Here is a 72,089-nt window from a genome sequence, read left to right as displayed (position 1 = left end):
TTAAGTCCCATAAAATTTCACACACATTTGACCATTTTTGATGCATCAGTAGTCAAGTCAAAGTTTCTCGCGTAACGTTCGTACTTTTCTGCATTTGTAGCACGTTTAATTTATACGAAATAATTAATGAGTTGTCTCTGTGTTACAGTATAGGTGATTGTATCTCTTGTTAACTGTGGTCTAGTTAAAGATACCTGTGTCCCATGATTGAAATATTTAATAAAGGTTTGGGTACTGTGGTAGCGGCAACCGTCGTCCTATGTTAGTAGGGAAGGAGGAATTAATGCTACTGACGTTGTCTCTGTCACCGCCTATATCATGATAAATTTGAACGACATTTGTCAGTCATTATGGCTACTTCGAAGGCAATGACGTTTGGATAAAAGCCGATGGTTGATATTGTAATTTGATGATATGTCATCTACACTCCTTGAAATTGAAATAAGAACACCGTGAATTCATTGTCCCAGGAAGGGGAAACTTTATTGACACATTCCTGGGGTCAGATACATCACATGATCACACTGACAGAACCACAGGCACATAGACACAGGCAACAGAGCATGCACAATGTCGGCACTAGTACAGTGTATATCCACCTTTCGCAGCAATGCAGGCTGCTATTCTCCCATGGAGACGATCGTAGAGATGCTGGATGTAGTCCTGTGGAACGGCTTGCCATGCCATTTCCACCTGGCGCCTCAGTTGGACCAGCGTTCGTGCTGGACGTGCAGACCGCGTGAGACGACGCTTCATCCAGTCCCAAACATGCTCAATGGGGGACAGATCCGGAGACCTTGCTGGCCAGGGTAGTTGACTTACACCTTCTAGAGCACGTTGGGTGGCACGGGATACATGCGGACGTGCGTTGTCCTGTTGGAACAGCAAGTTCCCTTGCCGGTCTAGGAATGGTAGAACGATGGGTTCGATGACGGTTTGGATGTACCGTGCACTATTCAGTGTCCCCTCGACGATCACCAGTGGTGTACGGCCAGTGTAGGAGATCGCTCCCGACACCATGATGCCGGGTGTTGGCCCTGTGTGCCTCGGTCGTATGCAGTCCTGATTGTGGCGCTCACCTGCACGGCGCCAAACACGCATACGACCATCATTAGCACCAAGGCAGAAGCGACTCTCATCGCTGAAGACGACACGTCTCCATTCGTCCCTCCATTCACGCCTGTCGCGACACCACTGGAGGCGGGCTGCACGATGTTGGGGCGTGAGCGGAAGACGGCCTAACGGTGTGCGGGACCGTAGCCCAGCTTCATGGAGACGGTTGCGAATGGTCCTCGCCGATACCCCAGGAGCAAGAGTGTCCCTAATTTGCTGGGAACTGGCGGTGCGGTCCCCTACGGCACTGCGTAGGATCCTACGGTCTTGGCGTGCATCCGTGCGTCGCTGCGGTCCGGTCCCAGGTCGACGGGCACGTGCACCTTCCGCCGACCACTGGCGACAACATCGATGTACTGTGGAGACCTCACGCCCCACGTGTTGAGCAATTCGGCGGTACGTCCACCCGGCCTCCCGCATGCCCACTATACGCCCTGGCTCAAAGTCCGTCAACTGCACATACGGTTCACGTCTACGCTGTCGCGGCATGCTACCAGTGTTAAAGACTGCGATGGAGCTCCGTATGCCACGGCAAACTGGCTGACACTGACGGCGGCGGTGCACAAATGCTGCGCAGCTAGCGCCATTCGACGGCCAACACCGCGGTTCCTGGTGTGTCCGCTGTGCCGTGCGTGTGATCATTGCTTGTACAGCCCTGTCGCAGTGTCCGGAGCAAGTATGGTGGGTCTGACACACCGGTGTCAATGTGTTCTTTTTTCCATTTTCAGGAGTGTATTTGTAATGCTAATGTATTTTTACTTCGCTTAATATTATTTACTAAAAGGAAACGATTTTATTTTGAGATGTTTGCTACCAGTTGTGTTACTGAAATTTAGTTTTTCAAGTTCTGGAGGCTATTTGTTAATGTTATTCTTGGATTTTGGTTTTTTAAAAATAAATTCATTAATCCTTTTAAAAACTTTAATAAATTCATTATAGCTCAGTGCCTTTCCACTCAACAGCAGCACCCTACCGCATTTCAGTTTTACATAAAAGTTACTCCCCTGTTAATCTGGGTGTCACCGTATTTTTGGGTCTTGGGGCGCATAACCACAGGTTTCTTAGAAAAGAAGGGACGTGGTGAGCGGCGTATTGGACTTGCCGTAAGTAATTTCGAGGCTTTTCGTCCAGACCACATTATCCGATGCGTGGTGGTTTCATATTAAGCAGCTTCAACTGCTTTCTTTGCTTTTAACCAGCTCCCTTGTAGGTAAACCTGAATTATTTGTTGTATTTTAATCAAACACGTTATATAGATGTTTATTGCCTGCCTGTTTGGAGATTATTTTTCTATCAAGTTATAGTCGTAAAAGAGTATTATTTTTGGGTATTCTTCAGTTATCCACTTAGACCTTAATAACCTTTGACAACATAGTTTTATCGGTTATCAGTAACTGTTCTCAAATTGTCTTATCTAATTATTTATGATTCTCTCGCAATATGGCTAGGTCCTGTTGACATAATTGGCAAAATTACGTTTCCTGAGGAGTATCAATAAAAATCTTAATACGAATGATGTTCAATCCTTATTTTCCCTGGTCCTTCCATTCACAGGCAACCTTACGCTAGTAGTGTGTACCGGTATGTGAGACATATTTGATATGTGCATATGCGGACAAAGCCACGCTTAAAAACTTCATCCTAAGTCCCAGGAAAGATTCCGACGAAATTTGGTATATATATATATTGGTTGCGATCTTCAAAGAAACACTATGGTGGTAAAAACCATCGGCTTTTTACTAGGGTGGGAGCGCTAAGAAAAGGGGTAGGAGCGCATTAACCGATAAAGAAGGGAAGAAGATGGACAAATCTAGGGGGGGGGAGGAGGAGATGGACAGAGAGGGTGAATGGGAAATGAACAGGGAGACAGAGGGAAAAGGATGGGGGCTGGGTAAGAAAAGACCAGGTGACGGACGGAGAAAGAGAGGAGGAAGAAACTTTCGATTTAGCTAAGCTACAGTCATGCCCTATTTTTTGAAGTGATTTTATTTTGACGGTATATTACAGTCTTTTTCTTCCATACTATCTATATTTCGTCTTTTACGCCAATATAGAATAGCACGGTACTGGATAATTGCATGGAAGCCGAAATCTACACAGTTCAGAAGAAAAACACAGCTATATACAGTGGCGGTTCTATACTTCCAAATGAAGAGGAGAAAGAAATGGGCAGAAAGAATGTGGACCAGGAGCTCGATAGAGACAGAGATAGAGGCAGGAATGTGCGTAGAATGGGAAGAGGAGGAGATGGACAGAGACAGTAGAGAGGCTGTAAGGTGTCAGGCATATCCAACACCTTCCATGAAAACCCTAACATGATAAGCAAATCCAGTAGTATGTCACATAGCTCGGAATAAATCGTGACATTAAATTAACCAAAGTAATACGAGTAACGAGTGAGCAAATGGAATACCACAGACTAACACAAGAATGCCTAAATGCATGTCATACCCTGCCACCGTGAGACAGACGCAGTTCTGAGGGGAGAATCGAGAACAGAAGCCGAGAGCAGAACCGCGTTAAGCTAGAAGGCCCTACGATAAGGGACGGACACCCACGTCGCCAGCTAACCGCTAGGACCACCCCCAACCCATGTTTAAAGCTAGAGCCCTCCAGAAGAACAGTATAGACCTTACGATTACACTAAAAGGGCCACCCCAGCCGCAAGTTTTAGCGTGAGACTTTTTCGCGTCTCCATTTCGTCAGGACCACCCCCCAGCACATGTTACAAGATAGAGCCCTCCAGAAGAACAGTATAGATCTTACGATAACACTAAAAGGACCACACCAGCTGCAAGTTTTAGTGTGAGACTTATTCGCGTCTCTGTTACGTTGCAAACTTTAAAAACATTGCCCCACCACGATAAGTATAACGTTTCTCATTGGATAGACAGAATTTTTGTAGGCGGAGCTTAAGGTTAACATCGAGACCCTGATTGGTCAGATGAAAACACAGCCAGATAGTTTTTTAAACCAACTTCGGCAAATTGTATTAAGGAGAAGTTAGGAGAGAGTTGCTTACGAGACGGCGAGGTGTGTGGAGCTGTGCTGACCGCTGCCCCCTGACGAACACCGACAAGGTAATGAACGCACGCGATGCCGCATAACAGCGCATAAAGCTTCACTCAGAACTGCAGAAGTCTCATCTGTTACACCCCCTTTTTGCGTAATACTAGTGTCGATCGTCAATTAAAGCTCATGGTGTTCACATTTGCCACTTGAAGTAAAAATCTGAAACGCGATGATTTTTCTGTTATATAGTTATTGAGAAGCCACATCAGCCATTGCAATGTACGACAAGTTAGATAAGTAATTAAAGATAATTGAGTGTCACTGTAGACCAATTTAGAAGTTTTCTCTCTTGTGAAACTTAATTTAAACCTATATTATAGATGTGATATGGCATAGGTCATCCTTCGATCCATTGTAGAACTTGGAAACCCACTAAGGGAACAATCGCTCACATTTTTGTTGAACGCAATTGGTTTCTATCATCCTGTATTAAAACATTCCTTTTTATCAATAGTGCAATTTACAAACAATGTTTTGTGAGTAGAATAAAATTTCCAATGGTAAACTTAACTGCTTTTTCGACATTTTACCAACTAACTAAAAATAGGAAAGCCTTGAGCCCCTTCAACTAAATTTAGTTAGTATTAAGATTCTTTTACAGGGAGTGGAGTGGAGCTGATGCTGAAATCATTAAGTATTTGGTTATATCATCGCTAGTCTCACTGAACTCTTCTGAACTCTACATGTCATGTGTGGTCTGACGTCTCCTTACCAGCAACAGGTCCCAGGTTCAAACTAGTCAATTCCCTAAAAAACACACTCAGAATGTCGTTGTGCGAAAGTGGTAAGTAGATACGATATAGAACAACAGACACCATGCAGAATGTTAGAAAATGGCGACCCTGCCAGGATGGTAAAATACCATGATTGAAGGTCGACCACATGTTTAACTAGGTCAGAAAAATATCCTGTTAAAAAATTTTCGTAATAAAAAAAATTTTGAAAGGCATAAATAGATGAAAACAGTAGCTGCAGCGATAGATAGGGGAGACATTCTAGCAGAGACAATAGCATAATTAACTTATGAATTTAAAAAATTGTTAGAATTAAGTTTTCTCCTCAATGCAAGCGTACAGGTGGCGGATACTTCGTTGACAAGTTGGTTCTGACCCAATAAGTAAGTGAATGGATTGTCAGTCTTGGGTATAGTAAGTGTCAAGTCGTGTGAACAAAAAGTTTATGAAACGCGTGAGATCGTATGAGCGCATGCTGACTCGAAGTAGGGCGCGTGAATTGCTTTTAAAACAGATAATAAGGGATTCGGAAAGATTAGCAATGGCAGATCGAGACCTTGACCGAATTAAGGTAGATACCCAGCATGAAAATGGACAGAGAATAGAGGAGAGTACAACTGACGATGCAGTATCGCGAGAAATAGGACATATAACGCACCGTAACGAGGTTCAAATGGCTCTGAGCACTATGGGACTTAACATCTATGGTCATCAGTCCCCTAGAACTTAGAACTACTTAAACCTAACTAACCTAAGGACATCACACAACACCCAGCCATCACGAGGCAGAGAAAATCCCTGACCCCGCCGGGAATCGAACCCGGGAACCCGGGCGTGGGAAGCGAGAACGCTACCGCACGACCACGAGATTCGGGCCCGTAACGAGGATAATGTACTTCAAGGCATAGAAAACATAAGTCCGCATACGACAGAGGAGCAGGAAAGTAGAGAGACAGTCGATGAGGATTCTAACTTGCGTCTTGAATACGTAAAACCCATAGTACAAGTAATCAGAGCTCCCTCACCACAGAGTACAAGGAATGCGAGCAGAAACGTGTCACAGCACAGTTCAATGCAATCGGTTGCGAACCAACACTTGGACGAAAACACAGAGCGTAGGACGTCGGAAGAAAACGCAATAGGACCCACCAATCTGGCAGAATTATTACAACAAATTACGGAAACCATGACAAGGCAAAATAAAGCAATAGCGGACCAAATTCAAATTCAGAATGCAGAAACCAAGAGACAAATGCGTGCGATTAAAGAACAAAACAAAAAAATTCAGTTACACCTAAGTCATATTGAAGACGAGGTAAAAGAATCTCGAGAAGTGATAGGAAACTTAATAACAGGTCGCAATCAATTGAGAACAGACGTTGACAAGGTACAAGCGGACGTACAAACATTGCGTAATGACATTCAGGACGAGATCAAAACATTACGTAACAACACCCAGGGAGAAGTCAAGAAGCTAGAGAAACAGGTAAACGAAATTACTAGACAAGCAGCAGGTACAGCGCGTGAAGTTGTTGAAAACAGTGTGTTACACAAACGTATCACAAAAGCGTCGCTGAAAAGATATGAAAACCGCGTAGTCAAAATAGAAGCGCAAACGAAGCGACAATTTCAGAAATTGCGAACAGAGTTGTTGCAAACCATTGAGGAGCGTAGTGAACAGGATCGAACAAGCACAGAGTGTGCAACCACATCCGTATCTGTAACAGCACCGGAAAAACAAGCAATTAACGAAGATATTACGCATTTGCGATTCCAATCACAGGCAGAAAGTAACATACGTAAGATCAGACAGCCTGCACAGCAACAAACACGTTTCGAAATTCTTGATGAGCAAACGGCACAACAAACACATGCGGAACCACAAATGTATGTTTCAAGACAGTTTGGATCGTGCAGTGAAGCAGCAAGGTTAGCCAGACAAGATACCGAACGAATACCTCACAATGGAAAGCAAGGTCGCGAAGAGTACAGTGCAATGCATTCAGCTACACGTTCACAACCGATGGAAGAAGATTATTGCGTACCACTCCAACGATACTACGCAAGGTTAGACGAAAGTTACAGTGGACAATATCCAATGGATCTACCACAACCGGAAAGAACGACGGGAGAAATGATCAGAAACAAAAGTGGCGAAGAATCGCGAATTTCAATTGGAACTATGTCGAAGTACGACAACGATCATTTCCTCACAGTCAGATAACTTCAACACTTTCGAGAAGGAAACTCATTACATCCACCAACTTTTATTGATCACTTCCGAGTTGGATTACCGGAACACTGGACGCTAGCACACAAATTAGAATTTATATGTGCACACATGTCAGGAACAGTCGCAGAAACCATGCAGAATGTTGCAGCGACATGCCGATCGTACGAAGATTTCAGAGAGAAGTTTCTCTCACGATATTGGTCCAGCGAAGCACAGAACAGAGTGAAGTACGAATTATTACAGAACCCATATTTTGAAAATTCAGGAGAGACGAGTCCCGTGGAATTTTTCGAAGTAATGGCAAAGAAAAATCAATGCTTAGATGTACCATACAGTGACGGAGAGTTGATTAAATTATGCGCGATGAAGCTACCATTGAAATACCAGCAATCATTAGTAGATCGCGGAGGCAATGACGGCGAAGCATTTAGCGGTATTCTAAAGGAACTAGATTTCATATTTTCGGAAGATGACGCAAGAAAAAGACGAAGCGCACGTGAAAACGAAAGCAAAAACCAGTGGAATCCACAAGACACAGTACGAAGAAACAATAATTACGAACCATGTGATAACTTCGCACCAAGAAACGACAATGGATTTCAACAATGAACCGGTTATGAAATTAGAAGAGAATATGGCAATAACTATAATTCACCCAGGAACGGCAACAACTATTACAGAGGGAATAACGACAACCGGAACGGGTACTGGAGAACCAATAGACAGACAAATTATCAACAGAGAAACCACTATCAACAAGCTGAACTAGAAAAGAGAATACAGATAGAAGAGGTGGAGGTAAGACCACCAACCCCGGTCGAATTGACAGCTAAGCGCCCATGCCAAAGAGAATGACGCACCGACCCAGGACAATTGCAGCCCCTTGAACAGAGAAGCAAAAATCTTACCACGAGAAGAGAAGAAGGAAGAAACAAGTCCGCAGGGACCAAAAGAAAACGAAGACAGGAAAATAACAATATCGTGTTATGACGATATTAATTGGGAGAATACCGACGAGGAAGATGAATTACCAGAGGCATGCACAACGAATGTAGGAGGAATGGACGAAGTAATGAGTATAGCAGAGCTATTTGAGATGGAAAACAGGGAAAGCGAATTCAATGAGGATAATGCGCAGTCGACAGAAGTTGAAAAAAAAGATACGAGTAGGCACACAACCCAACGTATATAATGAAGTAAGTTATGAAGCGATAATTAGAGCATTTAGATGCGATTATGTGGAAGTAGCGACGAAGAAAGAGAAGTTAGACGAGGATGAGAAAAAGGTAGAGGATGTTGAAGAAAGCGTAAATACAGGAAGAAATAGAGAAGAGGAAATAAAAGAGAGAGAAGTAGCAGTCGAAGCTTATCCTATAGGAAGTTCGAGTTCGCAAAGGAAATTCCTAAAAATACTCATGTATGATTCAGTGGAGGATTCGTTGATGCAAGAAGAAGAAGAACAGAACCAACCCTTTCAAATTCAACCAATTGAAAAGGCGATGGTAAAGCATATCCAAGTCAATATTGTAATTGATAGCGGAAGTGAACTGACTGCGATCTCAGAAAATTTATTCATGCAGTGTAATGCCAATGAGGAATTGCCAGTTCTGAAAACACGTAAGATTAAAGTAGGAGGTCCTATTAGAAACAATTCTGCGGAAGTTACGAGACAAACAAGGTTAACTCTTTCGTGTCAAGGTCAAAAGATCGAAGCCAACTTCGTGATTATACCTAAACTAACTGTAGATTTGATTATAGGTGTAGATTTTTTGAATGAGAGACGTGCGATAGTAAATATGGGGAAAGGTAGCGTAACATTCGGGAATGTCACACTTCTCTTTGAGCAAAAGCTAAAATTAGAAGATATACCGGTTATAAACAAACATTTAAGAATGATACGAGATAAAGAGGATGAAGAATTAGAATGGTATGCACAAAAGGGGGAATCGCCTCAACTCATGTTAGAAGTCCATAAAGAAATCGACGAAATATTGCAAGAAGTTCAAGGTATATCGGAACACAGTAAAAGAGAATTAGAGGGTATTATACGTGATAAAGCAGAGGTATTTTTACCTAAGACTGGCAGTATTAAACCTTTCAGTACAAATTTGAAGTAAAACAGCACAAACCATTTACAGTGCCACCCTATACAATCCCATTAAGCTACTGGAATAAAGTAATCCAGGAGATATCTAAAATGTTAGATGACGATATTATTGAACCAGCTACTTCCACATATAACAGCCCGCTCCATATTGTACAAAAACGAGATGAGAGCATCAGGTTAGTGCTTGATTCCAGACAGATCAACACAATCATAATCACTGAGACAGATCGCCCAGAAAAATTAGAAGAATTGATACAAAACTTCCACGGTGCTAAGATATTTTCATCAATTGATTTACGGAAGTAGTTTCTGGCAAACAGAATTGGCCCCAGAATGTAGAAAATTTACAGCATTTATCGTATTCGGTAGATGTTACCAGTTTAAACGATTGCCGTTTGGTTTAAACATATGATCAGCAGCGTTTATTAGGGGATTTAATACTATACGCAGTCCTGAAATTTTACAAAAAATTACTTGTTATGTTGATGATGTGATTATAGCAGAACCCTCTTGGGAACATCACAACGACACATTAAATCAGTTTTTAAACATCATGAAAGAGCATGGGGTCACAGTAAATATAACAAAATCCAAATTTGGAAGGCGAGAGGTCAAATTTCTAGGACACATAATTTCCGAGAAAGGGGTGATGCCCGACCCAGAAAAACTAACGGCAATCAAAGAATTCTGTACTCCATGTAATAAGAAAACTCTCAGAGGCTTTCTAGGTCTCACCGGATTCTATAAAAAATTTATTTGGATCGACTCTCTCGCAACACCACGCTTATGTGCATTGACTGAAAAAAACACGCCATCGGTATGGGATCAACAAGCCAATGAAGAATTTTTAAAAGTGAAAAAGGCACTAACAACAGCACTGATTTTAGCACATCCTGATCTAACACAAAATTTTTGTATGGCCAGTGATAGCGCGAAAACAGGTTTAGGAGTTGTTTTATTCCAAGAATACGAACAGGCAGGGCTAAGATCATTTAGAAAAATTGCATTTGCCAGTCGTGTACTCACAAAAAGCGAGAAAAACTATTCAGTCACGGAGCTGGAAGCATTGGCGATTGAATGGGGCTTCCAACGTTCTCGATACTTCCTATTCGGAAGAAAAACAAAAGTATACATTGACCACAAAGCATTAGAATTTCTGTTATCCGCCAATCTAACTCATGGGAGGTTAGCCAGATGGATGTTAATACTAAAAGAATTTGACTTCACTATTACACACACACCAGGACCAGAGAATGTATTAGCAGATGCTTTATCACGATGTCCACAGGGTGCATCCAATAACATAGGTTTGGAAGCAGCAGAAGACCAGTTTACAATGTACTATATGAAACAAGTACCTTTCGAAAACTACATTACGACAGCATTGAAGAACATAGGCAAAGAACAGGACAAGGATCCCGAAATAATAGGAATCAAACACAAGTGGAGAAGTAAGAATTTTCCTGACATTCGACAGCACTATCTCGTAAAAAACAATGTTTTGTTTTTTAGACGAAATGTTGTAACGAATGAATAGTTAATTTATATCCCAGAGGAACAAATTAATAAGTACATATGTTATACACATTTAAGTAATGGCCACTTTGGACCAAAGAAGTGCTTTTTAAAAATAAAACAAACAAGCCATTTTCCCAATATGGAAAGACGAATTAGAACAGTATTAGTCAAATGCAAAAAATGTATGAGGGCTAAACACGTCACTTTCCAAACCAAGCCACCTACGTTTCCAATAATCCCTAAAGGTTAAAGCAAACTGCTGCAACAGATTTGCTGGGGCCCCTCCCACGCACAAGAAATGGATATATTATCATATTTGTCGTTTTGGAACATACTTCTAAATATGTTATCTTGACACCATTAAAACAGGCAACAGGTCTTAATATAAGTAAAGGATTTAGACAAGATTTTCTCTGACAAGTACGTCGAGTGGAACAAATTATTTCGGATAATGGCCCACAATACAAATCAGTGCAACGGCAGAACACGTTAAAAAAACACAAAATAAAACCCATCTACATATCTAAGTACAAACCTAGCGTAAATCCAGCAGAACGATCTATGAAGGACATAGGGACTTTATGCCGATTATATGCAGGCAAAAGACACAACAATTGGAATATATACCTTAAAGATTTTCAAGAAGTAATAAATGAAATGCCACATAGCACTACACTACTACCTCCAGTTACTGTACTTAAAAATATTGAACCCCCAAACATAACCAGAGAAAATGTTAGATTTCCTATTGTACCATGTAGGCAGCAGAAACAAGTCATAGCAACAGCACTCTCCAACATCAGAAAGGCAGCCATTAAAAGATAATAAAGAAGAGATAGAACATCAATTAAAAGAACATTCTCAGTAGGCCAGAAAGTATTTGTAAAAACACACCATCTCTCTAACAAACAGAAACACAAAATACATAAGTTTTATGCTGCATACAAAGGACCCATCATAATTAGTCGAATTGCTCATGATAATGCTGTGGAACTAATGAACCCAAAAACAGGCAGAACCTTAGGACTTCTCCATGGGAGCCATATCAAAAAGTTTGAACATTAATTATATTACTGGTAAATAATCAGCACAATATTTCAAGATTATGTTGCAGATACGATCGTCAGGAGAAAAGAGAATGAAGAGAGAGGAAGGTGCAGAAAAGAAAGTAGTTTCAATAAAAACAAAACAAAAATAAAACTAATAATACCATAGATTAAGGTGAAGGGATAAAGTGTAGATAGTCTAACAGCATGAAATACTAAAATGCTATACACCACGACACTACACAAAAATAAAAAAACGAATTGGAGGATTATTGTAGACGTTAAGACTCAAAATATCTTACAATTGTAACGTAGAAAGGGTGCTGAAATTTGTAAAGCTTTAAGATGGCGTAAAACAATGTAGGTACTAGACATATGTTAGATGATTATAAGCAAAAATTTTTGTAAGAACCATTGTAAAAACTCCAGCAAGGACGAGATCCAACGACCCACAACTTGCAACGCGAGAAGTATCTAGAAAGGAAACGATGTAATTAGCAAGACACGATTCCTACAAGGCAGAAGCGTCGAGAGAAGGGAAAGGGCGGCGAGACCAATAGAAGGCCCTTGTAGCCGAAGTGGGCAGTAAATAATTCGGCTGCCAAGCTGAACCACAGGGTGGCGGAACCCTGCTGGGACAGAACATGAAACCACACAGTGGCAGAACCCTGCAGAGACACGACAGGACACCAGAGGCCAGAAGGGTCTCTGAACGCCCCAACTCAGCGAAGCGAGCAAAAAACGGCTCTACAAGAAGACCGCTTGGGCAAGCCACCACTGACAAAAAAAAAAAAAAAAAAAAAAAAAATATGTGTAAAAGTCACATACTGATATTAAACAGCACACTGACGCACGAAACTGAAGTAAACTTCCACAAAGTAAAAATGACACCCACAAACAATTTATCAAACTGTTACTGAGAGGAGAACTTCAAAGCGACTAGTTATCAATAAATATTTCCATATCCTGCCCAGAGAAGAACCAAAAAGCAAGTAAGAAGCAGAGAAAAAGCAGGAAGAACAGAAGTTGAAGATTTGCAAGATTGAGACCAAGAAAGAAGATGGGTGAAGAGTAGATGACATACCTTCCCAAATCCCTATCCTATTGTAAACTAGTCGTCTGCGAAGTATTACAACGAAAAACGACCGCTTTCAGCGACACATAATGATGACTTTCACGCATACAAAGCCAGTAAACCACGAGATTCTGCACTCACACCTCCATTCCACTGTGGGACCTCCACAACAGCAACACACACTTGCAAAGCCAACAAGGAACGACGAACGAAGCTGTACATCAAATACTTGCCCACATCCATCTCGCTCATGTCCATCACTTTCGTGCAAAAAACATTCGCCATTGTGTGAATGTGTGAAATCAAATTATGTGATGTAGGAATTGTGCAAAAGAAATGTGTGAAAAACTAAATAATCTAAGCACACCAGACAGCTAATAAACTACAAAGTAACAGTCATTGTCTATGGACTTAAGTAAAAAATAGACTATCGATAAAAATAAGTCATTAGTTCTGAAATGGACAGTAGATAAAGAACAAAAGTAAGGCATAATAAACACTATAACTACATGCCACTTATTTTCTCCTCATAAAAATAAAAGAGTAACTATATCTTACTTATTTTCTCCTTATAAACACAAAGAATGAACAATTATCTTGTTGGATGTTTTCCCTTTTTTTTAACATTTGCACCATTTGTTAGGATAATATCTCAATACTTGTGTATGTATATTTCTTTGTCAAAGCGATTCTTGAAAATAATTCTTATTTGTTAGTGTAACAATGTCGAAATGAGTGTCTTGAAACAAAAACATTTTACTTGTACATGATATTTAGAAAATGTGTTAGGAATAGATTTTACTTAATTACTACATTTATAAAAGGAATATTTCTAAGAAGATCGTTTTGAAAGCATCCTCACTTTCGATAACAAACTTCTTAAGAAACAAACTTCACAATTAAATACAGAAAGAAAATAATTAAAAAATAATAATTAGAATAAAAATATTCTTCCCTTGCCAATATAAACGTATTTTTGATAATAATGTAGAAGAATATAAAAATATAAATTAGTAATACAAACTAGCACAGAACAGAATAATGTGGCTGAACAGTAGGCAACAAAACTTAGATAACGGAATAATTTTTGACTGGCTTAGACAACGATTCAATCATTGCCTAACTTCAGTACAAAAATTAAGTTCAAAGGGTGGCGATATGTGAGGTGTCAGGCAAATCCAACACCTTCCATGAAAACCCTGACACAATAAGCAAATCCTGTAGTATGTCACATAGCTCCGAATAAATCGTGATATTAAATTAACCAAATTAATACGATTAACGAGTGAGCAAATGGAATACCACAGACTAACACAAGAATGCCTAAATGCATGTCATACCTTCCCACCATGAGACAGACACAGTTCCGAGGGGAGAAACGAGAACAGAAGCCGAGAGCAGAACCGCGTTAAGCTAGAAGGCCCTACGATAAGGAACAGACACCCACGTCGCCAGCTAACCGCTACGACCACCCCCCAACCCATGTTAAAAGGTTGAGCCCTCCAGAAGAACAGTATAGATCTTACGATAACACTAAAAGGGCCACCCCAGCCGCAAGTTTCAGCGTGAGACTTTTTCGCGTCTCTATTTCGTCAGGACCACCCCCCAGCCCATGTTAAAAGATAGATCCCTCCAGAAGAAAAGTATAGATCTTACGATAATACTAAAAGAACCACACCAGCTGCAAGTTTTAGCGTGAGACTTTTTCGCGTCTCTGTTATGTTGCAAACTTTAAAAACATTGCCCCACCACGAAAAGCATAACGTTTCTCACTGGATAAGCAGAATATTTGTAGCCGGAGCTTAAGGTTAACATTGAGACCCTGATTGGTCAGATGAAAACACAGCCAGATAGTTTTATTAAACCAACTTCGGTAAATTGTAGTAAGGAGAAGTTAGGAGATACACTGCTGGAAATTGAAATAAGAACACCGTGAATTCATTGTCCCAGGAAGGGGAAACTTTATTGACACATTCCTGGGGTCAGATACATCACATGATCACACGGACAGAACCACAGGCACATAGACACAGGCAACAGAGCATGCACAATGTCGGCACTAGTACAGTGTATATCCACCTTTCGCAGCAATGCAGGCTGCTATTCTCCCATGGAGACGATCGTAGAGATGCTGGATGTAGTCCTGTGGAACGGCTTGCCATGCCATTTCCACCTGGCGCCTCAGTTGGACCAGCGTTCGTGCTGGACGTGCAGACCGCGTGAGACGACGCATCATCCAGTCCCAAACATGCTCAATGGGGGACAGATCCGGAGATCTTGCTGGCCAGGGTAGTTGACTTACACCTTCTAGAGCACGTGGGGTGGCACGGGATACATGCGGACGTGCATTGTCCTGTTGGAACAGCAAGTTCCCTTTCCAGTCTAGGAATGGTAGAACGATGGGTTCGATGACGGTTTGGATGTACCGTGCACTATTCAGTGTCCCCTCGACGATCACCAGTGCTGTACGGCCAGTGTAGGAGATCGCTCCCCACACCATGATGCCGGGTGTTGGCCCTGTGTGCCTCGGTCGTATGCAGTCCTGATTGTGGCGCTCACCTGCACGGCGCCAAACACGCATACGACCATCATTGGCACCAAGGCAGAAGCGACTCTCATCGCTGAAGACGACACGTCTCCATTCGTCCCTCCATTCACGCCTGTCGCGACACCACTGGAGGCGGGCTGCACGATGTTGGGGCGTGAGCGGAAGACGGCCTAACGGTGTGCGGCACCGTAGCCCAGCTTCATGGAGACGGTTGCGAATGGTCCTCGCCGATACCCCAGGAGCAAGAGTGTCCCTAATTTGCTGGGAAGTGGCGGTGCGGTCCCCTACGGCACTGCGTAGGATCCTACGGTCTTGGCGTGCATCCGTACGTCGCTGCCGTCCGGTCCCAGGTAGACGGGCACGTGCATCTTCCGCCGACCACTGGCGACAACATCGATGTACTGTGGAGACCTCACGCCCCACGTGTTGAGCAATTCGGCGGTACGTCCACCCGGCCTCCCGCATGCCCACTATACGCCCTGGCTCAAAGTCCGTCAACTGCACATACGGTTCACGTCTACGCTGTCGCGGCATGCTACCAGTGTTAAAGACTGCGATGGAGCTCCGTATGCCACGGCAAACTGGCTGACACTGACGGCGGCGGTGCACAAATGCTGCGCAGCTAGCGCCATTCGACGGCCAACACCGCGGTTCCTGGTGTGTCCGCTGTGCCGTGCGTGTGATCATTGCTTGTACAGCCCTCTCGCAGTGTCCGGAGCAAGTATGGTGGGTCTGACACACCGGTGTCAATGTGTTCTTTTTTCCATTTCCAGGAGTGTAGTTGCTTCCGAGCCGGCGAGGTGAGTGGAGCTGTGCTGCCTGCCGCCCCCTGACGAATACCGACAAGGTAATGAACGCACGCGATGCCACATAACAGTGCAAAAAGCTTCACTCAAAACTGCAGAAGTCTCATCTGTTGCGTAATACTAGTGTCGATCGTCAATTACAGCTCATGATATTCACATTTGCCACTTGAAGTAAAAGTCTGAAATACGATGATTTTTCAGTTATATAGTTATTGAGAAGCCACATCAGCCATTGTAATTTGCGACAAATTAGCTAAGTAATTAAAGATAATTGAGGGTCACTGTAGACCATTATGATAGTTTTCTCTCTTGTGAAACTTAATTTAAACCTAGATTATAGATGTGATATGGCATAGGTCATCCTTCGATCCATTGTAGAACTTGAAAACCTACTCAGGGAATATTCGTTCTCATTTTTGTTGAACGCAGTTGGTTTTTATCATTCTGTATTAAAACATTTCCGTTTATCAATAGTGCAATTTATAAACAATGGATTGCGAGTAGAATAAAATTTCCAATGGTAAACTTAACTGCTTTTTCGACGTTATTTTACCAGCTAACTCAAAATAGGAAAGCCTTGAACCCCTTCAGCTAAATTTAGTTAGTATTAAGATTCTTTTACAGAGAGTGCAGTGGAGCTGACGCTGAAATCATTAAGTATTTGGTTATATCATCGCTAGTCTCACTGAACTCTTCTGAACTCTACATGTCATGTGTGTTCTGACGTCTCCTTACCAGCAACAGGTCCCAGGTTCAAACTAGTCAATTCCCTAAAAAACACACTCAGAGCGTCGTTGCGCTAAAGTGGTAGGGAGACACGATATAGAACAAAAGACACCACACAGAATGTTAGAAGGCAGAGATGGAGAGGAAAAGCAAGGAGGAGAAGACAGACAGATAATGGAAGGAGAAACAAATAAACAGTTAGAGGAGGAGGAGGAAATGGACAAGGTGAGGGGTGTGAGGAGATGGGCAAGGAGAGTGGTGATGAGGAGATGACAGAGAGGGCGGACATAGAGCAGGAGGAGGAGCTGGACAAAGAGAGGAGGAGAAGGAGATGATGTTGTTATGTGTTTTGCAAGTTCTTCACGAGTTGGGCGAGAGATAGCTGCTCAAGCCTGATACACTCTTCGACAGAGGTCTTGGGGAAGTCGTCCAGTGTGTGAGGAGGATTCCTCATACGCCAAACCAACTAGTTCATCTGCTTCAGGGAAGGAGATACGACAGGCCGTACCATTTGGTTTATTCACGCCTACTGAATCAACGTGCTCACGAGGTGATTGTGAATTATCTTTTGAGAGAAGACGATTTCGCCGAAACGTCTAAATGTTCATTATGAAGCTAGACAGCTCCCTCTACGATGCCGAGACCATCAGACACCCGAGTGCGACATCAGACCATAAAGACTGTTTTCCCTCCCTGCTGGCCCATTCGACTTCATGCCCGTGGCACCTCATTGCCTTCTTCCACGATTACCATCAGTCCTGCACACGCTGGTGAGGAGATATCTACACCACTGATTCAAGTTCTTGTTTAGATGTTATCCTGCCAACCTTCTTCACCATCGGTTTTTCTAACGTAGAAATTTCACAATTAATAAAAAACACCGAGTTACCAAAAGTCATGAAATACCCGGTTGTATCGTATTGGACCCATTTGCCCGGGGTCGTGCTGCAACCGTCGCGGCGTGGACTCAACAAGTCGTTGAAACTCCGCTGCTGAGAAATTGAGCAATGCTATCTCTATACCCGTCCACAATTGCGAATGTGTTGCCACTGTAAGATGTTGTGCACGAACTGACCTTCCGATTACGTCCCTTATATATTCTATGGTATTCATGGCAGGCGAACTGGGTGGCCATATTATTAGCTTCAACTGTCCAGAGTGATCTTCAAACCAAACGTGAAAAATTGCGGCTTGGTGATGAAATCTTTGTTTTGGAACATGAAGTCCATGAATGGCTGCAGATGGTCTCCAGGTAGCAGAACATAACTGTTTCCAGTCGACGATCGCTTCAGTTGGTCCAGAGGTACCACGCGATTTCATGTAAATGCAGTGCACATGCAGAGGACTGGTATAGGTAGCATTGCTCAGTACCTCTACAGGGGAGCAAATATGGCAGTGCGTTGTTCACATCTTGGATTCACCGCGTCGTGGAGTCTGTGGCACACTCGAATGCTGCCATCAGCTCTTTCCACCTAAAACCAGGGCTCATCCGACCAGGCCACCGTTTTCCAGTCTAGGCCCCGGGAGGGACAATCAAGAAAGAAATTACCATGACGAAAGATTAATAACCAACGAAACGTAACGTCACACAAGTTGGCGAGTAGACTGTCAGAAGTCTAGCGTGGTAGAAAAGCTGGAAAATCTGAAAATGGAGGCAGACAATGATTTCTAGTCAGATGAGTATGGTATAATGGGAATTGTTGTGAATAGGACGGTAGGGCGGACAGTGAGTCATTGTGAACAGTTCAGTTATAGGATTGTTCTTGTCAGAATCGACAGCAAACCAACACCGACAACAACAGGTGCACATGCCGACGTTGCAAACAGAGGAGGAAGAGATAGAGGAAGTATATGAGGATACTGAACAGGAAATTCTGTAAGCGAACAGAGATGAAAATCTGATAGTCATGGACGATTCGAATGCCGTTGTAAGGGAGGAAGTAAGAGAAAGCGTTATGGGAGATTATGGGCTTGGTCGTAGGAACAAAAGTGGAGAAAGAGTAACAGACTTGTGCTATAAATATCAGATAGTAACAGGGAATACTCTGTTCAATAATCACAACAGGAAGAGGTATACTTGGAAAATGCCGGGAGATACAGGAAGATTTCAGTTGAATTACATCAAGATCACGCAAGTATTCCGAAATCAGACACAGGATTATAGGCCTCACCTTTGAGGAGATATAAAATCAGATCACAATTTAATAATGATTAAGTGTAGCTGGAGCTGATGGAAGCGGGTTACGAAAGAACAAATGAATGAAGAGACAAGTTTGAAGTTTTTGAAACAACAGACACTCCGATAACGAACAGCTTAACATGCAGTTTAATTTAACAGGAGGTCACTTCTAAAATGGGAGATAAAAGAAGTTGGAGGGAAAACCGGAGGTACATTGGAGGTAACTACGAAGAAAGCACGGATAACATAAGAAATAGTTCAGTTGGTAGACGAAAAAAGGAAGTACAAAGACGTTCATCGAAATTCAAGAGTACAGAAATACAAGTCACAAAGGAACGAAACAACCGGAAGTGCAGGGATGCTGAGCCGACATGCCTGCATGAAAAAATGTGAAGAAATCGAAAAAAGCATTGGTTGTCGGAAAGACTGACTCAACGTTTGGAACATTCGAATTAAAAGAGAGGGCTTCACTCTTGCTTCCATTATCAAGCCAACGTAAGAACTGGTGGCTTTCCTAAAGCCAACATATCCTCATCTGACACATCCTCAGTTTCCTTTTCCGTTCTTCTTGTCAGCAATTTGGATGCTTGAGCTGTTACGCTAATTGTGCAATCATTTTCACACTTGCCGACTTTTGTTGTCTGGGGAACTGTGTGGATGATATTAATTTTCAGAAAGTCTGATGGTAAGACGCCAGTGTCATACAGTCTACATAGCTGGCCGGAGTGGCCGAGCGTTTCTAGGAGCTTCAGTCTGGAACCGCGCGACCACTACGGTCGCTGGTTCGAATCCTGCCTCGGGCATGGATGTGTGTGATGTTCTTAGGATAGTTAGGTTTAAGTAGTTCTAAGTTCTAGGGGACTGAGGACCTCAGAAGTTAAGTCCCATAGTGCTCAGGGCCATTTGAACCATTTGAATTGTTGCCCTGAGTAGAAAATATTGTCACAGGAGAATAATTTGTGTCGGATCACATCAAACCAGTGTGAAGACTAACGACGACGGAAAAAAGAAAAGTGGTCCACTGCAGGTGATGTGCTATCAGCAATGGTAAATCACGTTGGTCGTCTCATACCTTACCTCATTAACACCAAAATTCACCGTGTTAGTCGTACGTCCCACATTGTTTTCTGCATATATTTCTTCCGTCTGTAAGTGTAGGCCCTCTGGCACTGCTTTGTCCTAGGAGAGACGTAATGCCTTAAATCTGTTATTCTCGGCACACTCTTGACTCTGTGGTTCCTGGAATATTGAATTCCGTAACGATTTAGAAATGGAATGTTAATTCCTGTCTGGCGGTCATAATCTCGTCGGAAACCTTTTCACATGGATCACTGCATCCAAATGACAGCCTCGCAATTACACTGCCGTTTCACACCATATAGATACACGATCATCTGTGTATGTGTAAATCGCTATACCAAGACTCTTGCGATATAAATGTATTCAGGCCTATTACGCCGTGGTCGAATATCTTTCACATTAAACCTCAGAGTTTTGTGCCCATCTGCGGCGGACATTTTCTAGAGGGACCGTAGCTTTATTTTCGAATCATACTCGGGGCGCTACTGACTGCAGCAAAATGCTGTTTACGCATGCTCCAGTGCAGTAGCGTGACGTCATATGGCTGGCGCACTCGAGCGCAAGTGGCCGTTGTCGGTTGCCATCGCTATCACCTCATGGTGGAAGATTAGTGCACATCTGCTACAGCCCCAGGATCCAGATTTCATTCGACTTCACTCGTGTTCAACAATTTCCATGGCCTCTCTGTTTAGCCTTTCATGGTATTCTTTTTTGTTTGCCAGTAGTTGAGTCTTATTAAAATCAATGTGGTGGTCTGCCGACTCCAAAGCATATTCTACAACAGCTGGTCTGTAAACCTCTCGCATTATACAGTTGTATTTGTGCCATTCTAGTCGTTTTGGACCGTTCTTTTTGTAGTGTAGTGACCATGTACACATCCCCAACAGCTACACTGAATCCGATAAATTCCTGCTTTTTCCAGCGGTTTACAAGCAGCATTGGCCAATTTTGCATGATCCTGTATCTTACGAATTGGTTTTTAAAGCATCACGAAGTTCGGTGTTCTCTAGAACTCTATTATGCAGTCCGTAACGTCATCGATGAAAGTCAGGACTACCGATTTCACAGGCAACGCTATAAGTTTTGTGCTAACAACTCTAAGCACTCACGTATGCATCACCACATCTCAGCATGATGCGGAGCATGGAAGTGCTTGCCACACGGAAAGTAAGTAAATACGAAAATAGGCTCTAAAACGTCGCAAAAAACTGAATTACATTCTAGAAGACAGGTTAACGCCCAGCAAAAAACTTTCTCATCAACATCTTTTAGTTGCAGATGACAAGCTACCTGTAGTAATTAACACAAAAGTGATCCAGAAAATTCATGCACACCAAATGTAAAGGTATTTACAGAGAGAAACGGTCTGTTGTTTGAACTAAAACTACACATAACTTTATAATCATTTAACAAAAATGTTCACATTGCAGAATGAATAAAAACGTAAACCCACTGATGATGGCACCGTGGTGCCTAAACAAGTTTGGGTACTGAGAAAAACGGTGTTGCGCATAACTGGCGGACCTCACATCCTAAAATTTCTATGCAGTTTTTATCTCAACGGGCTAGTAAGCATTCGTGATTAGTGCGTTGGCGAAGTGTTTTAATTTCAATAAAAAGGATGAGTGCGAACTGAAAGACTTCTGAAGAACATGAGATCTTGTCTTCGACCATGGGGTGATAGCAACAGCGGACGACGGCAACCGAAGCTGGCTAATTGCGCTCGGATCTTCACCGTTACGTGACGTCACGGCACTACGCGGAAACAGGTGTAAATTGATTTTTCCTGCAGTCAGTAGAGAGCTAGAGTGTAAATCGGACAGTCAAAGAAGCTATGATCCCATTGAAAATGTCCTCCGCACATGGGGACGAGACGTTGGGTTTTAATGTGATATCCATTCGACTACGGCATAATCGCCTAGAATATTTTATTAATTGAGTTTATAATTTTGTCCATAGAAGCCAAATTAATCGTTAGGATATGGCTGAATATTACCTCAGTCAACACAGTCATCACTGAGGCTTCCACAAAGTCGCCTACTGCTCGGGGTGTCCACATAACATGCAGACGTCTGTCATCAGCTGGTGGTGTGTGAGGCCGACCACTACGAGGCTGGTTGTCACTTTTTATGTCTCGCTGCTGCAGCTGAAAGCTCAAATAATTACATAATCGGTAACAACTTTCGGATCACGGCACTAGGGAAGGGCGATCTTGATCGGCAGAGCGGGCATAACGATCACTGGAATTTGTGTCTTCCTACAGTTCTGCAATCATACGGCACCTCGAAAGCCTCTGAATTATGCACAGTCATTTGAAAGAGACAGGGTATGTAGTTGTCTCACTGTCACATTTTGTATGGTTTTGACATCCTCTGACTTAAGTTCTCGATTCATATAATTATTACAAATTTACTTAACAAGTTAAAAATGTGTTGAAAGAAGCTTCTAGTTCCGATGTCGACGATTGCTTCATTTTAGCCCGTCGGCAAATAGAATCAAAACATTTCTTTGGAATGGCGTCTAGGCGGACACAATTGCCAGCAAGGGAACAATAAATCCTACCTTAACTAAAACGTTTCCCCGTTTTTATTGCCATTTATATGGTGATATGTTGAATATATTGAATACTTACAACCAGAGGGTGTATGGAGGGTCTCAGCAATTATTAAACTCAAAACAAGAGGAGGAAATTTACGACCATTGCTTGTAGTTGGAGATAAGATTTTCAGCATGACAGTTAAGAGTCATTTCAACTTCTTGAGAGTAATAATCGTACGGATTCGAGTAAGGAAAGCAGAATGGGTGGAAATGAGTGGATTGCTGGTTTCTGGAAAAAAATTTCCAACATCGACATTGTGGTCAAGTGCCCAGAACAAGGAATGTGCACAAATGAACAGTGCACGGCTAGTAGTTATAACGGTAATGACTGTTGGTACGAAAACTTTGCCCAAAACGTTTTGAGATACTTCATTTTAATTCGATAGAAATAATGAATATTTCTTCAAAAACTTAATAGTAATTACATAGTGCAACTATGTGATAATTAAGTGTTTCGTGACAGAATAGTTGTATAAAACATTCTCGGAATTCTTGCCGCATCAGCTTAGGGGAAGGCTTCTAGCTTTCGACGGTTACCTCGATCGTGTTCGTCAGAAGCTACTGACTGTCTAACCTGCTGCTGCTGCCGATCTAAAGCACTGGCGACATCTGCCAGGTGTGGGGGCAGCGAAAGCAGCGTAGCTGCTGTTCCTGCTTTGACCTCAGGATTGAACTGAGTTACCTATCTTTGTGAGCTATCGTCAGGGAGCGTCTCTCACTATGGAGACGCTCTAAGTGGCGTCTTCGACACCGCGGGAGTTAGGCTACTCCCGCAGGAGGTCCGGCCAACGTGTTGTCGGCCTGTGGTGGACCTGGCGGCCCAGCCCACGAATCAGGCGACTTCCAGAATGTTCTGTAGTGTTGTAGGACACTCCGGCGATGTGCAGGAAACGATCCCGCAGTAGCGGGACGCCTGCTTCCACGTGAAGCAGCCTCGTTGGATAGCGAGGCGGCTTGTGGAGGGCAAGGTGCAGCGCCCTGTCTTCGACGCGCTGGAGCGTCGCGATGTGCGTGTCGGCAGCGTTGCCCCACACCACGACAGCGTACTCTAGTACCGGCCGGACCAGGGCCAGGTACAGAGTGAGGCCCTGGCGTGGAGGGAGTGTGGAGGAAGGGTTGAGCAGTGTGTAGAGAGCACGAAGGCGCCCCACTGCTCGCTCCCTGACGTCACGGACGTGAGGCACGCCAGGTGCCGATCGAGCGTCACCTCGCGGTATTTGCCGGTCCGCAACCATGGGATGGGGCCTCCCATGATCGTGACCGGCTGTAGGTCCAAGGCAGCCTCTTTCTGCAGAAGACGATGGCCAGGCTCTTCGCAGCATTAAATTTTAAACGCCATTTAATGGACCAGGCACCCAGGACGTACATCCGAGCTGGAGGCGACGGCGCATCTCGGCCGCCTTCATGCTACGGGTGAACAACGCCGTGTCGTCAGCATAAAGTGCTAACTCCACGCGTGCCACCCGCGGAGCGTCGGCTGTGTAGAGGGAGTACAGCAGGGGACCGAGAACAGACCCGTGCGGCACTCCCGCGCGAATCTGCCTATCGGTGGAGATGCCTCCGTCGGCTCGGGCGTGGAATGTACGTGCTGAGAGATAGGAGCGCAGCAGGACCACGTGTGACGTCGGTATCCCGTGTACAAAAAGTTTATTCACGAGCCCATCAAGCCACACACAGTCGAAGGCCTGGGAGACGTCGAGAAGCACCGCCCTAGGTACTCCCGCGTCTCCAGCGCTCGCATCACCTGCTCCACTAGGCGCAATAGCTGCTGGCTGATCGAATGACCGCTCCGGAACCCGAACTGCTCCTTGGGGATAAGCTGCTGGTCCGTGACGTGCCGTAGCAGCCGCCCCACGTACAGCCTCGGACGGGAGCAAGCTGATCGGCCGGTAATTTGCTGCCTGGCGGGGGTCTTTCCCGCTCTTAGGAACGGCAACCACTTCCACGTGTTTGCATACGGAAGGGAAGGTCCCAGAGCGGAGTATGCAATTGAAGATGTCCGCCAGAGTCTAGTGTACCTCTGGCGGCAGCATCCTCCATAGAAAGTTGGTGACTCCGTCCGAGGCATCCACCTTCTTGGGATTGAGGCGACGGAGCTGCAAATCGACTTTCTCCACCGATATCCCTTCGATCTCGTCGTCGTCGGCCCGAGCAGGAAGGGAAACCGGCAGGCGGTCCTCCACTAGCCGGACGTGGTCGACATCAACCACGCCCTCGGCAGGTTGAAAATTGTCTGCAAACGTTCGGCGAGGACGCTGGCCTTTGCGACGGGCTCGCAGGCAACGTTTGCACCCACTTGGAGAGGCGGAACGCGCCGGTGTCGGCGAAGGAACTGCTTGGCGGCCCGTCATGCGCTGCCGTCCGTCGTCGTGAGGGTGGCTACAAGGCTCGCCCAGTCCCGGTTTCTGTGCTCGTCGATGGCGACCCGAATCTCGCGCCGCGCCCTGTTGAGGCGGCGTTTCGTCTCCGGCAGCCGCGTGAGCTGTTACTCCCGAAAGAGGCGGTTCCTATGTGTAATCGCCTCCAGGATATGCGGCGGGAGTTGGCGCGACATCTCTCGTGGCCGTCCTGGCCGCCTGAGAGTGGTCACCTCTGCGGCTGCGAGTGTGTGGGCACGTGTCTGACCCGGCCGCTCCTTCCACGTCCGGATCAGGCGCTCCCTCAAGGCGGTCTAAGACCTCTGCTCGGAAACGGGCCTCATCGATGCCGCGGAAGTTGCGGCGGGCAGCCGGCAAGGCCGCGCTGATGACATCCGTGTCGAAGACGACCGGGAGGTGGTCAGACGACAGGGCGCATCGGACGGTGGCAGACGTGAAGTGCCCGACACCTTTCAATACAGCGATGGCGAGCACGTCGGACTGGCCTCGGTGGGGAAAGACAGTGTGGTCGTAAGGCCCCAGCACAATCGCGCCATGCCGTTGCGTGGCGCGAAGGAGGCGGCGGCCATTGGCGTTGGTGAAGCGGGAGTTCTATTGCGTGTGTTTGGCGTTGAGGTCGCCCGCAATGAAAATCTTCCCGCGCAACGCCAGTAGAGCATCGAAGTCAGCCTCCTGGAGCAATCCCCTTGGCGGCCTGTAGGCCGCAACGAAGGTGATGACCCCTGCCGTAGTGGTAACAGCCACCCCAGTGGCTTTCACTGACTGTCTAACCTGCTGCTGTGGTGGCCTTATATCGACCATAGACGGCTTCTGATTGGTCCGTAATTACCTAATGCTGTCGCAGATGGTGTCAACGTCTGCACTGCTGGCGCCATCGCTCCGGTAGTAGCGTAAATGTTGCCACGAGTATCCTTCTTCATCTCTGCGTCGAGAGCTCGCTTTTATGCTCTTCACACATATTTTCTTTTCTACAGTATAATTAATTACATAATCTCAGTAAGTGAGATCCTACGAGAAAACTTTTGTTTCATCAAACAGTATTTTGTATTTGTTTATAAAGCTGTATCCAGTAACTGCTGATTTCTCCAATTCTCTGATTTTAATATGCCATTGATGTTCTGCACAGCAGTCGGAAACAGTACGAATGGACTGACCGATGTGATTGCTTCCGCAGTCAGAAGGAACCCTGAGGCGGAGATTGTCCATAACAAGGCGTAGCGTCTCCTCCATCGCCTTAGGAGGTCGGAATGTAGATACTGTACCTTGTCTCCCGAGGACTCTACTTATTTTGTTGGATGTAGCGCCGCAGAAAGGAAGTAATAATCGGTGGCTTCTGTTCATGTCAATGTTCAACATTTTCACGTCCCATGTTCTTAGAGAACACTTAATATCATGTGAACTATAACCGATGTTTCTGAACATGTACTTCAGATGATTAATTTCAGAGACCAAGAGGTCCTCGTCAGAAACTTTTTCGCTCTGTGTACTAACCTACTTAAATCTTCACTTTTCTGGACAGGACGACGAAAACTCTGGGTATAAATCAGTATGCGTCGGCTTGTGGTACACTGAGTGGCCGAGACGTTCATCCGACTTTTGTTGGCAGCCTTCCTTGTTAATCTGTTTCTGCAATAAGTTGGGTACTTGGCTGCTCAGGGCCGGGCGGAGTGGCCTAGCGGTTCTAGGCGCTACAGTCTGGAACTGCGCGACCGCTACGGTCGCAGGTTCGAATCCTGCCCTGGGCATGGATGTGTGTGATGTCCTTAGGATAGTTAGGTTTAAGTAGTTCTAAGTTCTAGGGGACTGATGACCTCAGAAGTTGTCCCATAGTGCTCAGAGCCATTTTTTTGGCTGCTCAGGAGCATATACACTACGCCGCAATACATTAAACATATCGTCAACATACCGATTAAATTAAGATGTAATTCTCTCAACACATTCTATGAAAGTTAAAAGTGGTTCTCCGTATTTTAATACTTTTTACCTGTGTCCTGCCACGTAAGGGCAAAATGGCCACTCCGGTATTTTTTGAATACTTATCGTAGTATTTAGGTGCTTTCCTTTAGGTCAAGGTGGATGAAAATCTTCATGGTGGTAGAAGGACAGTCTGAATGTTCAGTCCATGATTTTGGAGTTTCTAGATGGACTGAAACTTGGGTAAAAGAAACTGAGAAACCTTAGAATGTTCTTTATTCCCGCTGTTTCCCTAGTTGTCGGTTCTGTGAAATAAAATAAATGTCAATTACTGGTTCCTGCCGATTTATCTGTAGATCTGAAGAACTGTACTTCTCATTTTCTGCTGAAAGAAAAAAATTGAGGTGATGGAGAATGATTTAATAAACCAGAAGAAAAGATTAAAACAGGTAACATCTCACAATTTCAAGTTGCTACTGATAATTGCAGACTTCAAATAATTCACTACAGATAAGATACTTTATAACGAGGGAAACGGATTGGCCATTGGATCCAGTTTTTCAGTTACTATAGCTCAGTTGTTCAAATTTTCAAGGGAGAGATTTTAAAACATGGCTTCTCAATAATGGATAAAACTGTTTAGCACAAACTTCTCTTGCTTAGTACCCTGCTACTTGTAGAACACGTTGAAAGCGATATTGATAAAATAGTGAACAAATGTAATTATTTCCTTGAGATATTCAATTTACTGTACCCCATGAAAATAATGACAGAGTTAAGTTGAAGATTAAAGTTCGAAAAGAAAACAATTTAAAGGGCGTTTCTTTTACCTTGAGGCAACTAAATATTTCACACACAAAATAATGTTCTAGGTGAAACGTTAAGATTAGTAATCGGGACATCTATTGTGCTACAACTAGGCACTTCATTAACACCTCTCGTTTGTGGGAAGGGTCAATTTTGTAATTTCAGGATAGGAACACGCCTGTGTTACGGAATATTAGGGTTCTGTCCCAAAATATGCGTTCGCTTAACTCCAAACATTATTTTTCATTTGTGGAAGATGGCACTGAAATCGACCAATATCAAGTGTGCTTGTTTTTGCTGTTAATAATGGACTTACTTTGTTCTACATTTCATTTACGATGTAAACGGTTGACACTGACAGAAACTTACTTTAGTGTTGAAAATTTTACTGTACAGTACAATCTGGTTATCTGCTTCAGTGCTTGGTGAGAAACTACTTTTATCTTGGTTCAGGAACAACGACGCGAATTCAATAGTTATCTGTTCCCATCGGCACGTGTGATCTCAGTGGGTCTCTCTGTCTGTCATGATTGGTGTGCTTGATTTTGATGAAACTCCTTGCCTCTTACCACTGCGGTGGTTGATTTAGGTGAATCCCTTTGCCTCTCTCCACATTATAATTCACAATAAATGCTGAAACTGACCGCCTTCCATTTCGATACTTCTCTTAATTCGTACGCAGAATGCACGCACACAATTTAAAAGCATGTGTATTGGAATGTTTGGGCAGCATTTCTGATACGTTCTATCTGCGGCATCAGCTGTTATCCGGTCGACCACATTTTCAAATACGCGCGCCGGTAGTTACGCCGCCGCGTTTCCTACAGCCGTTACCATGACACGAGAGCGCTGCCATGAACACATACGCCGCTACCAGTGAGACGCAAGCATCCCCTCTCCAGAGCTCCAGCGGCGGGTGTAGTGAAGTTCGACCATTCACGCACTGACTTATTGTGGTTTTGCCAGTTGAATAACATTTACAGACTTTCATAGTGGCCAGCAACTGACATCTTCTGAATAGCCATTGTATTGAGAGTGACAGATTTATATATCTACAAATCCTTTGTATCTGTATATATCGCTACATTCGAGTCTACTTTTAGCAACAGACGCTGCAACTACAGCCACCAAGTTATGTATTACTTTTAGTATTTGATATTAAATGTAGAATAAATTAAAATCTGAATTCGTTTTCATGAACAGCATCTCTTCCCTCCTTATCCACTAAACAACATCGAATCTAAACAAGCCATAACACTATCATGTTCTGTCGAGTAGTTGGTACTCCTGTATACACTTTGACATTATTCTACAAGATAAAATCCGGCGACGCAACGTCGGGTGATTTGACAATGACGTGAATGTAGTAGTTTTCTGTTGCCTCACACCATTGGGGTGCTTGATTTCAGTGAATCTCTTGCCTCATTTCATAATTGTAAGTCACAATGATTTCAAGTTGTATGTATGCAAACCATGCATTTATTAATTAATGTATCGAAATGTCAAGGTCGTCAGTTTGCGCAATTATTGTGAATTAAAATTATGGCGTGAGGAAATGGTACTCACCGAAATCGACCGTCTCTTTCGTGAGAGGCGAGGGGATCGCCAAACTCAAACACCTAATGGTACATGGAAATCGAACACCACAGTAGTGACAGGCAAGGGGACTCGTCGAAATCAAGCAAGGGGACTTGACGAAATCAAGAGTCCCAGTTGTGAAAGGCAAGAAGACTCACTGAACTCCAGCACCCTCATGAGGAGAGGCAAGAGGACTCAGCAGTGTCAAGCATCCCGATGGGAACACAAAACTATTACATCTATATCGTCGTTCCTGGATAGCGATAAACGTAGTTGATCACCAGATATTGAAACAGCTAACTATATTGTAATGTAAAATCATACTTGCATACATGCTCCGAACATAAATATCAACCGTTAGAGCACAAAGGCTTCCATTTACGTGGTAAGTGAAACGTGAAACCAAATACGTCGGTTTTTGTATGTAAAAACAGGCACACGTGATATTTGTCGGTTACAGCGCCATCTACCACGAATGGAAAACAATGGCCTAGGTAAGCTGTACGTGTTTCCGGCCGTAGAACCCGAACGTGCAACAAAACTTAGGGGTTCCGATTTTAAAGTACGCGACTGACGCTGTCCACGCAGGAGGGGTTGTTAAGAGTTCGCTAGTTTTAGCACAGACGGATTCCTTACAACTTTTCACCCAGAGCAACCTTTTCGCACGATGCGTCGTTTTCGAGATATTTACTTGTCTCAAGTTAAAAGAAACATTCTATATATCCATTTAAAGTTTCTGGAATACTGACAACGATCGATGCACATCTAAGCGACGACTTCGCAGTTCACCTTGTTGACTACAAAATGGCGATGTACCACTTGAGATAATGGTGCCACTCACTCAGGTTATACTAGGTAACCAAAATAACGTATTACTATCAAAGAATACTTTTCGATTTTTGAAGAATGGAATCAATGTCGGTTCAGTTATAATATTCTACTCTTATAGCGTAATACTAAGTCGTCTAGTGAGTCTACCTTACTCATGTGTCGAACAGATCGCCATTAGAGTTCCATATAAATTCAGCATATCAGAAAATGCAGTGACGTTCTTGGTATTCCAGTTATAATAATCTAGTATTATCACCGTCGTCCTGAGAGGTATGCTAGTGTACACACATCAGTCAGAGCATTATGACCACCGACCTGCCATCAATATAAACCAGTTCAGGCGATAACAGCATCACTTGTCGATGAATGACTGCTGGTGGGACACAAGCACGGTGCGTGTAGTATCAGTAAGTGTGTTGTCCGTGTGCAGAATGGGGAAGTGCGCGACCAATCTGAGTTTGGTTGAGGGCAGATTGTGATGGTCAAGAGACACGGCACGAGCATTTCCGAAACTATACGACTTGTCGGGTATTCGAGGGGTACTGTGGTGAGTATTGTCAACACGTAGTGAAACGAAGATGAAACTACGTCCAGAAGATATCATGGGGATTGGTCGGCCACACCTCATTACTAATGTCGGACGTCGTAGACTGGCAGACTAGTAAAACAGGACAGGCGACGAACTGTGGTTGAACTAACATCAGACGTCAGTTCTCGGCGTAGTACAGATATGTCTGAACACATAGTACAACGAGTACTCCCCAACGATGGTCCATCCGCAACCGACGACCCACGCATGTGCCAGTGTTAGCACCACGAGCTCGGCCGCTACGACTGAAATGGGCACGTTACCATCGGCACTGGACGTTGCCACAGTGGCAGGGCGTTGCCTGGTCTGATGAATATCGATACCTTGTTCATCATGCCGATGGGAGGGCGCGAATCTGTCGACTTCCTGGGGAATTGGTTCTTTATGCCTGTACTACGGGACGGCAACAAGCTGACGGCGGCTTCATTATGCTCTAGGGAACCTTCACATGGGCATACATGGATCCAGCGGAGGTCATCCAAGGCTCCATGACCGCCAAGGTATATCATACACTGGTTGCACACGACGTACATCTCTTCATGACGATCTTGTTTCCCGACGGCAGTGGCGTTTTTCGACAAGACAATGCACCATGTCACAAGGCCAGGAGTGTTATGCAGTGGTTCGAGGAACACACTGGCGAGTTCCAGATGATATGGTGGTCCCCAGCTCGCCAGATCCGAAGCCGATCGAACACATCTGGAATGTAGTTGAACGTGGCGTCAGAGCTCATCGCCCTTTCTCCAGAATTTTCGGGAATTAGGTGACTCGTGTGTACAAAGGTGTGGCAAACCTACCAAGGCCTCACTGCTTCAATGCTATGAAGCGAAACCGCTGTTATGCGTGCCAAAGGTGGACGTCCTGGTTACTAGGCAGGTGGTCATAATGTTCCGATTGAACAGTGTACATCTCATCAATGTCGCTAAATGTTTTGTACGTTATAGCCACCGCCATCATTTAAAAGTCATATACTTTACATAATATCCCTGTAACAAAAGGCCTAACGGTAATAGGTGTAACATATGAACATTGTAGTGCAATATATTGAATTTTTACACAGAAAGGAATAATATGTCACCATTGCTTCACTCAAATTCTTTCTGTGGGTATCTACTTGAAGTGAAGTGAACTATAAAAATTTTGGATCATTATCTATGAGTCGTTCAGGACTATCGTTAAACAAAGGAAACTGTCATGAGGCAGTAAGTCGTCTTTTTTTCAGTTTGTCTAAAAACTGTGACTTTGACACCTCTTTGCTGCAGTAATGCGAAATATTGTCTGCGAAATGTGAGTGTACCTCCTTTATGGCAGACAGTTAAAGGCAAAGAGAAAAAATGGGGGAAAGATGGATCGGGTGACAGGTACACTTGCAGAGGAATTACATCTACCATTCGTTGCCAAATGTGACTCCACCCACAACTCTCACGTAATGCATAGCTCACCCGTCAGCAAATGTACTCGCGGAATTTACTACCTCCGAAGAGCTCTCGCAGATCCTAAATTTAAGTGAATAATATCGCTTTTTAAAAGAGCCCATTCTCATTTTATTTTCTGTTTTCTCTCAGTCTGTCTTGTTTTATTTACTGCGATAGCTACGCTGACTTTATTACATACGCTTGATATGTGAGAAAGTAGACAACTCACCATTAATGTCATACTGAATAATAAAGTCAGTAGTTTTCTCGGTTTGATAAATTTCGTGGTTACAAGTGGCTGTTTAAAGAAGAACCTAAGTGTGATATGTGTGTGAATACTGTATTATCAACAGCAACCTAAAAAGGAGATGAGACTCAAATTTAAAGTTATGTCGAACATTTTCAGTAGCATATTACGTGCTATTCATGAACTGTGAGACTCTGTGATGAAAATTTGATGAACAAAATACTCTTAAACCAGACTTATGCACTATTAGAGGAATAGGATAAGTAATAATTTTCACTTCTACGTAAGATGGAGAAATTTCGGATGAGGACTATGGGAATAAAGAGGCATGTATTTATCATCTACCACGGAAACTATTCTCAGGGCGAAGTAAGACGTAAAAGTTACGACTGTAGCAGCAAGAAACATAAAGAAAGAATGAATCACTGTACGAAAATTCATTCGATGTTGAGGTGCTATTCCAATACAGTTGAAAAGCATCTGCAATTCTGTTCGAGTTTAGGGGGAGTACCATAAGGGTTGAGGTGTGAGTAGGAATTTGGACTGAGTGAGATGTGCTTGGGTAGTCAGTGGAGTTGTGGAAAGCCCCTGTGCAACAGTGCCTAGTGACCCGGAGACCTGGGTTCTATACCTGGCCTTGGTACAAATTTTCATTTATTCCTACATCGGCAACCATACATTCCGTATAAAACTGAAGACTGTGCACCTGATCAAAATATACCAATTAGAAGGAAACTATCTTGCACCGTGCCCTCTGGCTTGTAACACACACACAACAAAAAGGAAAATGAAGGAACGTTTTATACTTACGAAGGAAACCCTCTTGTCAATTTCATATATGTTTGGAAATTCATGTTAAGGTCATTAAGGTGTACAAGTACAAGAGGTAAAGCTTTGAATACAAGAATACATAAGAAGAATAGTAAGTACATTAAGACGAGATAGGATATATTTTGCTGTGAGAAGATTGTGACAGAGTAACGATAGATGTATGCCAAGACAAAATACATTGCGTAGACGATGTTCCCTCAAAATTATTAAGATCCTTGGGAGAATCAACGATGAAAAAACTCTTTCACTTCGCCTGTAACACATACCAGACTTGCGAGTACCCTCAGACTCAAAAACAATGCAATAATTCCAATTCTGAAAGAACCAGGACCTCTCAGGTCTGAATATTGCCGAACTATTATTTTCATGTCATGGATTGCAAAATACCGACATGAATTATTTGCAGAAGAAAATATGAATCTAGGAACACACGAAGCAATTCTAACACTTCTATTTATCTGAAGTTAAGTTAAAGAAAGGCAAACCTACATTAAAGCATTTGCTAAATTAGAGAAAACATTTTACAAAGCTGATTCGACCACAAACTTTTACAGTAGCACAGGGTGGCTTTGTGGCTCAGTGGTAAAATGCTAACCTACGAATCCAAAGGATCTGGTTCGATTTATGGTTAACTTTTAAGTCTCATTTTTCACATCTTCCTCCTCTACCATTGTTTGCGGATATGAAAAATGCCACGTTGGAATCAACAGTATTCTGAAAGTCCCCCATAACTGGCTTGGTAAGTCAGTTCAGGGGTCGGAGAAGGCGACGGCATTCCACGTCCAATAGGAAAACACCTAGTGGTCAAACTAATCCTAAGACTGATGACACGTTAAATTAGCAGGGACACGATACAGGGAGTATTGTACAGACACCAGATTGCAGTTATGAGAGTCGACGGGCATGAAAAGAAAGCACTAGTTGATAACCCAGAGGGGCTGGTTTGCATTCTCTTCCTGGTGTTATTCAGTCTGAGCAAGCAGTAAAGAGAACAAAGCAGAAATTAGGAAAAGCAATTAAAATTCAAGAATAATCAAAAGTAAATTTGATATTTTATGATGACATCATAACGTCAAGGGACTTGGAAAGGCAATTCGTAGGTATTTATAGCATCTTGTAAAAGAGGTTATACGATGATCATCAAAAAAATTAAAATAAGTGCAGTGGAAGGTAACCGAATTTTATAAATCGATGCTGAAGAATTAGATAAGAAATGAGACATTAAATGTAGTAGACGAGGTTTGCCATTCGAATAGATGGATAGTTGACCGAAATACAGAGGATGTAAAATGCTGAGAGACAGTAGAAAGAAAAGCATTTCTCAAAGAGGAACATCTGCTAACATGAAACATAACCTAAAATCTTAAGAAGGATTTCTGAGACTCTATGACACGATGTGACTAAAAGAAGAGAGCATTTCATAAGGTACATCTTGAGACTTTAAGGAAGTGTGAATTTCGAAATGGAAGGAGTGTTGGTGCTAAAATTTTAGAGCAGGACTGGAGTATAATAAGCAGATACTAATGGAAGTAGGTAGCAGCAGCTATGCAGAGATGACACTTGAATGTCTACATCTACATCTATACTCTGCAAACCACCGTGAGGCGCTAGGAAGAAGGTACGTCCCATCGTATGAGTAATTACAGTTTCTTCCTGTTCCATTCACGTATGGAGCTATGGAGCATGGGAAGAATGATTGAAGGCATCTGTGTGAGCAGTAATTATTCTAATCTCATCCTCACGATCCTTGTGTGAGCGACACTTAGGGGCTTGTGTCATATCCCTAGAGTAATCATTTAAAGCCGGTTCTTGAAATTTTGTTACTATACTTTCTCGGGATAGTCTAACTCTGCCTTCAAGAGTTTGCGATTTCCATTCCGTCATTATCTCTGTGACACTCTCCCATGGATTAAACAACCCTGTGGGCAATCGTGCTGCCCTTCTCTCTATGCATAATCGAGTCGTATGAAGAGCTGAATCAAGCCAGACTTCAGACTGCAGATCAAAAGCACAACTTCGAATTAAATGGGAAACATATTTATAAGTACGATTTTTATAAAATTTCGTAGGACATCCATTTGAATTCAATTCTACGTTTCACTCGAATATGGTTAGAACTAGTTCATTTAACGTGATGAATTTGATATTGATTCATTCGTGAAATTTAAGTTCATGCTGATATTTTTCGTTTCACTAGTGTGTAGAGCTTTGATTCAGACAGTCTTTTATCAATCGTTGTTCTCCTGTAAATGTCGACGAAACTGCGCGAAACTACATGTTACATGGAAACAGTAACTCGAAATCTGTATTAAGTAGTGTTAGCAACAATTCGACGTTAAAGTAATCATAGGCGCTGCTATTGCTGTAAAGAACCCCCACAGGTCAATCTTTCTCTATGGTTATCTATTCCTTGGTTCAAATGGTTCAAATGGCTCTGAGCACTGTGGTACTTAACATCTGAGGTCATCAGTCCCCTAGAACTTAGAACTACTTAAACCTAACTAACCTAAGGACATCACACACATCCATGCCCGAGGTACGATTCGAACCTGCGACCGCACTGAAGCGCCTAGAACCGCTCGACCACCGTGGCCGGCTATCTATTCCTTGGCAAGTTATTTTAATCACTGAATGCTACGATAGTCTCTGCGTAGCAATACTCTTTTGGTGTACTGAGATTCTGACATTTGCCTCTTGGTAACGTTTAATTCATGAGCCTATACACCGCTCTTTTTTTTTGTCAAGGCCTCATTTCACTGCTCCTCCACCCAAGCTAGCGTCTGTGGGCGTAAATGAGTCACGTCAGAGACACGACGCAGTTTCTTTTTACTAATACTCTGCAGTCGCGTTTCGGTTTGCCCGATAAAATTTGATGGAGGTAGCACAAACGGAAGCAGACCACACGCCTTTGACATGACTGATATTACTTCTTTCTGAAATCGAATTCGCGAAGGGGTTGAAATTTAATTTGCAAACGTTTGTGCAAGGGTTTCGAACATGAAATAAATTTGAGTGGTATTAGTGCATTCACACATAATAAGTTCAAAGCATATTTCGATGAGATGCGCTATTACAACATTATTTCCTCTTTCTTTTTTATGCTATCAAAAACGGCAACGCTTCCGGTGTGACCTATGTAAACGGAACTGCTTCATCTTGGGATTGGACAGAGACGTATATATTATGTATCTGGATCTACATATAACAGATTTTTATACAGAGTGAGCTCTGTTGTCCCTACTTGTAAACTTTGCTGTACAGTCTGTCAACATGTTGAAACTTAACGAAGCTCCTTATAGTCATTAAGTCACTACAGAATAAAATAAACTCTATATTTTGACTTGGATGACGAATTAACCTTAATTATATTCTTTCATTCTTTTCTGATGTCAAAAAAATAATTATGTAGGTTATGTTTTGTTATACGAGGTGAACCACCCAAAACTTTCATCGCAAATATTGCTGAAATGGGAAGTGGTGTTGATGTGCGGTTTTCAAAGAATGGATTGACAGTCGAGGCCTCGTATTGTTAGCCAATAAACAAATTGTAATAATAGAAAGTGTGTTTATTGCACAGACACATACTTTCTTGAATTGAACAATGCCTATAGGCATTAATAGTTTAAAAGTAGTTTAAATTAGAATGTCCGTAATGTTTGTTGCACGATTCCAATGCTAGTCGTTTATGTGATATCATATTTTGAAAAGTTTCCACATCGACATTTGTTTGTGCTATTCAGCCTATGTAGTTGAATTCAAATGGCTCTAAGCACTATGGGAAATAACATCTGACGACATCAGTCCCCTACACTTAGAACTTCTTAAACCTAACTAACCTGGAGTAAAGGTGTGCGGGACCAACTATTCACACACTTTTCGCATCTTCAAAACATTCTGCAGAATGTATTGAAGACTTGCAGAATCGTTTCTCCACGGTAAATTTGTGATACAACAATGTTGACAGATTACGTCTGCATGTCTACTGCTTAACACGACCTACTCGCTGCTGGCTGCTCGAATGTACGTCTGTTTACAATTTTCAGTTCAGCCTGCCACCTTAGTTACTGCGTTCACGTCGCTAATACAACAGGAAATAAATCAGTTTCGGAATTTTTAGGAAGGTCGATATGTATAGGAAACGTTTTGTAAGGATTAACGTAGGCGATCGCTGAAAAACAGCGGAAAAATCTCGACATTTTAGCTCACGTGTTCCCTATAATGTAGGTGTACGCTGGTAACTGTTTCTACATGACACAGCGGGGACATAGGAATAGTTGAGGTTAATCTGGAGATAAAATTTCGCTCTGTTCAATACATTTACTATTCTCTAAGAAAGATCTGGCGATAGGTTTCGCTGAGTTCGGATATATCAAACCTGGAAATTGCGCACATTCTCGTGTGAGAATCTGCAAGTACTTATCTGTTCTTACAAGAAGTAACTGAAAGATTTAACACAATTTGATTAAAATTTGATCGCGTTTACGATCTGGCATAACGATATGTATTTCTTTTGTTTTACGGCATCAATCTTGCTCTGACATAACCATAGCGACGGAACGAGAATGCAGAACGCAAGAGTAGAGGAGGCGGCGTGGAAACGTCGTCCAATGGTGCGCGGAATTGGACGGCGCCGCTCCAAGAGCGACACCTGCAAGAAGTGAACATAAACGCCGCTCCTGGTAGCTTCGGCCTCTCAGATCGCCCCAACGTACCACGGACAGTAATGCTACGCTGTCAGATAGTCGTGATCCGTATCAAGTGCTTATTTGGACTTTGTGTATAGTAAGAACTTTACTGTTTTCGTGTCGCCTCTCGCTAGCGGCATTTGCTGTAACTCCAAAGTTTTGTCAATTGCTTTATAGAAATAAAACTACTAATGTTGTTTGTTTGAACTGATTTACAGCATTCCAAATCCTTTAGGCACCCTACAAGTAACGAGTGGGCAAGACTCCCCAAATCGTCCATGTGGAATTAATGATTAGACATTCGTCACTCTTATCGATAATTATACTGTATATAGCTACTTATGATGGATCGTCATACGAGTGGTTTCTGTAATTAATCTTTGTTTTTAAATGTGCTAGACTTATCGTTCTTCAGTGTTAACTATACATTGTTAGTAGTCATAGTCCTACACTATGAGTAAATGCTAAGAACGTTTAGTTACAGAAAGGAAAGGAATAGGGATCGATTAAAAATAAATTTCAGTTATATAAGCTATCATAACGAGTCATGCCCATGAATGAAAGTGCTGCTAGGGAATAATCATTGTTTGTCTGAATGGAAAAGAGATGTTGTACTGTCTGCAGGAGACTGTGTTAGGAGAATTTTGTTTAGAACACCGTTTTGAAAGGGAATGGACTTTCAGAAGTTATTTAGGAACAGCGACTACATCCAGTTAGTCCAGTAGCTTTTCTTCTCTCGGTGAACAATGGCCTTCCATTGTGTGCGATGTAATTCTAGAATGATACGTAGGAATAGCCGGTGGTTGTGGCCGAGCGGTTCTTGGCGCTTCAGTCCGGAACCGCGCGACTGCTACGGTAACAGGTTCGAATCCTGCCTCGGGCATGGATGCGTGTGATGTCCTAAGGTTAGTTAGGTTTAAGTAGTTCTAAGTTTTAGGGGGCTGATGACCTCAGATGTTAACTCCCATAGTGCTCAGAGCCATTTGAAACATTTTATCTTGGAATACAGTACCAGGAGTAACTACTATGAGGAGTGCTCATGTTGGTAGTTTCGATAAAAACAGAAATGTTAGTAATAACCAGGTTTATTCTAGAATGTCTGGACACAGAGAGTGTCTACGGAACATCTACATACGCTCATGTCTATATATTAACATTCAACTACGAACTACAGCAGAACTCGTTAAGTGATTAGGAAGCATTCGAGATGTGGAAAATACGTAGTAGGGATTACATTCTTAACCATCGTTGACAACGTCTGGATCAAACAAGATCAAATTGTCACTCTCAATGTACTGAGGCCTCCGACATTTCTAAAACAGCAGTCTGCAACATTTCGGCTCTGTGTGGCCACATGGAAGTGTGACGAATGCGGTCCGTTTTCGCCCTGGCTCCACAATCAAAGTTTCAGTATTTACTTCAAACCACTGCGCTGGTGCGCGCAAGGGCACTTCATTTTGCAATGCAAATGCTACATCTAAACAGCTGTATTTGGTCGGCACTCCGCAGAAGCAGCTGCTTTAATTCGCAGTGTTTGTTCCTTCCAAACACTAGTGTAGGTCTTTTCCACGAATAACGTAGCGTAATGAGAATTGTTCTACAGAAGTGAGAGCAAAGATAATCGTACGTTATGAGCAGGAACTTTTATCTTTTGAGATCCACCACTTTTACACAGCTAAATATAACTGCACTAAGCTCGAGAGAGAGAAAGAGACAAAGAGAAAGGAAGAGAGAGAGAGAGAGGCAGAGAGAGAGAGAGAGAGAGAGACAAGAGCGTTACTTTCGATAGTTAGACTGAGTGTGTGGTTGCTCCACTTAATGTGTGCCTCGTCTATAATGGCGTTTTCGGGAGCGAAATGATATTACGTAGTGAAGTAGTAATTCGATGCGCAAATGACGGATGCCGTTGGTAACTGAGGACGTACAACGATTGTTTCAAGCCTCAACGGGCTTTAACTATGGAAAGGGCAGTGAAGGCGATTGATTGCGGTACTGTTCTGCCCTTCATATGGAAAAAAAAGGTTAATTAAATAAAAGATCGACACCACAAAGCTTCGTCTTGACGCACATAATTTCGGAGTCGAAGTGCCGCGCGGGATTAGCCGAGCGATCTAGGACGCTGCAGTCATGGACTGTGCGGCTGGTCCCGGCGGAGGTTCGAGTCCTCCCTCGGGCATGGGTGGGTTTGTTTGTCCTTAGGCTTCGAACTCGTGGTCTAGGGGTAGCGTCTTTGATTCATAATCAAAACGTCTTCGGTCCCGGTTTCGATCCCCGACACTGCCTAAATTTTGATAAATAATCAGCATTGGCGGCCGAAGACTTCCAGCATAAGAAGTCAGCCTCATTCTGCCAACGGCCTTGTCCAAGAGGGAGGAGGATCGGATAGAGGTTCAGGGCACTCTCCTAGGGGTGGTAAATTTCCCTTAAAGGCGGAAGAATCAGCAATGATCAACGACATGAGGATGCAGAAGGCAATGGAAACCACTGCATTAAAGACACGTAACGTGTATCCACAGGACATGTGGCCTGTAATTGAAGAAGTGTCGTGATGATCTCTCCATTGGCAAAAGATTCCAGAATAGTCCCCCATTTGGATCTCCGGGAGGGCACTGCCAAGGGGGAGGTTACCATGAGAAAAAGATTGAATAATCTACGAAAGGATAACGTTCTACGAGTCGGGGTGTGGAATGTCAGAAGCTTGAACGTGGTAGGGAAACTAGAAAATCTGAAAAGGGAAATGCAAAGGCTCAATCTAGATATAGTAGGGGTCAGTGAAGTGAAGTGGAAGGAAGACAAGGATTTCTGGTCAGACGAGTATCGGGTAATATATACAGCAGCAGAAAATGGTATAACAGGTGTAGGATTCGTTATGAATAGGAAGGTAGGGCAGAGGGTGTGTTACTGTGAACAGTTCAGTGACCGGGTTGTTCTAATCGGAATCGACAGCAGACCAACACCGACAACGATAGTTCAGGTATACATGCCGACGTCGCAAGCTGAAGATGAACAGATAGAGAAAGTGTATGAGGATACTGAAAGGGTAATGCAGTATGTAAAAGAGGACGAAAATCTAATAGTCATAGGCGACTGGAATGCAGTTGTAGGGAAAGGAGTAGAAGAAAAGGTTACAGGAGAATATGGGCTTGGGACAAGGAATGAAAGAGGAGAAAGACTAATTGAGTTCTGTAACAAGTTTCAGCTAGTAATAGCGAATACCCTGTTCAAGAATCACAAGAGGAGGAGGTATACTTTGAAAAGGCCGGGAGATACGGGAAGATTTAAATTAGATTACATCATGGTCAGACAGAGATTCCGAAATCAGATACTGGATTGTAAGGCGTACCCAGGAGCAGATATAGACTCAGATCACAATATAGTAGTGATGAAGAGTAGGCTGAAGTTCAAGACATTAGTCAGGAAAAATCAATACGCAAAGAAGTGGGATACGGAAGTACTAAGGAATGACGAGATACGTTTGAAGTTCTCTAACGCTATAGATACAGCAATAAGGAATACCGCATTAGGCAGTACAGTTGAAGAGGAATGGACATCTCTAACAAGGGCCATCACAGAAGTTGGGAAGGAAAACATAGGTACAAAGAAGGTAGCAGCGAAGAAACCATGGGTAACAGAAGAAATACTTCAGTTGATTGATGAAAGGAGGAAGTACAAACATGTTCCGGGAAAATCAGGAATACAGATATGCAAGTCGCTGAGGAATGAAATAAATAGGAAGTGCAGGGAAGCTAAGACGAAATGGCTGCAGGAAAAATGTGAAGACATCGAAAAAGATATGACTGTCGGAAGGACAGACTCAGCATACAGGAAAGTCAAGACAACCTTTGGTGACATTAAAAGCAACGGTGGTGACATTAAGAGTGCAACGGGAATTCCACTGTTAAATGCAGAGGAGAGAGCAGATAGGTGGAAAGAATACACTGAAAGCCTCTATGAGGGTGAAGATTTGTCTGATGTGATAGAAGATGAAACAGGAGTCGATTTATAAGAGATAGGGGATCCAGTATTAGAATCGGAATTTGAAAGAGCTTTGGAGGACTTACGGTCAAATAAGGCAGAAGGGATAGATAACATTCCATTAGAATTTCTAAAATCATTGGGGGTAGTGGCAACAAAACGACTATTCACGTTGGTGTGTAGAATATATGAGTCTGGCGATATACCATCTGACTTTCGGAAAAGCATCATCCACACAATTCTGAAGACGGCAAGAGCTGACAAGTGCGTGAATTATCGCGCGATCAGCTTAACAGCTCATGCATCGAAGCTGCTCACAAGAATAATATACAGAAGAATGGAAAAGAAAATTGAGAATGCACTAGGTGACGATCAGTTTGGCTTTAGGAAAAGTAAAGGGACGAGAGAGACAATTCTGACTTTACGGCTAATAATGGAAGCAAGGCTAAAGAAAAATCAAGACACTTTCAAAGGATTTGTCGACCTGGATAAAGCGTTCGACAGTATAAAATGGTGCAAGCTGTTCGAGATTCTGAAAAAAGTAGGGGTAAGCTATAGGGAGAGACGGGTCATATACAATAAGTACAACAACCAAGAGGGAATAATAAGAATGGACGATCAAGTACGAAGTGCTCGTATTAAGAAGGGTGTAAGACACGGCTGTAGCCTTTCGCCCCTACTCTTCAATCTTTACATCGAGGAAGCAATGATGGAAATAAAAGAAAGGTTCAGGAGTGGAATTAAAATACAAGGTGAAAGGTTATAAATGATACGATTCGCTGATGACATTGCTATCCTTAGTGAAAGTGAAGAAGAATTAAATGATCTGCTGAACGGAATGAACAGTCTAATGAGTACACAGTATGGTTTGAGAGTAAATCGGAGAAAGACGAAGGTAATGAGAAGTAGTAGAAATGAGAACAGCGAGAAACTTAACATCAGGATTGATGGTCACGAAGTCAAGAAGTTAAGGAATTCTGCTACCTAGGCAGTAAAATAACCAATGACGGACGTAGCAAGGAGGACATCAAAAGCAGACTCGCTATGGCAAAAAAGGCATTTCTGGCCAAGAGAAGTCTACTAATATCAAATACCTCCCTTAATTTGAGGAAGAAATTTCTGAGGATGTACGTCTGGAGTACAGCATTGTTTGGTAGTGAAACATGGACTGTGGGAAAACCGGAAAAGAAGAGAATCGAAGCATTTGAGATGTGGCGCTATAGACGAATGTTGAAAATTAGGTGGACTGATAAGGTAAGGAATGAGGAGGTTCTGCGCAGAATCGGAGAGGAAAGGAATATGTGGAAAACGCTGACAAGGAGAAGGGACAGGATGATAGGACATCTGCTAAGACATGAGGGAATGACTTCCATGGTACTAGAGGGAGCTGTAGACGGCAAAAACTGTAGAGGAAGACAGAAATTGGAATACGTCAAGCAAATAATTGAGGACGTAGGTTGCAAGTGCTACTCTGAGATGAAGAGGTTAGCACAGGAAAGGAATTCGTGGCGGGCCGCATCAAACCAGTCAGTAGACTGATGACAAAAAAAAATGATAATTTAGGTTAAGTAGTGTGCAAGCTTAGGGACTGATGACCTTAGCAGTTAAGTCCCATAAGATTTCACACAGATTTGAACATTTTTTTGGAGTTGAAGTAAAGATCATCCGAAGAACTGACTGATTCAAATTTAACATCGAAACTCTATATTACTAAACGGTTTACCTGGGGCAAAGTCCTGGATGCAGGTTGCCTGTCAAATGGATTCCATTGGAAAACAGATTTGTTTCAATATTTCATTCTAATTACTGACCGAACTTAATAGTTTAAAACGCTATCATGAACTGCACATTAAGAAGTGTAATTTAATGTTAAAGTTTTATCACCATGAGACACGTATTACACTTAAAAGTTGCTAGTATGCTTTTTTTCTTTTGATTTGTCAGTCTTGTAAATGGTTTGATGCAGCTCTCCACGAGATACTCCCTGTGCCTACATTTTCCTTGAAAATTATTCCGTGATGTCTTAACCGATTTGCTACCATCCCTTCTCTTGTAAGTCTTTTCCATATATTTCTACCTTCACAATTTTCAGTGGAGAGCCTCCTGATTGCGTGACTCATCAGTCAACCTAATCTTAAACATTCTGTTGTAGCATGAAACCTCAAATGCTTCGAATACCATTTCTTCTTGTTTTCTCACAATCCATATCTATCATACAATGCTGTGCTCCGAACGTACAAATTCGGAGATTTCTTTTAAATTAAGACCTATGTATGATACCGGTAGGTTTCTCATGGCCAGTAAAGCCCTTTTTGCCAGCGCTAGTCTGCTTTCTGGTGTCCTCTTCGCGATCATCTATTCGTCTGTTATGTCTCTTGCTGTTCTCGTTTCTGCTACTTCTCATTACTTCGTTCTTTCTTCGATTTACTCTCAGTCCATACACTACACTCATTACACTGTTGATTCCATTCAGCAGATATGCAAATCGCTTTCACTGAGGACAGGAATGCAATCAGTGAGTTTTTTCATTGATATCCTTTCACCATGAAATTAAACTCCACTCTTGAAAGTTTCTTCTGTGTCCGTCACTGCTTCTCCGTTGTCTACACTGAACAGTAGAGGGGAGAGAATATATACCTGTCGTATGCTCTTATTAATCCGAGCACTTCGTTCTTGATCTTCCGGACATATTTTTTCCTCTTAGCTCTACTATATGTTGTGTATTACCCGTTTATCCCCATAGCTTAGCAATACTTTCCTCAGAATTTTGAAATTATTGCACCGCTTTATACTGTCGAACGCTTTTTCCAGGCAGCAAATCCTATGAATGTGTCTCGCCTCAAGTATCAACCGCAAAGTCACAACTGCTGTCTGGTGTTTTTACCATTCCTGAAACCTAACCAATTGTCTTATAAGAAGGCCTCAATTTCGTTTTACATTATTCTGCGTATTATTCTTGTCAGTTCTTGGATGCAACAGCTGTTAAGCTGCTTGTGCGATAATTCTCCTACTTGCCGGCTCTTCTAGTCTTCAGAAACTTTGGCGGTGTATCTCCAGTCCATTACATTCCACAGACCAGCTTCGCTTTCTTGCCACTCCCCCAAAGATTTTAGAGATTCCGATGGAATATTTCTTATAGCTCCCGCCTTATTTCAACTTATGGTTCCCAAAGCTCTTTTAAATTCAGATTCTAATACCAGACCCCCTATCCATCATTCCTTATCGATTCCTGTCTGTGCTACTATTACATGTACTCCCCCTCACAGAGACTTCAGTGCACTCTTTACTCCAATCCGCTCTCTCCTTTCCATTTAGAGATTAATTACAAGGAAGATTGTTTTTTTTTTTCTATGTGCTGAGTCTGTCTTTCCAACTCATTTCTTTTTCGACAGTTTCTCACTTTTCATGCAGTCATTTCGTCTTACCGTCTCTGAGTCTTTATTCCTAAGTGGTTCTTTCTCTCCTCAATCACCTGAAGGATTTCTTCTGATACTTGTGGTTTCGGTGCAGTTATCTTCGTAGAAACTATCTTTTTCTTTCCAACTTCTGTGATGCCGTTTCTGGTGATGTCCATTGCTCTTCAACTGAAATGCCTAGAGAGCTATTGATTATCGCACAGTCTATAGCCTCGAAGATGCGTATCTGTTTATTCCTCAGTATTTCCTTCTTGTATTACGTCCTGAGCCAGCGTAACTCACGTTACGCAAACTTTACAAATTATATTCTTCCAGTGCTTGAAAATGAGAGCAGTCTTCGACTTCCAGTCATCATGACAAAAAATTATAAATCTTTACAGACTTATTTCTCACTGACAACCCTACAAAATGGTAAAAGGAAAGAAGTTTCGCTTTCTACATTTTCTCTTCTCATGCAGTAAAACTTGACCGTCCAGCATGGCATTTTAGTTAACTACTGATTTTCTATTTCTTCCATTCGCAACACATTACACAAATAATATCCAAATATACCACTGAATGTATCTGCCGACTTCTCCTTAACTGTATGACACGTAGTTCAAGAGCGACTGAGTCATACACATTGAAATGCGTAAAATACTTCCTTCTGGTTAGAATTCAGCTATCATCACCCTAACATTACGCACTGTATATTGATAATGACAGTACTTAGCGAACAGTTGCGCTCTGATGAAAGCTAGGTCAATGTACCAAACAGTTATTTGCAACCGGTTGGCTATTTAATCTTATGTTGAAATTAATACACTGTTCCTGAGAAACATGTAACCTCCCCACCGTAATTTTTTTTAATGTTATATTATTTAATAATGCTAAAGGACATTGTGCTAAGTGTAAGCTTCCCAGAGAAATTTTGAAACACAATTGTTGAATGTTAACAAGAATACAACCTAACGTAAGCTCCCAGCAAATAAATTTAATGACAATAAAAATGAGAATTGCAATCTGACTCAAGGTGTAAGCTGTCACGAAAATAATGAAAAACAATTCAATGCTAATGAGACTTCAGTGACAATGTAAACTCAATTAAACCAAAATATAGGTCTTTGACCCTGTGCAAAAATCAGAATTAATCTCTTAGATCAGTATAACTGCATGTCAAAGTTCTGCTCTTATTGTTGGCCGCCGCTTGGAGGAAATTGATTGCAAAAATTTTGAATTTAAGGGAAGCTTTTCTTTAAGGAATATCAGGGGAATATTTCTTTCATTAAAGAATTCTTTGTTAAAAAATTGCTTTGAAAACCAAAATTATTATTGGGGCGATTATTGCACAAATTAGTTACAGTTAACTTACATTATTAGCTGAGCGCATTTAAAAATAATATACCTCATCCTGAATCTTGACCAGAGTGCCATGTCGACGCCCGCCGACTCCTCACACACAACTGTACTCGACTACTACTCCGGACCGACTACATCACACAACTGCACTGGGCTGCTACTACCGACAGACTGCCCACTGACTACTGCTCGCAACTGTACTGCACGACTACTACTGACAGATTACCGCTCGCAACTCTCGCGTGGTCAAGCGCAGACTAGCCACGATAAATGGCTCTCTGGTCAGAGACTCTGCAATGCCTCGCCATCGCCGCCACACAACATACGTGTTTCATAACCCTCCACTGGGGGGGCAAAAATTTGGCAGCGATGGTGAGTCATTTGGACTTGCCCAGCGCGGCAAAATTTTTTCTTTAATTAATCAACTTGTACAATTTACAGAATATTTAGATACATGAATTAAATGTTGGGCACATGCACCGAGTACAAAACATTTCAGACAAAGACAAGATATGAGTACAAAACATATTCGCAGATCAGAAAAATGTATATGCAAATTATTTGACAGATAACAAAGTGCACACGCACTGAAAAAATTCTTTAGCATTTTCAGAACAAATAAACAGAATGGCGATAATAACGTGCTTACGCACTAAAAAATTCTTTAGCATTTTCAGAACAAATAAATAGAATGGCAAATAATCATTTTGACAAGTGACATGAGTGCACATGCACTGCAGTTTAGAACATATCAGCAAATGACGAAATGTATATACAATGAGTAACAAATGACATAAGTGCATACGCACTGAAGTATTGAACATACAGAATGAGTACTAATCATATTGAAAAATGAGAAAAGTGCACAGGCACTGAAGTTCAGTAGAAAACATATTAACACATAACGTAAGTGCACATGCACTGTAGTTCAGAACATATCATCAAAATAAAAATGTATATACAATATAAAAGACAAGAGTGCACATATACTGTACTTCAGAACAAATCGAAAAAATGTCTTTAGCATTTTCACAACAAATTAACATAATGGCAAAAAAATCATGCCGACAAGTGACATAAGTGTACTTGCACTGGAGTTCAGCAAATCGAAAAAAATGTATAGCCCATGAACATAAATGATGTTAGCAAAAAATGGTTTTCACTATTAGGATAGGAAAGGGAAGGATTGCGTCATGGTTGTAGCACTTTAGATTGCACACAGCTGTTCTGAAAGTCCATATCTTTCCACAGAAGTACAACACCAAGTGACACAATTTGAAGTTCTTTTCCCATCAGATGTTATCAGCGTAGCCAAGACACTGAACAGTCGTAGTAATGTTCCATGTTTTCATTTTGGCAGTACATTAGGTACACCAAACAGTGGGACCATAATAACGTCTTCATCGCTCACGGTGGTGGACAGCATGTCGTGTCAACACCACGCTCTTACAAGGCACACCAACGTAGAATTAGTGCAAAAACCAAATATAGTGCTCCATGATCATGAGGATGGACAGGACAAATGGACATTGCAGTAATTCAGGGTAGTTGGCTCATAAGGTGAACGACATTAAGTCACATAATAGGCTTCATTGAGAATTACAGTAGTAGTTTGCGGCATTCATAGCCCAGTTATTGAACATTTCTGTACCAAGTATGTAGTATTACAGAATAGTGTTCATAAAATTAAATTATTAGCATCATGGGTAATCGTATTACAATAAACAGTGGCAGTCCTTGGCCAGTTACAAAGCATATTTAGTATGACAGAATAATGTTCATCAGAAGTCTTCATTGAAAAAAAAAGAGTCAATTATTGGCCTAGCATTAACATAGTACAGTGAGTGATACAAATTATTGGCACTCATTGGCCATTTACCAAAACATGAAAAGTCAACATTGAAAACAAGAGATAATTAATGGCTTAATTAATAACATAATTCATTTAGTGACATTAATTATTGGCACTCAGTGGCCAGTTATAGAACATGAAAAGTCATAATTGAAAACAGGAGCTAATTAATGGCATAATTAATAACATAATTCATTTAGTGACATTAATTATTGGCACTCAGTGGCCAGTAAGTATTGAATAGTATAAAACATTGTTCATCATTCAGTATTATTCAGAACTTTCTTAAATGAGTAGCATTATTTGAAACTGGTGATACACACCATTAAAAAGTCATGATTAAAAATCAGTTAATTACAGTCATAGCATTAATAATCATGAGCATTATAAGTAGTCTCATTACAATAAACAGTGGCAGTTGTTTGCCAGTTACAAAGCATTATTATTATTATTTTTTTTGTATCATTAAGAAGTCATTACTGAAGTGACATACTATTCAGAGCTGATCAGTATTATTCCGAATTCTCTTAAACTAGTAACATTATTTGGGACTGGTAATACATTTTGTTTTTGTGCTAGCAATGCATTGCGTCGGGTAATTATAAGAGAAAGCAAGAAGAGAAAAAAAATTGTTTCTGGTTTGTTGGTATAAATGAAAATGTGTAACATCATCCATCATAAGTCAGCTGTGGCAAGATTATGAAACAAGTAGAGTATATGTAATCACATTCATAGATTTAATGAACAACTGCTTATAGCACATTAATCTCATAAATAATTTCTCCTGCAAAAAAAAAAAAATATATAAAAATGGATTATTAAGCTGAAAAGAGAAATGCATTTTATGCTGAAAATTAGTGAACTTCGAATTAACAGGTAGTGAAATGTGTATAAAAAATGTGTTCCATAGCTGTCCTTTCCAAAACCTTCAGTCATTATACCGTACAATATAACACCTGCTGTCAAAACGAACTGCAACAAATACTTAAATAACTACATAGCCTAAATATAACTTCAACATTTTCCTCATCTGCAAAGAAAACTTCATTATCCATATCATCAAAAAACTCCATTATCATCATCACCTGTAAAGAAAAACTTCATTATTCATATTAGCATATCCTTCATCATTAATCATCATCAGCATTCATTATCATCTGCAAAAATCACTTCATTACTCATTACACAACTATTCCTTATCTCTAGCATAATTCATCACTTAAAACTAAGATGTGTAGTTCTGTCTGACAGCCTGCATCAATCACCTTGTATTCTGAAAGAAAAAATTAGTTAAGACTGCTATTCTACGATGAGTATAGTATATTCTTGTTAATGCTTGTTAATCCTGATCCATTTACTCTTCCTCATAAAGTTATTGCATCTTCTTTCGTTTATTCCATAGGTAAAATTCCCATTTCTGTAGAATTTATTTCTTACACGCATCATTTCTTTCTGAAATTGATGAAAAAAGATTAATGTCTTGCATTTAAATCATATACCCACTAAATAATGACTGGTTTATGGTGACATAATGAACCATACTGTATAACATGACAGAAAACGTAATATGTCAAAGACATTGACAGTGTTCAGATGCAAAAATGTACACAGAATAATACAATGCAGCAGCAAAAAAAAAAAAAAAAAAAAAAACGTAAAACAGTCACGATCTTGAGATGTCATAGGGCAAAAAGAATGTCAAAATCAACTGGTGTGTTATACCTTAACTATTTCACAGTGCATATAAACAAAACATGAAAACAATCGTACATAAAAAGACAAAATGTGACGTTCGTTGTGTTCAGCTTGTATGTACTGTAGTTAATAGAGGCGACAATTACAGACTTTAATGGAGAGAGAATTTGATAAAATTAATACGTCATTACATAGAATTGCATAATTATTCATAAAATACGTAAGTTCATCTGGAAAAAATATGCACGGTCTGATGTGTAACGACAAGAAAAGCGACCTGCTAACCTTACCTTGCCGGGCACTTGCCAAGAAAAATACGATAATCATCAGTAATTAGTCATGTGAATATAATTGCATAAGTGGTCATAAAAAAATTAGTAAATGGCATCATAGTGTGTTGAATCATAAAGTGTCTTCATTCAATAAAGGGTTTAATATTTGTCCAACGGTGGTTGCCTTTCGATTTTCTGGTTCTCAAAGTTTCGACGTGTACAACATTGGGGTGAGCGATGCTGCGAATCCGATACAGACCTGCGTATAGAAGTTCAAATTTACTGCACTTACCTTTTATTCTGCTGGATAAATAGTGTGTACGTACTAATATTTTCTGTCCAACGTGAAAGTCGCGGCGTGTACAAACCTGTTTTTGCTGTCTTCTCCGGCGCTCTGCGGCACGTTTGATGTTGTTCAGCGCAATGTCAATTATTTCGTGGTGTCTTAGTCGACGACAGGTAGGGAAGTTTACTAATTCTTTAATTTTGTTTGGTGGTTCAACGTTTTTCAGTATAACAGACGGAGATAGCATAAAAACGTAAAAAAAACGTAAAACAGTCACGATCTTGAGATGTCATAGGGCAAAAAGAATGTCAAAATCAACTGGTGTGTTATACCTTAACTATTTCACAGTGCATATAAACAAAACATGAAAACAATCGTACATAAAAAGACAAAATTTGACGTTCGTTGTGTTCAGATTGTATGTACTGTAGTTAATAGAGGCGACAATTACAGACTTTAATGGAGAGAGAATTTGATAAAATTAATACGTCATTACATAGAATTGCATAATTATTCATAAAATACGTAAGTTCATCTGGAAAAAATATGCACGGTCTGATGTGTAACGACAAGAAAAGCGACCTGCTAACCTTACCTTGCCGGGCACTTGCCAAGAAAAATACGATAATCATCAGTAATTAGTCATGTGAATATAATTGCATAAGTGGTCATAAAAAAATTAGTAAATGGCATCATAGTGTGTTGAATCATAAAGTGTCTTCATTCAATAAAGGGTTTAATATTTGTCCAACGGTGGTTGCCTTTCGATTTTCTGGTTCTCAAAGTTTCGACGTGTACAACATTGGGGTGAGCGATGCTGCGAATCCGATACAGACCTGCGTATAGAAGTTCAAATTTACTGCACTTACCTTTTATTCTGCTGGATAAATAGTGTGTACGTACTAATATTTTCTGTCCAACGTGAAAGTCGCGGCGTGTACAAACCTGTTTTTGCTGTCTTCTCCGGCGCTCTGCGGCACGTTTGATGTTGTTCAGCGCAATGTCAATTATTTCGTGGTGTCTTAGTCGACGACAGGTAGGGAAGTTTACTAATTCTTTAATTTTGTTTGGTGTTTCAACGTTTTTCAGTATAACAGACGGAGATAGCATAGTGGATTCATTTGGAATGGAATTAATTACATCTTGGAATGAGAGTATGTGTGTATCTCAATCAATATGTCTTTTGTGGCAGTATATTCGGCACAGCTTACCAATTTCTTTCATTAATCTTTCACAGGGGTTCGAAGAAGCATGGTACTTGGATATATAAATCGGAGAAATGTTTCTAGCTCGTAACATGCGTGTCCATATAGCAGAACGAAATTGTGATCCATTGTCAGAAATTACTTTCATCACATGCCCTACATGAAATAGAAAATGTTTTACAAATGCTTTCGAAACAGTTTTAGCAGTAGCTTTGCGTAACGGAGTGAAGGTAACAAATTTTGAAGTGAGCTCAACAGTGACAAATATGTAGCAAAAACCTCTGTTAGTTCTCGGAATAGGACCAAAAATGTCTACTGCGGCCATGTGTCTTAATTTAACAGGTACAATGGGATATAAAGGAGGAATATGTGAAGTGGTGTCTGACTTAGCTTTCTGGCAAATTTTACAAGACGCTAAAACTCGTCGTATACGTTTCTCCATGTTGGTAAAATAACAGTTCTGTCTCAGTATAAGAAAACATTTTCGTGCTCCATAATGTGCGTAACCTAAATGAGTGTACCAGATTAATTTGTTAACCAGTTCGTCAGGAATGCATAATAACCAACTGTTGCTGTCAGGATGAGAGCGGCGAAACAGAATGTCATTGCGTACAGTGTAATGGTTTCTAATCGTAACATTATTCCTATCTTGCCAAAGGAATTTCATTTCTTTCCACACGTTTATTTTGTTCTTGTGCTATGTCCTGTAATGACGACGAAATAAAATTTTCAAATGCAACTTGTTGAATGTACATGACACTGAAATTTGCTTTGCAGAAGTTGGTTGCTACGTCTTGCTGATTGTTGCTCAGAGAACGCGATAGTGCATCTGCTATAACATTTTGTGTGCCGGGAATGTGGACAATCGTAAAATTAAATTCTTGTAAATAAAGTTTCCATCTACTTAATCTATCGTGTGTGAATTTAGCCGAAAGTAAAAATTGTATCGCTCTGTGGTCTGTGTAGATGGTGGTATGTCTGCCATAAAGAAAGTGCCTAAATCTCGTGAAAGCCCATACAACACATAATGTTTCCAGTTCTGTAACGGAATAATTTCGTTCAGCAGGTGACAAAATGCGACTTGCAAATGCGATGTTTTTAATTACTATTGAACCATCTTCTTCGATTTCCTGGAAAATATGTACGCCTAAAGCGGTGTTAGAACTGTCGGTGGCAATGGAAAAATTTCTAGTAAGATCTGGGTGTGACAAAAGTAGAGCATTCAACACAGCATGTTTCAGGTTCACGAATTCAGAATGTGCTTGCTTATCCCAAGACCAAATACTGTTTTTACCTGTTAATTGGCATAATCTGGGTGTGTCTAAAGCAGAGTGATGAATAAATTTACGAAAAAAGTTAATTAAGCCCAAAAAACTGCGTAATTGCATTTTTGTCGTAGGAATAGTAATGTCACGTAGAGCTTGAAGTTTTTCCGGATCAGGCGCAATGCCTTCTGCTGAAATTACGTGTCCAAGAAATTTTATGGAAGTTTTGCCAAAGTGCGATTTACTGAGGATAACTGTGAGTCCTTGTGCATGAAAAGTTTGCAACAGTTGTTCTAAAATCACATTGTGTTCAGACCAGTTAGCTTCTGCGATAAGAATATCGTCTACGTACGTCGTAATTCTGTCTTTAAGTTCTGTCGGAAGTATAGTGTTCAAACCGCGAATAAAGGCTGCTGAAGAAATAGTTAAGCCCAATGGTAATTTACAAAATTGATTACAGTCGCCAAAACAAAGAAATGCTGTGTATTTTCTGCAATTCGGATGAAGTTGAATTTGCCAAAATCCCGATTTCAAATCTAATGTGGAATAAATAGCTGTACCGTGAAATTTCTGTAGAAGTTCCTCTAATGTCTGTGGTCGATCAGTTTCATTAATAATACTGTCATTAATGTGACGTGAATCAAGTACAAGGCGAAGTGAGCCGTCCTTTTTCTTAACAATATGTAGCAGGTTTATGTACGAACTAACTGCTGGTTCAATAATTCCTTGGTCAAGCATATCCTGCAATTCTTTTTTAACTTGTTCTCTGTGAATATATGGAATGGGATAATGCTTTGCTTTAAATGTGTCGTGCTGTTTTACTTGAAATTCATACATAAATCCGGACATAGTACCAGGAATGTTGTCGAAAACTGGAGCTTGCTGTAAAAGAATTTTGTGTAATTGCGTTCGTTCGTCGTCTGTATTTGCACTGCTCTCTTTAACCTTATCAGAAATCATTTGCATTACGTCGTAATCAGCTTCGTCTGGAGTATTATAGTTATGTACGTACGTATCCGTGAACAATGTGGGATTACAGTCTATGTTACGAGATACGGAAATGACCTCTGTGCGGTTAATTGTTTGCTCCTCCGCAGATAGTGAGTGCTGAAGTTCTATAGCAAATTGTATATTTTCATCCTTCAACATTAAATAAGAATTCTGAAAATAAATAACTGCGTCGTGTTGTACCAAAAAATTCGTACCTAAAATAACGTCTGTTGTCAATAAAGGAACAATCCAAAAATTTGACTGGAAAGTATGACCTCCAATACAAAATGATAAATGCGTCTGTAATTTAACGTCCACTCCTTTACTCGATACTGCTCCCTTCACTTTTGTTTTGCCTAAAGGTAATGTCGGATAGGTATTCTCTTTGTTACACTCGTTAAAAGTTTCTTCATTTATTACTGATATAGGTGATCCGGAATCAATTACTGCTGAAAATTTCGATGAACCAATTTTAATTTCGATGATAAGATGTGAAATGGATTTCTGAACAACTAGTCTTTCCTGCAAAAGAGTGTCTCTGATGTCGTCAAAAGTAATTACATTTTCGTGAACAACATTTTGCGTGTCAAAGGTAGTGCTTGTGTTATTGGAAGATGCGTCCTGTACAGTATCTAGTCAGATTCTATCTGACGTGTTATTATTATTAGGAGGATGTTGTGGCATTTCGACTATTTGAACTGTCCTATTACTTCTTCCAGACGTATTACGCTCTGGATGATACCTACTGTCGGGTTCATTCATGAGAATATGTTCTTGTTGATTACTTTGTCGCTGGTAAGACCGACTGTTATTAAACGTATGTTGGTAATTATGCTCATTGTTTTTACGTCTGTCGTGAAAGTCATTCCTATACGGTGTATTGCGATAGGAATTGAAATACTGTCTTCTCTGTACGTAGTTGTTTCCTTGCTGCCGTGCGTTACTATTTGTTGGATCTGGGACTATACGTGCACGCGGCGGAACATTAAAGCCTGGTTGACCTTGTGCATTCCATTGTTGGTTAGGTATGCTAACCGGCTCGTTTTGACGTTGTTGGTTTGAAACACCTCCATTGTTACTAAAGTGTGGTTCCTGCTGCTGATGATTTCGACAGAATTGATAATTGGAATTTTGTCTATTATTAAAGCTCTGGGTGTTGTCATTCCTAAAACGTCTATTACTTTTACTATTAAAATTGCGTGACTGATCGTAATTACTGTAAGTTGGATGCCCCTGGTTATTATATGAAAACTTTTTGTTCACAAAAGAATAATCAGATTGCTGTACTTCTAAAAGCTGCAACAGATTCCTGAATGCTGAAATGTTTTCTTTTTGCTGGCCCGTTAGAAGTGACACTCGTAATGACCGTGGTAATTTGGAAATGCATAATTGTATAAGTGCAGATTCACTGTACGGTTCACTCAGGTATTGGTTTTGTTGCACCATGTGCTCAAACAATTGCGTCACACTGGGAAAATTTGAGTTCTCGTAATTCGGCAAACTAATTAACTGATCTTTAATTCCGCGCTGTGTCGTCTTCGACGAGTACGCTGACAGAAAGGCATTCTGAAATTCTTCTACCGAGTAACATTGCCTCGCGACCGGTCTCATACGAGTTGCCGGTTCGCCTTCCAAGAAGCTGCAAATAAATTCAAGTTTGTGTGTTACGGGCCAAGTCGGTGGAAAAGCAAAGCTAAACTGTTGTATCCAATCCAGTGGGTGAATCTGTGTTCTGTCGTTTTTAAACACTTTAAACTTTCTCACTGACAGAAAACGTTTGTAATCAAAATTATCCTCTCTGTGTGATGGAACAGGTTCAGGATTGTAAGAGAATCTATTGAACTGTGGTTGTTCGGAATCTAAGTCCCGTACTCTCTGTAGATTACCCAAATTATACGCGTTGCGCGAGTCTGACAGATGTTCGCAAAGTGGCGTCTGCTGTGATGTGTTATTAACTGAAATACTTTTTATCTCTGTTACTTCTTGTTGTAAACTCGATAACTTTCTACGCAACGTGTTATTAGACGGATCGATCTCATCAATAGTCTGCTGTAAATTTTGAGATTCAGGTGTTTGGTTAAATGAAGCCGGTGAAGTATCGTCTGATTTGCTGTCATTATTACTTTCAATAACGTCAATACGACTGGCCAATTCATCACATTTTTCAGTCAGTATTTTAACCTGATCATCGGTTTTAGAATCAGACGCATTAATCAGTTTTTGCAACTTACGTGTAGTTTCGTTCAGTTTTTTAACGTCAGCTTTGACGACATCGGAATCCTGTGTTAGTTCTAATTGTTCGAGTCTGTCGGTCACTGTTTGAAAATCTGTTGTGCATGTGTCTGTTTTCGATTTAAGGTCAGAAATCTCATCACGTAATTCAGTGTTCAACTGTTCGATGGTATCAATTTTGTCCGATACTGTAGCAATATTGTTGTCTACATATGCTTTTGCCTTCGCAAACATTTTACGTTTGTCTTCCTGTCTCTGTGCAGTGATTGTTTCCATTACCTGACGTTTTACTTTATTTTGATCCTGAACAAATTTACGGAAACGCGTATCACTGTTTTGTATATGAACACTAAGACGTTCGTTAATTTGAGAGTTCTGTTGCTCGAATTTCGCGTCTGTCTTTTCATCCATTGTGCGCGAAAGTTCTACCGTCATTGCTTTAAACTCGTCCCGTAATTGTGTAGCTTTTTCAGAGCATTGTTTAGCGACTCCGTTAATTTCGTCTCTAAGTGTTTCTGTTGCGGCTGTTTGCATTTCCCTTAATTCCTGAGCAACAGACCTAATTTCTTCGCTACTATTTTTGAACAAGCCTCAATTTCCACGCGCAACTGTTTCTTAGTGTCATGGCACTGCGCGGCAACGGATCTAATTTGTTCACTAAGCTGTCTGGAATTGTCGTCTAATTTTTCATTTAACTGTCTGGAATTGTCGTCTAATTTTTCATTCAACTGTCTGGAATTGTCGTCTAATTTTTCATTTAACTGTCTGGAATTGACGTCTAATTTTTCATTAAGCTGTTGGTTCTGTTCCCTAAGTTGTTTAAAATCTTCACTTTGTTTTTCATTCTGTTGTTCGATCTGTTCACTAAGTTGTTGTTTGAGATCTTCTTTAAGTTTGTCTTGTTTTTCATTATTGTCATTAAGTTGTTTACTCATTTGTAGCAACAATGCCATAATTGGATTCGACGCAAAATTATCGTTTCTATTCTTCGTGTTGTTTAGTGGTGTACCTGGAATTGTCTCGCTTTCCGTAACCATTTGGTTATTCTGAGATTTACAAAAAGGTTTGTCAGTCGGATGTACACTGCCAGACATTATTTCGGAATTAAATAAATCCGTCGTACTTTGTGTATCCTGTTCATTTTCATTAGACAATTTTGTGTGTTCATCGCGTAAATTTAGTAAACCGGTTGTGTTAGGCTGGGCAGCGCTCATTACAATAGAGCGTCCCGCGTCATCGATTGTCGTCAAATCAACACAAGACACAATCGAGTTCGTTTGTTCATCATTAAGGTCTACATCATTATTAATGGTTGGAACGCACTGATTGTTAGTGAACGCAGGATTGTCATCATTACACTGCGTGTCACAATTACTATCGGTCAAGTTGTTTAAGTCGGTAATTTCGTTCATAATACCTCGCGAAACACTATTCACAATCTTTTGCGGCATTTTTACAATAGTCAAAATTATTCACAAAATAAATAAGCACAATGCAAAAGCAACACACAAATACAACAGAGCAACGAATTGCCGTTGACCTGTAGAAAGAAAGTCACAAGATTAATAAAAGCGTTGCGCCAAATTCTAATTATATCTAAGCAAATAAGAGCAGATATCTGACTGTTTTTCAAAAGATTCTCAACGAAATACGATCCTGGACTGGGTGTCGCCAAGTGTAACCTCCCCACCGAAATTTTAAAGATATTTTATTTAACAGAAATGGAGCCAAGCGTAACCTCTCTAGCAATTAAATTTAATGACAATAAAAATGAGAATCGCAATCTGACTCAAGGTATAAGCTGTCACGAAAATAATGAAAAACAATTCAATGCTAATGAGACTTCAGTGACAATGTAAACTCAATTAAACCAAAATATCGGTCTTTGGCCCTGTACAAAAATCAGAATTAATTTCTTACCTCAGTATAAATGCATGTCAAAGTTCTGCTCTTATTGTTGGCCGCCGCTTGGAGGAAATTGATTGCAAAAATTTTGAATTTAAGGGAAGCTTTTCTTTAAGGAATATCAGGGGAATATTTCTTTCATTAAAGAATTCTTTGTTAAAAAATTGCTTTGAAAACCAAAATTATTATTGGGGCGATTATTGCACAAATTAGTTACAGTTAATTTACATTATTAGCTGAGCGCATTTAAAAATAATATACCTCATCCTGAATCTTGACCAGAGTGCCATGTCGACGCCCGCCGACTCCTCACACACAACTGTACTCGACTACTACTCCGGACCGACTACATCACACAACTGCACTGGGCTGCTACTACCGACAGACTGCCCACTGACTACTGCTCGCAACTGTACTGCACGACTGCTACTGACAGAGTGCCGCTCGCAACTCTCGCGCGGTCAAGCGCAGACTAGCCACGATAAATGGCTCTCTGGTCAGAGACTCTGCAATGCCTCGCCATCGCCGCCACACAACATACGTGTTTCAAACAGCCATGTCTAAAACTGTAAGAATGCCAATAAACTTTAAACATACTTTCAAACGTTTTCTAATCGCTTTTTCTCTTACTTGCTTAACGTCAAATATTGAACACATTAACTCATTTGCAAAGTACTCAAATGTCTGATGCAGTTTACACATGGGAGTTCCATTCTTTAAAGAACCAGCGGTGGATTGCTTTACCGGTTGATACCAAAAGATTATTTTAGCACTAATTGTAGGTTGCTGACTCATTGTATCGCCGGCAGGGGTTCATAGCTCAAGTACGTCACTCGCTTGCTAGTTAGCTACACAATCCGCTTCGAGTGGACGTAGCGAGATCAGTGCAACAAAAAGATAGTGGAAATTTGTGGTAAGGTCTTATGGAACCAAACTGCCGAGGTCATCGGTCCCTAAGCTTACATGTTAATTAATCTAACTTACGCTAAGGACGATAAACACACCCATTACCGAGGGAGGACTCGAACTACCGATGGGGTGGGGGAGGGAGGGGGGGAGGGGAGAGCCACGCGGATCGTGACAAGACGCCCCAGATCGCGCAACTATCCAGCGCGGCACAACGAAAATAGGTTTGGGTTCTTCGTATTGACAGATGCAAGTCAATTACACCTCAGAGGTGGTATTTTCGTCGAATGTACAAGAGAGAAAACCCTAAGTTAGGTTCCGACCACATATTGAACAGTAGTCGAATAGGCCTGTAAGGTCCCAGAAGTGATAATACGCTTTTGGTTTACAGTGAACGTGAGGATGTCGTAAGTTTCGCAACGAAACCAGGCGTTGGAAGTAAATTTCGTTGGTCATACAGAAGTGGTTGTTCGTTTTCTTTACTTGGGCGTGTTTGTCTATGCGATAGCTTACTACTGCCACTTTTTTAATTGGATGAATCGTTTTTGTTTCAATTAATGTTTCACCTACGTATTAAGAGATATCTAGTGCGTAATGAACACTAGCTCGGAGAAAATGCATACCTGACCAGAGCCTTCTGGAAAAAGTGCTGCGGAAACACACGTCGGACAATCACACTGTCGTATGTGGGTACGCTTGGTTTCGTTTCTGAATTCCGCATGAGCCAGTCTTCAAAGTAGGGTGGAAACTTTTCGAGCTGCCGACTTCTTTCGAAAGCGCCGCCTCCAGGTCGCACTTTCCACGGCATTGTACTCGCAGTTCCATCCCAACTCGGCGAGAAGTTACTGCGCGCACGACTGCAATGCTGCACCCGAAATTCTGGCGACGAATCCCTGATTACCTCCCACAGAGAGAACATTCCACCTCTAGCAAGAAAATACAGAAGCTCATCTCGCTCCCGAGAAGTTCCGTATCCTCGGGAAGATAGCTTCCTCACATTTCCATTCTCTTCAAATACAGCTACAGGAAGAAAATGACGATAAGTAAGAATATATCACCCGTACATTCCTTAAAAGACATTCATTTCTGGGCACAACAAAGCACAAGTGTATTTAAAATTTTAGAGCTTTATAGAGGTGCCACTATAAAAATGAAAAATTTTAATTATTCATCTGCTTTGAAACGACACGATTTCCACGGTGTCACCTTTGTATAAACTTTGCAGTTCAAACCACATCACATTTGAGGACCAATCACGTTTTCCAAGATTTGCACGAATTTCATTGTCAAGATATGACAATGCAATGAGCAGCTGCAATCACCATCTATAACTATCACATTTACAATTCTAACACATTCACTACAGCTTCTACTTACTTCACGGTATAAACAGACGTAGTGACTTGACTAAGGAGTCAATATGTCACACCATTTAGCTGCCCAAATAGCATCTTTTGCTAGATGTTTCGACGACAAATGGATAATGACACAAACATTTCAAGTTTGATCATTAAAGAGACTTTAAATTACATCCCCCACCATCTAACCTCTTTCGATGTGGATAACACGTTTTAATTTCACTGCACGAAACTGACAATCTGTTAACTGGTACATATGCTTTGCAACTGAAATAAAAGAACCAATAGGCTGGAATTAAAGGGAATGCATAAATGCTACTTGCATGACTCGTTTTATCAAAATGAATAAATCTTCCATCACCCATCACAGAGAGATTCCCTAAATTACGCTTTAATTGAAAGGGCTCAGTGACTTTCTGATCTACAGAATCGGGAATATAAATTAAAACATTTAAATACTACGTTGAAGGAGATCAGACGTAAACGGCACCTTATAAATATTTCTATTTTCCGATTACGTCAAGGAAGACAAGACGATTACTAGGCAAATATATTATCAGGCTGGTGGTCAGACTGTCGTCGAAAATTAAATAAATGCTTTTTTCAACCAAAGACTTCCATGGCCTTCGGTCAGATCCCTGTCCAGTTACCGCCACTGAGGTTATAAATGCTGCTCATGTGTACACTGCCTCACAAAAAACGTGAGGTACCCCGAAGGGAAGGAGGACACGAAATGAATCTTCACTACTTGAAACAGTACGTGACGTTATTTCAATGGATTCATAATTGTATTAAATTTACAAAGTACTTCGCAGTATGTGCACACTCATTAGCATGACGCTATAACCCTCCGACGATGCATACAGTGATTCAGTTGGGTTGGGTGTCATTAAGCTGTAGTATCCTCTTCTGAGGTAAGCTGGTCCATAACTGTTGTAACTGGTCCTCGATAACCTTGGACGCCGTTGACGTCTACATTACACCTGCATCTGCATCTACATGGTTACTATACAGTTCACAGTTAAGTGCCTGCCAGAACGTTCATGAAAAAATCTTCAAGCTATTCCTCTATTGTTCCACTTTCGTTTCTCCTTGCGTATGTGTATGGTAACAACTTATTTTCACTCTCTAAGAAGAAAGCTGGTGATTGAAATTTCATAAGAAGGTACTGTCACAACGAAAAATGACTTTGTTTTAATGATTGTCACCCCAATTCCGGTATCTGTATGCCTGGCAGTCTCTCTCTGTTTCGCGACAGTAAAAGACGAGCTGCCCTTCTTTGGACGTTTTCAATGTCCCACACATCGCAGCAGTACTCCAGGAGAGGACCGACAGGCGCAGTGTAAGCAGCAGTCTCTTTAGCAGGCCTGTAGCATTTTCTAAGTATTCTGTCAATAGTTTGGAGTCTTTGGTTTGGTTTCTCCACAACATTTACTATCTGATCTTTCCATATTAAGTTATTAGTAGCTGTTATACCTATGTGTTTAGTTGAATTTGAAGACTATAGATTTGCGTGATTTATAGTGTAACCGAAATTTAGCCGGTTCCTTTTAGTTCTCATGTGGATGACGTCGAATGGTTAGTTATTTAGAATCAGCTCCCACTTTTCGCACCATACTGATATCTTGCCTCAATCGTTTTGCAATTGCTTTTGATTCTGTGATCACCTTACAAGACATTAAGTGGTAGTAACCTTTGCTTCAGAGAACTGCTAAGATTGTCTCCCCTATCGTTCATGTAGATTAGAAACAGCAGAGAACCCATTGCACTTCCCTGAGGAACTTTTTTTTACTCAATTACCTTCCGTCAGATACTATGAACTGTGGCATCTCTGACAGGAAATCACGAATACAGTCACACAACTGATACCATACTCCGTACGTACATAACTTGAATAAAAGTTGCTTGTGAGGAATGGTGTCAAAAGTCTTCTGGAAATCTAGAATGATGAGGTTTGACATCCTCTGTCAATAGCAGTCGTTACTTTTTGAGAACAAAGAGCTAGTTGTATTTCACAAGAACGATATTTTCTGAGCGTTTTTCAGTATATCGTTTTCTTCGAAGTAATTCATAATCTCTGAACAGTACACATTTCAAAATTCTACAGCAATTCAACATTAGTAATTCAGCTGAATACTCCTATTTTGTTCTTTGGATATTAGTGTGACCTGTGAAACTTTCCAGTCTCTGAGTCCAGACCTTTCCACGAGCGAGCAATTCTATGTGGCTGCTCCCTATGAAGCTACTGTATCAGCTACTCTGAAAGGAACCGAACGGTGTACAATTTGGACTTGAGCCCTTGCCTTTATTAAGAGGTTTAAGCTGCTTCTCTGCACCGAGACTCTGCCATAAGTTACTCTTGTTGGCAGTTGTTCTGAATTCGAATTCTGGATCGTTTCTTCTTCTTCTTTGGTGAAAGAATTTCGGAAAACCGTATGTTTAGTAACTCCGCTTTAGTGGCACTGTCGTCATTACCAAACCATTATTATCGCGTAGGTAAGGTATTGGCTATGTCTTTCCTCAGGTGTGCTTCTTCATACGACTAGAATCTCTTTGTGTATTCTGCCAGATCTCCAGACAAGGTTTCGTTGTAGAAAACAGTAAAGGTACCTGGCATTAAAGTACACTCTTAATTTCGAGCTTCTTTAAAATCTCGTTAATCTAGGGGGATTTTGCGTTCTTTTAAATTCGTCATGTTTTTCGTTGCCCTTGCAGAAGTGTTCTGACCTCTTTTGCGTACCATGGATGATCACTACGATATCTTATTATTTTATTTGGTACATATCTCTCAACTGCTGTCAACGTTGAATTTGAGCCACATGTGGTCTACTCTTACCACATCAGATGGAGCGGGGACACTCTTCGAAAGGTGTCAAGCGAACTTTACATAAATAGGTGTATTTTGGGTTAACTTTTGGTGGGGCTGGATGTTACGGTATTCAGTCTCGCTACAACAGCCTTCTGGTCACTAATCCCTGTATTGAGACTCAACTTTGCTTTGAAGTTTTCAACAACAGTATCATCTGAGTTGTGGTGTCAGTAAAAGGAACGAATTATTAATTCAGTCGCGCTGTCAAGTATAACCTCTACACATACAATCTCACAGTAACTATCTACTTCAATTTCACTACAAGGTTAACTACTTTTGGTAACAATAAGCACTCCTCTGCCAACCGTGTTTAATCTATCCTCTCTGAACACGGTTAAGACTTTTGCAAAAATTTTCGCTGGAGTCATCTCCACCTTTAGCCAACTTTCCTTACCTATAGTGATATGAGCTTCAGTGCTTTCATTTAGTATTTGGAGCTCCGGTTCTTTTCCAACACAACTATTACAATTTACAACTAAAGTATCGGTTGTTGCTATGTCTACCTTCCTGTCGTCGCCGTGTATCCTTTTTGATTGACGCCATTTTCTCCGTAGTTTCCAGGGAAGTTCTACCATCGTGTCCCTTCTCCTTATCAGTGTTTTCCACGTATTCCCTTCCTCTTCATAGGATAATGGGATCAAAAGTATCCGTTTTTCATATTAGGTGCATTGTGCTGCCACATACTGCCAAGTACTCCATATCAGCAACCCCAGTAAACACAGTGAGAGAACAGAATAGGTCGCTCCACAGAACTGATGGACTTAGAACGTGGTCAGGTCATTGGATGTCACTTGTGTCATACGTCTGTGCGCGAGGTTTGCACACTCCTAAACATCCCTAGGTCCACTGCTTCCGAGGTGATAGTAAAGTGGAAACGTGATGGGACACATGCAGCACAAAATGTGTACAGGCCGACCTCCTCTGCTGACTGACAGAGACCGCCGGCCGTTGAAGAGGGTCACAATGTGTAATAGGGAGACATCTATCCAGACCATCTCACAGGAATTCCAAACTGCATCAGGATCCACTGCAAGTACTATGAAAGTTAGGCGGGAGATGATAAAACTCGTATTTCATGCTCGAGCGCCTGCTCATAAGCCACACGTCACGCCGGTAAATGCCAAACGACGCCTCACTTGGTGTAAGGAGCGTAGATACTGGGCGATTGAACAGTGGGAAAAAGGTGGGTTGACTCGCGAATCACGGTACACAGTGTGACGATGCGATGGCAGGGTGTGGGTATGGCGAATGCCCGGTGAACGTGATCTGCCAGTGTGCGTAGTGCCAACTGTAAAGTTTGAAGGCGGTGGTGTCTGGTGTGGTTGTGTTTTGCATGGAGGAGGCTTGCACCTGTTGTTGTTTGGCGTGGCACTATCACATAACAGGCCTACACAGATGTCTTAAGCACCTTCTTGCTTCCCACTATTGAAGAGCAATTCGGGGATGGCGACTGAATCTTTCAACACGATCGAGCACCTGTTCATAATGCACGGCATGTGGCGAAGTGGATACAGGACAATAACAACTCTGTAATGAATGGACTGGCCTGTACAGAGTCCTGACCTGAATCCTACAGAACACCTTTGGGAATTTTTGAAACGCCAACTTGGTGCCAGCCTCACCGACAGACATCGATACCTCTCCTCAGAGCAGCACTACATGCAGAATTGGCTGCCATTCCCCAAGAAACTTTCTGGCACCTGACTGAGCGTATGCCTGCGAGGGCTAACGGGGTGCCAATACCTTACTGAATTCCAGCATTGCCGATGGAGCGCGCCAGGAATCTGTAAGTCAGTTTCAGCCAGGTGTTCGGATATTTTTGATCACATAGTGAAACTTATCAGTCTACTTAATTTTCAAATATCTTCTGTAGCACCACATCTCAAATGCTTTGATTCTTTTCTCTTTCGGTTTTTCTAAAGGTCATGTTTCACTCCCATACAATGCTGTGTTCTAAACGTATATTCTCAGAAAACACTTCCTCAAATGGAGACATACGTTCGACAATAGTAGACTTCTATTGGCAATCAATGACCATTTCGCCAGTGCTAGTCTGCTTCTGTTTCCTCCTTGCTCCGTCCGTCATGGGTTATTTTGCTGCCTAAGCTGCAGAATTCCTTAACTTCATCTACATCGTGATCACCAATCCTGGTGTTAACTTTCAGGCTGTCGTCCTTTCTGCTATTTCTCATTACTTTTGTTTTACTCTCAGTCCATATTCTGTACTTATTCGACCGTTCATTTCATTTGAGCAGACCCTGTTATTCTTCTTCACTAACCCTGAGGACAGCAATGTCATCAACGAATCTTACAATTGATATCCTATCACACTGAATTTTAAATCCACCCTTGAGACTTTTTTTTTTCTATCATTGCATCTTCGATGTACGTACTGAACAGCAGGAGCGAAAAATTGCATCCTTGTCTTACACCTTTTTAATCCAAGCACTTCGTTCTTCCGCTTTCATTGAGCCGCTTGGCTCTTGTACATATTGTATATTACTCATCTGTACCTACAACTTAGCTCTGTTTTTCTCAGAATTTGGAACATCTTGTACCGTTTTGCACTGTCGAAGGCTTTTTCCAGGTAGCAGATTCTCTGAAAGTGTATTGATTTTTCTTCAGTCTTGTCGTCATTATCAACCGCGACGTCACAGCGGCCTTTCTGGTGCCTTTACCTCTCCTAAAGCATGAACTTATCGTTATGTAACACATCCTCAATTTTCTTTTCCAGTCTTGTGTACATTATCCATGTCAGCAACTTGGATGCATGAGCCGCTGAGCTGTTTGTACTGTCGTTCTCGCCCGTGTCAGCTCTTGCAATCTTTGAAACTGTGTAGATGATGTTTTCCCGAAAGTCAAATGGTATATCGACAGTCATACATTCTACTCCCCAACGTGAATGGCCGTTTTGTTGGCTCTTCTCTCAACGATTTTAGAAATGCTGATGGAATGTTACCTATTCCTTCTGCCTTATTTAATCCTAAGTCTTAAAAAGCTATTTCAAATAGTTATTCTAATAATGGATCCAGTATGTATTCTGCATCCACTCCTTTTCCGTCTTCTGTCACGTCATCAGACAAGTCTTCCCCCTCATAGTGGCCTTCATTATTCCCTGTCCATCTGTCTGCTCTCCCCTCTGCATTTAACAGTGGAATTCTCATTGCACTTTTAATGTGACGGCCCTTGCTTCTAATCTCACCGAAGATTGTTTTGACGTTTCTGTTTCTGAGTCAGTCCTCCCAACAGTGATTTATTTTTTATTTCTTTATATATTTCGAGTAGCTATTTCGCCTTAGCTTCCTTGCATTTCATTTATTTTATTTCTAAGTGACTTGTATTTCTGTATTCCTAAATTTACTGAACATTTTTGTACTTCCCTCTTTCATCGATCAACTGAAGTGTGTCTTCCGTACCCGATGGGTTCTTCGAAGTTACCTTCTTTGTACCTATGTTCTTCTTTCTAACTTCTGTGACTGTCTCTTTTTAGAGATGCCCACTCTTCTTCAACTGAATTGCCCACTGAGCTATTCCTCATCGCAGTTTCTGAAGTCTTAGAGAACTTCAAGTGTACCTCTTTATTTCGTAGTGCTTCCTTGTCCCACTTCTTTGGGCACTAATTCTTCCTGACAAATCTCTTAAACTTCAGCCTACTCCTCATAACTACTAAATTGTACTTGCTCCTGGGTACGGTTTAGAATCCACTCTCTGATTTCAGGATCTCTGCCTAATCATAATGCAACCTAACTGAAATCTTATGACATCTCCCGGCCTTTCTCAAGTATACCTCCTCCTCTTGAGATTTTCGAACAGAATATCTGCTTTACTACCGAAAATTGATTGCGGAACTCAAGTAGTCTTTCTTCTCTCTCGTTCCTAATATCAAGCCCACATTCTCCGGTAACCTCATCTACTCCTTCCAGACAACAGCATCCCCACTCCCCAATTATTACAAGATTTTCATCCCTTTACGGACTGAATTACCCATTCAGTTCCCTCATTGAATTCCTCTTGAGCTTGAGCTTGCGATGTCGGCTTGTATACCTGAACTCTCGTTGTCGGTGGCGGTTTGCTGGTGATTCTATGAAAACAACGCAATCACTGAAGTGCTCAAAGTAACTCTCAGCCTTATCTTCCTGTTCAATCCTATCCTCGTTATGCCATTTGCTGTTGCTGTTGAAATTACCCTATATTCATCTGATCTGAACTCTTTGTCTTCTCTTTGTTTCACTTCACTGACCTCAGGTATGTCTAGATCGAGCCTTAGCATTTACCGTTTCATATTTTCATATTTTCTAGGTTCCCTACCACGTTTAAGCTTCTTACATTCCACTCCCCGATTCGTGTAACTTCATCTTTTCGTTAGTTATTCACTCTTTTTCTCATGGTCACCTCCAATTTGGCAGTGCGTGGGCTAATCCAGAATCTCCTGTGAGTGGATAGATCATCGTGAGACATTTTAAATTGGAGATCACATCGTGTGTAAACACTTATGTCCCCGTAATGCAATGGTTTCCATTTCCTTCTGCATCCTTATGCCTTTGATCGTTGCTGATTCTTCCGCCCTTTGGGGACAGTTTCGCAATCAGTCACTCCCTCCGCCCTCTTTGACAAGACCGTTGCTGAATGAGGGTGATTTCTTATGACGGAGGTTTTATTAAAAATTTAAGTGATGACGTGGTTTGAACCCGGGACCAAGTTTGTTTCGATTCCTTAATCAAAGATGCTACACCTTTTTTATTATGAGATTGTCCCGGTACGTTTATGAACATTTAATCGACCACAGTCAAAATCATTATGAAATATGAGCAGTAATTACAGAAAAGAAATAATTATTACTAATAGAAAATTGTTAATGCTTTAGAGGCCACTTGTTGACAAACTGCCTATTGGCTCCTGTCTCGGGTTCTTAGGCCGACATTCGTCTAATGATTTTACTGACTTTTTTCCAACACAAGTGGTCGGCATTGTCAAAGCTTCACCCTCCATTGCCGGTGGTGAACAGGAGCCGATCTCGAGGCCGCAGACTATATGTACCTCGCGCGCCAATGTCCGAGGGCTTCTCCGCGCTCATTTCCTGTGCGGTTCTCCTCTTGTTACCTGTGGCGGTCGTTCGCTGAAGTACGGGAAGTCAGGATCCGTTTAACTTACGGCTTTCCTCTTTCTTGTTGAAGCTGTTCGCGTGTTTTTTGTATTTCTACAGCTTCTCTGAAGAAACGCGTGTGATAGTGCTTCTCTACAGCCAGAACTTCCGTGTCGGCGAATTTTATTGTACGTGGTCGGTCTCACTCAGTGCGTGCTCTGCCACGGCCGATTTCGCCACCTGCCCCAACCTGCATGTCGCTTGCGTTCTTTGATCCTGATGTTGATCGTCCAGTCATTCCGCCATAAGCTTTTCCGCATGTGTATGGTATACGGTATATTCCCGACATTGCAAGTAGGTCAATTTTCTCCTTTGCCGATCTAAGACACTCTTTGATCTTCCTTGTCGATTTGAAAATCGTCTTTGCGCCATCTTTGCGCAGTATACGGCCGATTCTGTCCGTCATTCTGGAATATGTATGGCAGAAAGGCCGTACCTGACAGTCCTTTTTCTGCTCCTTACTTCGCTGAGTGTTTCGCTCTGTTACACTTCCAGTATAATTTGTGGAGTACCAATACACTTTCCAGGTGTTGCATTTGCAAAAGCGCTCGGTAACGTGGGAACCGCAGCCACTTCTAACGTGCTGTCTCTAGACAGTGCTGAAAGAAATGAGGATCAGGGTCGTTCCCTCCTTCAACACTGTAGTGAAACAGGAGGAAAATGACAGTATCATTTCCGTCTGAAGAAAAAAAGGGTAGTCCGGGTTAATACGAAATTCTCCCGAAAACGAATATTCAGGTCCTCGGGAAAGAAAATCCACCTGTCGACGAATCCAGAGCCAATAATCCTGTCCACATGAGACCAGCCTGTGAAGTAAGGTTTTAGTGTGAAGTCTTTCGTGACATTTATCAGTCGGGTGAAGACCTACGTCATAAATACGGTCGCCTGTCGGTATCAAACGATGTAGGACCCTATACCACGACGAAGTGAGCTCCATAGGTAATACGGAAACACTAAAGTAAAATCAGACAGTTTTCCTGGATGTTGACGGTGAAGGCAGTTCACGAGAGAGCCAGGAGGGAGGCAAGATGGTTGCCCCCAACGGTATGATAAGTCTTCGGTAGTGAGGTGCGTCTTTGGAAGGAATGGAGAAAACACAATTGTAAAATATTCGCGGACATGTCGCTATTTAGTGTTATTCCATCTATCACCAACGGGAGGACTCAGTCCGACTGACTGGAGACAAGAAAATGAACGACATGGAGCGAAATACGGTCCCTCTGTACACGTTAAGACATTGCAGCGTATAAAGGAGATGGACGACTTCACTGTAATATTTGAGAAGACATAATCGTTTGAGCTGCGGGGGCCTGGCCACCACTTCATACCGAACTCTAAATATGTGTCGTCACCACAAGAATCGATTATATTGTGGTTTGAGACTGCGAGTCATCACCGCGAGAAGCAGGAATATCTGTGGAGTGTAACACACTTTACTGAAAATATAGGTGTCTCAGACCCGCACTTAGTGAAAGAAGTGAAGGGAACTGCGTTTGTGTTCAGGAATCGCTCCCTGAACATGAGTCGTAGCTTCTTGCTAGTTAAGTGCCGCCATTTTGGTCGGATTGCGATCTATCATGATCCCTAAAATCTTCTGGCGATCGACGACCGTCGCTCAAGTAATTACGATTTGGTTAAAGCCCTGCATAGGCAGGAACGCACATTTGCGAGTGGTAATGTGGGCATTATCAAGGCTTCAAAATGAATCCTAGGTATTCTTGAGCCATAAAAAGTCGTCGGTACTTCGTACTAAAACCATGACGTCATCAGCGTAAGAAATTAGTGAATAAAGCTCTTCCAACATAGCCAAGACACGTAGGGCAGCTGCATGGTAATACACCGAAGCAACTAAAGAGGCATGGAGGATACCAGAGCAATGATTGGCAGGGACTGGCATGCGCTGTAGGTAAAACCAAAGGCGGTTAACACACTCATTAAAAATCTGTGTCTGACACAGCCGAGTGACCTATGGAGGTTGAGACAAAGCAAGGCCGCGAGATAGTTACGGCCGCAGTCAGCGAAACATTCGATAACAGAAGTCGTGCCTCCAGGCCCTTAGCTTTGATGAACGGCATTGATTTTGTCGAGCAAGTTAGAGAGACGGGTGTTTATAGGTAGAGAGGCAATATTATAGTGGAAGTTTAGGAGAGTAATCGGGCGAAGTGATTCAAGATCACGTCGACACATTCCTTTCGAGATGAGAATCATGATGATGATGATGATGGGATCCCATTCTCTCAGGAGCGTAGGGGACGATGAGAGAGACCCGCACCGCTGTACTAGGGAAAGTCCTAGTGGTGGTGTTTTGCCATTGCCTTCCTCCGACTGCAATGAGGATGAATGATGACGATGAAGATGGCACAACTATACCCAGTCATCTCATGGCAGGAAAAAGTCCCTGACCCCGCCGGGAATCGAACCCGGGACCCCATGCGCAGGAAGCAGGAACGCTACCGCAGGGCCAAGGGCTGCGGAACTTAATATTATATTATCTCCCTTGAAAAGAGCAGGAAGCAAATCACCTCGTTTCACTGCATTGACGTTACTGTCACATATGAGATGACAAAGAATAAAAAGTTGTTCCATAAAAACACGGGAGAACTGTCGTAAGTCAGTAACATCTTGCCACGATATTTCGGCACAAAGTCTTTTGGCCATCTTCTGGTGAGTACAGCTGTAAAAGTACTGGCGAATACGCGCTGAGATCTGCTATTTAAAGCCAAAGGGGGCTGTATTGCGCATGCGCTGCGCATATACTGTTTAGCGTGCCCGTTCACAACTCCGTGAGCAGCGCCTGGCGCCCTCCGCGGTGAAAACTTGGCATTTCGATATCAGATCGATCTTCTTTATACCGATAACTACGTTGACAACGAAGTTTCTCTACAACGGGATTCCAAGCGGAATTTAACTGGTAACCGGTGTTACTGACTTACGGCAGTTCTCCCGTGTTTTTGTGGAACAATCAGTACGCCGGGAAAATTTCAAACAAAAATCTAGGTGACTTGCTTGATTGAGACCTGATAGCAACATCACATACATCGTCCTTGTCGAAGTAACTCAAAAAAACGTGATGTAATGCATGGGTGACGTAGAAATCCACAAAAGGGGAAATTTCATCATGAAGGTTTTCAGTCGGAATGTGGGTATCGTACAGTTCAGTAAAATAGTTAAAAACTAAATTAAAAATGTCATGCTGAGACGTTGACACTCGACCATCGGCATTAGTGAGGGATGTAATGCAAACAAGTTTCCTGCATGCCCGCTTACGGATA

This window comes from Schistocerca serialis, chromosome 7 (genome assembly GCF_023864345.2).
Source record: "Schistocerca serialis cubense isolate TAMUIC-IGC-003099 chromosome 7, iqSchSeri2.2, whole genome shotgun sequence".
Taxonomy (NCBI): domain Eukaryota; kingdom Metazoa; phylum Arthropoda; class Insecta; order Orthoptera; family Acrididae; genus Schistocerca; species Schistocerca serialis.
The sequence above is the reverse complement of the archived record's forward strand: the minus strand, read 5'-3'. Positions refer to the sequence as shown.